The following is a 72,089-nucleotide window of genomic DNA, read 5'->3' on the forward strand; positions in this document are numbered from 1 at the left end:
AACTCTGCCAGTATAGAAAACATCCAAAATCATGTTCTAAACTTGCACGGGGGTCTGCAAAGAGTTTTGCAATACGGAAAGGTAGTTGCCCAAAACTCGTTCTTTTCGAATATAATATCAATGGAAAAGGCAGGAGAGTGGTAAAGTACTGTTTCCTCTAAGTCTGAATGCTGCCCACACTGTGCCTGCGTGGTGCGGCTTGCATCTTCGCCTTTGGGCAGCTGCCGCTGGCCGAGTCTCCCGGAGGCGAAGAAGCGGCTTCTTCGCACACAGAGCATTGGGTCGGTCGCGGTGAGCTCCTAAGAGTGGCTTCTGCCGAAAGAAGACGTGGACCGGCACTTAGCTTCGGAGAGCTGCCTATCTGCGTCTTCTGCGTGTCTTGCCGCTCAGAAGTCAGGAAAAAAGCTTTTCCACATTATCTTGCAAAGAGAAACTCTGCCAGTCTACAAAACATCCAAAATCATGTTCTAAAGCTTGCACGGAGGTCTGCAAAGAGTTTTGCAAGACCGAAAAGATAGTTGTCCAAAACTCGGTCTTTTCGAATATAATATCAATGGAAAAGGCAGAAGAGTGGTAAAGTACTGTTTCCTCTAAGTCTGAATGCTGCCCACACTGTGCCTGCGTGGTGCGGCTTGCATCTTCGCCTTTGGGCAGCTGCCGTTCTTTCTGTCTCCCGAAGGCGAAGAAGCGGCTTCTTTGCGCACAGAGCATTGTGCCGAGGGCAGGGAGCTCCTGAGAGCGGTTTGAGCCGAAAGATGCCCGGGACCGGCACTTAGCTTCGGAGAGCTGCCTATCTCCGTCTTCTTCAGTTCTTGTCGTTCAACACTCAGCAGAAAGCTTTTCCACCATATCTTGCAAAAAGAAACTGTGCCTGTATAGAAAACGTCCAAAATCATGTTCTAAACTTGCACGGAGGTCTGCAAAGAGTTTTGCAAGAAGGAAGAGGTAGTTGTCCAAAACTCGTTCTTTTCGAATATAATATCAATGGAAAAGGCAGGAGAGTGGTAAAGTACTGTTTTCTCTGAGTCTGAATGCTGCCCACACAGTGCCTGAATGGTGCGGCTTGCATCTTCGCCTTTTAGAAGCTGCCGCTCGCCGCGTCTCCCGTAGGCGAAGAAGCGGCTTCTTTGCGCACAGAGCATTGTGCCGAGCGCAGGGAGCTCCTGAGAGCGGTTTGAGCCGAAAGATGCCGGGGACCGGCATTTTCTTGGGAGAGCTCCATATCTACGTCTTCTGCGTGTCTTGCTGCTGAACACTCAGCAAAAAGCTTTTCCACCAAAACTTGCAAAGAGAAACTCTGCCAGTATAGAAAACATCCAAAATCATGTTCTAAACTTGCAAGGGGGTCTGCAAAGAGTTTTGCAAGACGGAAAGGTAGTTGCCCAAAACTCGTTCTTTTCGAATATAATATCAATGGAAAAGGCAGGAGAGTGGTAAAGTACTGTTTCCTCTAAGTCTGAATGCTGCCCACACTGTGCCTGCGTGGTGCGGCTTGCATCTTCGCCTTTGGGCAGCTGCCGCTGGCCGAGTCTCCCGGAGGCGAAGAAGCGGCTTCTTCGCACACAGAGCATTGGGTCGGTCGCGGTGAGCTCCTAAGAGTGGCTTCTGCCGAAAGAAGACGTGGACCGGCACTTAGCTTCGGAGAGCTGCGTATCTGCGTCTTCTGCGTGTCTTGCCGCTCAGCAGCCAGGAAAAAAGCTTTTCCACATTATCTTGCAAAGAGAAACTCTGCCAGTAAAGAAAACATCCAAAATCATGTTCTAAAGCTTGCACGGAGGTCTGCAAAGAGTTTTGCAAGACGGAAAAGATAGTTGTCCAAAACTCGGTCTTTTCGAATATAATATCAATGGAAAAGGCAGGAGAGTGGTAAAGTACTGTTTTCTCTGAGTCTGAATGCTGCCCATACTGTGCCTGAATGGTGCGGCTTGCATCTTCGCCTTTTAGAAGCTGCCGCTGGCCGCGTCTCCCGTAGGCGAAGAAGCGGCTTCTTTGCGCACAGAGCATTGTGCCGAGCGCAGGGAACTCCTGAGAGCGGTTTGAGCCGAAAGATGCCGGGGACCGGCATTTTCTTGGGAGAGCTCCATATCTCCGTCTTCTGCGTGTCTTGCTGCTGAACACTCAGCAAAAAACTTTTCCACATTATCTTGCAAAGAGAAACTCTGCCAGTATAGAAAACATCCAAAATCATGTTCTAAACTTGCACGGGGGTCTGCAAAGAGTTTTGCAATACGGAAAGGTAGTTGCCCAAAACTCGTTCTTTTCGAATATAATATCAATGGAAAAGGCAGGAGAGTGGTAAAGTACTGTTTCCTCTAAGTCTGAATGCTGCCCACACTGTGCCTGCGTGGTGCGGCTTGCATCTTCGCCTTTGGGCAGCTGCCGCTGGCCGAGTCTCCCGGAGGCGAAGAAGCGGATTCTTCGCGCACAGAGCATTGGGTCAGTCGCGGTGAGCTCCTAAGTGTGGCTTCTGCCGAAAGAAGACGTGGACCGGCACTTAGCTTCGGAGAGCTGCCTATCTCCGTCTTCTTCGGTTCTTGTCGTTCAGCACTCAGGAAAAAAGCTTTTCCACATTATCTTGCAAAGAGAAACTCTGCCAGTAAAGAAAACATCCAAAATCATGTTCTAAAGCTTGCACGGAGGTCTGCAAAGAGTTTTGCAAGACGGAAAAGATAGTTGTCCAAAACTCGTTCTTTTCGAATATAATATCAATGGAAAAGGCAGGAGAGTGGTAAAGTACTGTTTTCTCTGAGTCTGAATGCTGCCCACACTGTGCCTGAATGGTGCGGCTTGCATCTTCGCCTTTTAGAAGCTGCCGCTCGCCGCGTCTCCCGTAGGCGAAGAAGCGGCTTCTTTGCGCACAGAGCATTGTGCCGAGCGCAGGGAGCTCCTGAGAGCGGTTTGAGCCGAAAGATGCCGGGGACCGGCATTTTCTTGGGAGAGCTCCATATCTCCGTCTTCTGCGTGTCTTGCTGCTGAACACTCAGCAAAAAGCTTTTCCACCAAAACTTGCAAAGAGAAACTCTGCCAGTATAGAAAACATCCAAAATCATGTTCTAAACTTGCACGGGGGTCTGCAAAGAGTTTTGCAATACGGAAAGGTAGTTGCCCAAAACTCGTTCTTTTCGAATATAATATCAATGGAAAAGGCAGGAGAGTGGTAAAGTACTGTTTCCTCTAAGTCTGAATGCTGCCCACACTGTGCCTGCGTGGTGCGGCTTGCATCTTCGCCTTTGGGCAGCTGCCGCTGGCCGAGTCTCCCGGAGGCGAAGAAGCGGATTCTTCGCACACAGAGCATTGGGTCGGTCGCGGTGAGCTCCTAAGAGTGGCTTCTGCCGAAAGAAGACGTGGACCGGCACTTAGCTTCGGAGAGCTGCCTATCTGCTTCTTCTGCGTGTCTTGCCGCTCAGAAGTCAGGAAAAAAGCTTTTCCACATTATCTTGCAAAGAGAAACTCTGCCAGTAAAGAAAACATCCAAAATCATGTTCTAAAGCTTGCACGGAGGTCTGCAAAGAGTTTTGCAAGACAGAAAAGATAGTTGTCCAAAACTCGGTCTTTTCGAATATAATATCAATGGAAAAGGCAGAAGAGTGGTAAAGTACTGTTTTCTCTGAGTCTGAATGCTGCCCACGCTGTGCCTGCGTGGTTCGGCTTGCATCTTCGCCTTTGGGAATCTGCCGTTCTCTCTGTCTCCCGAAGGCGAAGAAGCGGCTTTGCGCACAGAGCATTGTGCCGAGTGCAGGGAGCTCCTGAGAGCGGTTTGAGCCGAAAGATGCCCGGGACCGGCACTTAGCTTCGGAGAGCTGCCTATCTCCGTCTTCTTCAGTTCTTGTCGTTCAACACTCAGCAGAAAGCTTTTCCACCATATCTTGCAAAGAGAAACTCTGCCAGTATAGAAAACATCCAAAATCATTTTCTAATCTTGCACGGAGGTCTGCAAAGAGTTTTGCAAGAAGGAAGAGGTAGTTGTCCAAAACTCGTTCTTTTCGAATATAATATCAATGGAAAAGGCAGGAGAGTGGTAAAGTACTGTTTTCTCTGAGTCTGAATGCTGCCCACACTGTGCCTGCGTGGTGCGGCTTGCATCTTCGCCTTTGGGCAGCTGCCGCTGGCCGAGTCTCCCGGAGGCGAAGAAGCGGCTTCTTCGCACACAGAGCATTGGGTCGGTCGCGGTGAGCTCCTAAGAGTGGCTTCTGCCGAAAGAAGACGTGGACCGGCACTTAGCTTCGGAGAGCTGCCTATCTGCTTCTTCTGCGTGTCTTGCCGCTCAGAAGTCAGGAAAAAAGCTTTTCCACATTATCTTGCAAAGAGAAACTCTGCCAGTAAAGAAAACATCCAAAATCATGTTCTAAAGCTTGCACGGAGGTCTGCAAAGAGTTTTGCAAGACAGAAAAGATAGTTGTCCAAAACTCGGTCTTTTCGAATATAATATCAATGGAAAAGGCAGAAGAGCGGTAAAGTACTGTTTTCTCTGAGTCTGAATGCTGCCCACGCTGTGCCTGCGTGGTGCGTCTTGCATCTTCGCCTTTGGGCAGCTGCCGCTGGCCGAGTCTCCCGGAGGCGAAGAAGCGGATTCTTCGCACACAGAGCATTGCTTGCGTCGCGGTGAGCTCCTGAGAGTGGCTTCTGCCGAAAGACGCCCGGGACCGGCACTTACCTTCGGAGAGCTGCGTATCTCCGTCTTCTTCGGTTCTTGTCGTTCAGCACTCAGGAAAAAAGCTTTTCCACATTATCTTGCAAAAAGAAACTGTGCCTGTATAGAAAACGTCCGAAATCATGTTCTAAACTTGCACGGAGGTCTGCAAAGAGTTTTGCAAGACCGAAAAGATAGTTGTCCAAAACTCGGTCTTTTCGAATATAATATCAATGGAAAAGGCAGGAGAGTGGTAAAGTACTGTTTTCTCTAAGTCTGAATGCTGCCCACACTGTGCCTGCGTGGTGCGGCTTGCATCTTCGCCTTTGGGAAGCTGCCGTTCTCTCTGTCTCCCGTAGGCGAAGAAGCGGCTTCTTTGCGTACAGAGCATTGTGCCGAGTGCAGGGAGCTCCTGAGAGCGGATTGAGCCGAAAGATGCCGGGGACCGGCACGTAGCTTCGGAGAGCTGCCTATCTCCGTCTTCTTCAGTTCTTGTCGTTCAACACTCAGCAGAAAGCTTTTCCACCATATCTTGCAAAGAGAAACTCTGCCAGTCTACAAAACATCCAAAATCATTTTCTAAACTTGCACGGAGGTCTGCAAAGAGTTTTGCAAGACGGAAAGGTAGTTGCCCAAAACTCGTTCTTTTCGAATATAATATCAATGGAAAAGGCAGGAGAGTGGTAAAGTACTGTTTCCTCTAAGTCTGAATGCTGCCCACACTGTGCCTGCGTGGTGCGGCTTGCATCTTCGCCTTTGGGCAGCTGCCGCTGGCCGAGTCTCCCGGAGGCGAAGAAGCGGCTTCTTCGCACACAGAGCATTGGGTCGGTCGCGGTGAGCTCCTAAGTGTGGCTTCTGCCGAAAGAAGACGTGGACCGGCACTTAGCCTCGGAGAGCTGCCTATCTGCGTCTTCTGCGTGTCTTGCCGCTCAGCACTCAGGAAAAAAGCTTTTCCACATTATCTTGCAAAGAGAAACTCTGCCAGTAAAGAAAACATCCAAAATCATGTTCTAAACTTGCACGGAGGACTGCAAAGAGTTTTGCAAGACGGAAAAGATAGTTGTCCAAAACTCGGTCTTTTCGAATATAATATCAATGGAAAAGGCAGGAGAGTGGTAAAGTACTGTTTTCTCTGAGTCTGAATGCTGCCCACACTGTGCCTGAATGGTGCGGCTTGCATCTTCGCCTTTTAGAAGCTGCCGCTCGCCGCGTCTCCCGTAGGCGAAGAAGCGGCTTCTTTGCGCACAGCGCGTTGTGCCGAGCGCAGGGAGCTCCTGAGAGCGGTTTGAGCCGAAAGATGCCGGGGACCGGCATTTTCTTGGGAGAGCTCCATATCTCCGTCTTCTGCGTGTCTTGCTGCTGAACACTCAGCAAAAAGCTTTTCCACCAAAACTTGCAAAGAGAAACTCTGCCAGTATAGAAAACATCCAAAATCATGTTCTAAACTTGCAAGGGGGTCTGCAAAGAGTTTTGCAAGACGGAAAGGTAGTTGCCCAAAACTCGTTCTTTTCGAATATAATATCAATGGAAAAGGCAGGAGAGTGGTAAAGTACTGTTTCCTCTAAGTCTGAATGCTGCCCACACTGTGCCTGCGTGGTGCGGCTTGCATCTTCGCCTTTGGGAAGCTGCCCCTGGCCGAGTCTCCCGGAGGCGAAGAAGCGGCTTCTTCGCACACAGAGCATTGGGTCGGTCGCGGTGAGCTCCTAAGAGTGGCTTCTGCCGAAAGAAGACGTGGACCGGCACTTAGCTTCGGAGAGCTGCCTATCTGCTTCTTCTGCGTGTCTTGCCGCTCAGAAGTCAGGAAAAAAGCTTTTCCACATTATCTTGCAAAGAGAAACTCTGCCAGTAAAGAAAACATCCAAAATCATGTTCTAAAGCTTGCACGGAGGTCTGCAAAGAGTTTTGCAAGACAGAAAAGATAGTTGTCCAAAACTCGTTCTTTTCGAATATAATATCAATGGAAAAGGCAGAAGAGCGGTAAAGTACTGTTTTCTCTGAGTCTGAATGCTGCCCACGCTGTGCCTGCGTGGTGCGGCTTGCATCTTCGCCTTTGGGCAGCTGCCGCTGGCCGAGTCTCCCGGAGGCGAAGAAGCGGATTCTTCGCACACAGAGCATTGCTTGCGTCGCGGTGAGCTCCTGAGAGTGGCTTCTGCCGAAAGACGCCCGGGACCGGCACTTACCTTCGGAGAGCTGCGTATCTCCGTCTTCTTCGGTTCTTGTCGTTCAGCACTCAGGAAAAAAGCTTTTCCACATTATCTTGCAAAAAGAAACTGTGCCTGTATAGAAAACGTCCGAAATCATGTTCTAAACTTGCACGGAGGTCTGCAAAGAGTTTTGCAAGACCGAAAAGATAGTTGTCCAAAACTCGGTCTTTTCGAATATAATATCAATGGAAAAGGCAGGAGAGTGGTAAAGTACTGTTTTCTCTAAGTCTGAATGCTGCCCACACTGTGCCTGCGTGGTGCGGCTTGCATCTTCGCCTTTGGGAAGCTGCCGTTCTCTCTGTCTCCCGTAGGCGAAGAAGCGGCTTCTTCACACACAGAGCATTGTGCCGAGTGCAGGGAGCTCCTGAGAGCGGTTTGAGCCGAAAGATGCCCGGTACCAGCACTTAGCTTCGGAGAGCTGCCTATCTGCCTCTTCTTCAGTTCTTGTCGTTCAACACTCAGCAGAAAGCTTTTCCACCATATCTTGCAAAGAGAAACTCTGCCAGTCTACAAAATATCCAAAATCATTTTCTAAACTTGCACGGAGGTCTGCAAAGAGTTTTGCAAGAAGGAAGAGGTAGTTGTCCAAAACTCGTTCTTTTCGAATATAATATCAATGGAAAAGGCAGGAGAGTGGTAAAGTACTGTTTTCTCTGAGTCTGAATGCTGCCCACGCTGTGCCTGCGTGGTGCGTCTTGCATCTTCGCCTTTGGGCAGCTGCCGCTGGCCGAGTCTCCCGGAGGCGAAGAAGCGGATTCTTCGCACACAGAGCATTGCTTGCGTCGCGGTGAGCTCCTGAGAGTGGCTTCTGCCGAAAGAAGACGTGGACCGGCACTTAGCTGCGGAGAGCTGCCTATCTCCGTCTTCTGCGTGTCTTGCCGCTCAGCACTCAGGAAAAAAGCTTTTCCACATTATCTTGCAAAGAGAAACTCTGCCAGTCTACAAAACATCCAAAATCATTTTCTAAACTTGCACGGAGGTCTGCAAAGAGTTTTGCAAGACGGAAAAAATAGTTGTCCAAAACTCGTTCTTTTCGAATATAATATCAATGGAAAAGGCAGGAGAGTGGTAAAGTACTGTTTTCTCTGAGTCTGAATGCTGCCCACACTGTGCCTGCGTGGTGCGGCTTGCATCTTCGCCTTTTAGAAGCTGCCGCTCGCCGCGTCTCCCGGAGGCGAAGAAGCGGCTTCTTCGCACACAGAGCATTGGGTCGGTCGCGGTGAGCTCCTAAGAGTGGCTTCTGCCGAAAGAAGACGTGGACCGGCACTTAGCTTCGGAGAGCTGCCTATCTCCGTCTTCTTCGGTTCTTGTCGTTCAGCACTCAGGAAAAAAGCTTTTCCACATTATCTTGCAAAGAGAAACTCTGCCAGTAAAGAAAACATCCAAAATCTTGTTCTAAAGCTTGCACGGAGGTCTGCAAAGAGTTTTGCAAGAAGGAAAAGATAGTTGTCCAAAACTCGGTCTTTTCGAATATAATATCAATGGAAAAGGCAGGAGAGTGGTAAAGTACTGTTTTCTCTGAGTCTGAATTCTGCCCACACAGTGCCTGAATGGTACGGCTTGCATCTTCGCCTTTTAGAAGCTGCCGCTCGCCGCGTCTCCCGTAGGCGAAGAAGCGGCTTCTTTGCGCACAGAGCATTGTGCCGAGCGCAGGGAGCTCCTGAGAGCGGTTTGAGCCGAAAGATGCCGGGGACCGGCATTTTCTTGGGAGAGCTCCATATCTACATCTTCTGCGTGTCTTGCTGCTGAACACTCAGCAAAAAGCTTTTCCACCAAAACTTGCAAAGAGAAACTCTGCCAGTATAGAAAACATCCAAAATCATTTTCTAAACTTGCACGGGGGTCTGCAAAGAGTTTTGCAATACGGAAAGGTAGTTGCCCAAAACTCGTTCTTTTCGAATATAATATCAAAGGAAAAGGAAGGAGAGTGGTAAAGTACTGTTTTCTCTGAGTCTGAATGCTGCCCACGCTGTGCCTGCGTGGTGCGGCTTGCATCTTCGCCTTTGGGCAGCTGCCGCTGGCCGAGTCTCCCGGAGGCGAAGAAGCGGATTCTTCGCACACAGAGCATTGGGTCGGTCGCGGTGAGCTCCTGAGAGTGGCTTCTGCCGAAAGACGCCCGGGACCGGCACTTAGCTTCGGAGAGCTGCGTATCTGCGTCTTCTGCGTGTCTTGCCGCTCAGCAGTCAGGAAAAAAGCTTTTCCACATTATCTTGCAAAGAGAAACTCTGCCAGTAAAGAAAACATCCAAAATCATGTTCTAAACTTGCACGGAGGTCTGCAAAGAGTTTTGCAAGACGGAAGAGGTAGTTGTCCAAAACTCGTTCTTTTCGAATATAATATCAATGGAAAAGGCAGGAGAGTGGTAAAGTACTGTTTTCTCTGAGTCTGAATGCTGCCCACGCTGTGCCTGCGTGGTGCGTCTTGCATCTTCGCCTTTGGGCAGCTGCCGCTGGCCGAGTCTCCCGGAGGCGAAGAAGCGGATTCTTCGCACACAGAGCATTGCTTGCGTCGCGGTGAGCTCCTGAGAGTGGCTTCTGCCGAAAGACGCCCGGGACCGGCACTTACCTTCGGAGAGCTGCGTATCTCCGTCTTCTGCGTGTCTTGCCGCTCAGCACTCAGGAAAAAAGCTTTTCCACATTATCTTGCAAAGAGAAACTCTGCCAGTCTACAAAACATCCAAAATCATTTTCTAAACTTGCACGGAGGTCTGCAAAGAGTTTTGCAAGACGGAAAAAATAGTTGTCCAAAACTCGTTCTTTTCGAATATAATATCAATGGAAAAGGCAGGAGAGTGGTAAAGTACTGTTTTCTCTGAGTCTGAATGCTGCCCACACTGTGCCTGCGTGGTGCGGCTTGCATCTTCGCCTTTTAGAAGCTGCCGCTCGCCGCGTCTCCCGGAGGCGAAGAAGCGGCTTCTTCGCACACAGAGCATTGGGTCGGTCGCGGTGAGCTCCTAAGTGTGGCTTCTGCCGAAAGAAGACGTGGACCGGCACTTAGCTTCGGAGAGCTGCGTATCTCCGTCTTCTTCGGTTCTTGTCGTTCAGCACTCAGGAAAAAAGCTTTTCCACATTATCTTGCAAAGAGAAACTCTGCCAGTAAAGAAAACATCCAAAATCTTGTTCTAAAGCTTGCACGGAGGTCTGCAAAGAGTTTTGCAAGAAGGAAAAGATAGTTGTCCAAAACTCGGTCTTTTCGAATATAATATCAATGGAAAAGGCAGGAGAGTGGTAAAGTACTGTTTTCTCTGAGTCTGAATTCTGCCCACACAGTGCCTGAATGGTACGGCTTGCATCTTCGCCTTTTAGAAGCTGCCGCTCGCCGCGTCTCCCGTAGGCGAAGAAGCGGCTTCTTTGCGCACAGAGCATTGTGCCGAGCGCAGGGAACTCCTGAGAGCGGTTTGAGCCGAAAGATGCCGGGGACCGGCATTTTCTTGGGAGAGCTCCATATCTACATCTTCTGCGTGTCTTGCTGCTGAACACTCAGCAAAAAGCTTTTCCACCAAAACTTGCAAAGAGAAACTCTGCCAGTATAGAAAACATCCAAAATCATTTTCTAAACTTGCACGGGGGTCTGCAAAGAGTTTTGCAATACGGAAAGGTAGTTGCCCAAAACTCGTTCTTTTCGAATATAATATCAATGGAAAAGGAAGGAGAGTGGTAAAGTACTGTTTCCTCTAAGTCTGAATGCTGCCCACACTGTGCCTGCGTGGTGCGGCTTGCATCTTCGCCTTTGGGCAGCTGCCGCTGGCCGAGTCTCCCGGAGGCGAAGAAGCGGATTCTTCGCACACAGAGCATTGGGTCGGTCGCGGTGAGCTCCTAAGAGTGGCTTCTGCCGAAAGAAGACGTGGACCGGCACTTAGCTTCGGAGAGCTGCGTATCTGCGTCTTCTGCGTGTCTTGCCGCTCAGCAGTCAGGAAAAAAGCTTTTCCACATTATCTTGCAAAGAGAAACTCTGCCAGTAAAGAAAACATCCAAAATCATGTTCTAAAGCTTGCACGGAGGTCTGCAAAGAGTTTTGCAAGACCGAAAAGATAGTTGTCCAAAACTCGTTCTTTTCGAATATAATATCAATGGAAAAGGCAGGAGAGTGGTAAAGTACTGTTTTCTCTGAGTCTGAATGCTGCCCACACAGTGTCTGAGTGGTGCGGCTTGCATCTTCGCCTTTTAGAAGCTGCCGCTCGCCGCGTCTCCCGTAGGCGAAGAAGCGGCTTCTTTGCGCACAGAGCATTGTGCCGAGCGCAGGGAGCTCCTGAGAGCGGTTTGAGCCGAAAGATGCCGGGGACCGGCATTTTCTTGGGAGAGCTCCATATCTCCGTCTTCTGCGTGTCTTGCTGCTGAACACTCAGCAAAAAGCTTTTCCACCAAAACTTGCAAAGAGAAACTCTGCCAGTATAGAAAACATCCAAAATCTTGATCTAAACTTGCACGGGGGTCTGCAAAGAGTTTTGCAATACGGAAAGGTAGTTGCCCAAAACTCGTTCTTTTCGAATATAATATCAATGGAAAAGGCAGGAGAGTGGTAAAGTACTGTTTCCTCTAAGTCTGAATGCTGCCCACACTGTGCCTGCGTGGTGCGGCTTGCATCTTCGCCTTTGGGCAGCTGCCGCTGGCCGAGTCTCCCGGAGGCGAAGAAGCGGATTCTTCGCGCACAGAGCATTGGGTCAGTCGCGGTGAGCTCCTAAGTGTGGCTTCTGCCGAAAGAAGACGTGGACCGGCACTTAGCTTCGGAGAGCTGCGTATCTCCGTCTTCTTCGGTTCTTGTCGTTCAGCACTCAGGAAAAAAGCTTTTCCACATTATCTTGCAAAGAGAAACTCTGCCAGTCTACAAAACATCCAAAATCATTTTCTAAACTTGCACGGAGGTCTGCAACGAGTTTTGCAAGATGGAAAAGATAGTGGTCCAAAACTCGGTCTTTTCGAATATAATATCAATGGAAAAGGCAGGAGAGTGGTAAAGTACTGTTTTCTCTAAGTCTGAATGCTGCCCACGCTGTGCCTGCGTGGTGCGGCTTGCATCTTCGCCTTTTAGAAGCTGCCGTTCTCTCCTTCTCCCGTAGGCGAAGAAGCGGCTTCTTTGCGCACAGAGCATTGTGCCGAGGGCAGGGAGCTCCTGAGAGCGGTTTGAGCCGAAAGATGCCCGGGACCGGCACTTAGCTTCGGAGAGCTGCGTATCTGCGTCTTCTTCGGTTCTTGTCGTTCAACACTCCGCAGAAAGTTTTCCACCATATCTTGCAAAGAGAAACTCTGCCAGTATAGAAAACATCCAAAATCATTTTCTAAAGCTTGCACGGAGGTCTGCAAAGAGTTTTGCAAGACGGAAAAAATAGTTGTTCAAAACTCGTCCCTTTGGAATATAATATCAATGGAAAAGGCAGGAGAGTGGTAAAGTACTGTTTTCTCTGAGTCTGAATGCTGCCCACACTGTGCCTGCGTAGTGCGGCTTGCATCTTCGCCTTTGGGCAGCTGCCTTTTTTTCCGTCTCCCGAAGGCGAAGAAGTGTCTGCTTTGCGCACAGAGCATTGTGCCGAGCGCAGGGAGCACCTGAGAGCGGTTTTTGTCGAAATACGCCGTGGACGGGCACGTAGCTTCGGAGAGCTGCCTATCTCCGTCTTCTTCAGTTCTTGTCCTTCAACACTCAGCAGAAAGATTTTCTACCATATCTTGCAAAGAGAAACTCTGCCAGTCTAGAAAACATCCAAAATAATTTTCTAAATATGCACGGAGGTCTGCAAAGAGTTTTGCAAGACGGAAAAGATAGTTGTCCAAAACTCCTTCTTTTCCAATATAATATCAATGGAAAAGGCAGGAGAGTGGTAAAGTAGTCTTTTCTATTTGTTTGAAAGGTGCTCAGGTTATGCTGGTATTAGGCGGCTTGTATCGTCGCCTTTTAGAAGCTGCCGCTCCCTCCGTCTCCCGGAGGCCAAGAAGCGGCTTCTTTGAACCGAGCCTTGTGCCGGTCGCGGTGCGATCCGGAGCACGGCTTCTGCGGAAAGTCGCCCGCGAGAGGCCCTTACCTTCGGAGAGCTCCGTATCTCTGAATCTGCGTCTCTCTTGTCGCCTACATCTTAGCAAAAAGCTTTTCTACTATGTCTCGCAAGGAGAAACTGTCCCAGTACAAAAAGCATCCCCGATCTTTTTCTGGAAGTTGCACTTAGTGTCAGCAGAGTGTTTAGCAAGAAGCAAAAGAAAGTTGTCCAAAACCCCTTTTCTTCCAATGTTAATGTGAATTGAAAAGGCAGGAGAATGAGGAAGTGCTGTTTTCTGTACGTTTGAAAGGTGTCACAAGGAGAAACTCTATCAGCACCTCAAGTTTTCCTCCATTTTACTCCCGATATTTCTTTTGCTGTGCAGTCAAGAAGCACCCTTCTTTCTTAGTTATGCTGCAGGTTGTCTTCAAATGGCTTTGCTTTCTGTCCCCTCCTCCCCATTTCTAACAGGCACAAGCACATTCCCTTCCCGGAACAAAATCCTGGTAATAGAGCCAGGAAGACTACGCTTTGACTTTGAGAACCAAAACCTATCTAAGAGCAAATAGTCCATTCTTTGAGACCCAATATCACACATCTGTGTGCAGGAGGAAGAGGGGTGTCTGCGTGCGTGAATGGGAAGTGTACTCGCCAACAAACTAGAGCCAATATTAATAACCAACATGTAACAAGTGTGGACGTATATAATTCCCTGCTCTTTTTTGGATCTTTTTTCTTAAAGGTTATTTTGCTTTTAAAAATTTTCTAGTCATTTGAGAGATTCTTCTTTGTTTGTGTGAGAATAGAAATCTCCATAAAGCTTACTATGTAAAAGCAAGGTAATTTTGGACTTGATGATGCCTATTTGGGAGATGATATTTTCATCTGCATAAATCAATTTCCTTGTTTTGGAAATATTTTTGTCACGGAAAGTAGTAAGTTTCAAGATGTGTTTTTAGAAGGTGTAAAAATTGAGATCCTCCTTTGTATCAAAGCCATACAAAGAATATCCCTTAAAACCATCCACTCCATCATTTCATTTTTGTATTTTTGTCTTTTCAATAGCTAGTTCTCACTTTCAGATGGCTTTTAAATGCCCTGTTTTGACACAATTTTGTTATTCATTTCTAAGCTTCAAAATGATATTTAAAGAAGAGTAATTTCCTGTAACTACTTGACAGTTTGCAAATTAACATCAAAGTGGAGGGAGGGAGGGAAGGAAGTGGCAGAAGGACTTGGCAGAAAGAAGGACATAGTGGAAGGAAGGCAGTGAAGGAAGGAAGTGGGGGAAAGAAAGAAAAGAAAGAAGGAAAGAGAGAAAGAGAAAAAAAAAGAAAGAAAGAGAAAAAGAAAGAAAGAAAGAAAAAGTAAGAAAGAAAAGGAAGGGAAAAAGAGGTAAAGAAGGAACAAGGGGAAGGAAGGAACGAAGGAAGGAAGGAAGGAAGGAAGGAAGGAAGGGAGGAAGGAAGGAAGGAAGGAAGGAAGGAAGGAAGGAAGGAAGGAAGGAAGAGAGAAGGGAAGAAAATTCCCAAATGTCAGAAACGTTAAAGATGATAAAATACTTGCGTGTATGATAAAGAGCGAGGACTAGATATTAGATATAGTATCGCTAAATGGCACATAAATGTGAAACCCAAACAGTTCAACTCATTAGATAGCAGTTTCTCAGCATGAATATGTTATTTCTAGCTTCAACTTCTTACTGCTACTGTACAGAATGATTACCATAGAATAATGGAATGGTTGGCTTTGGAAGGGACCTTAAATTCACCTACGTCCCCCCCAGCATGTCATTGTCAGGGACACCTTCCACTAGAGCGCCTTAAGCTCAAAGACCCATTCAAGCTGGCCTTGATCACTTCCAGGAATTGGTCACCCACAACATGTTCTAGTGTCTCACAACCCTCTTGACAAGGAATTTCTTCCCAATAGCCAAAGGAAACCTATCCTCTTCAGGTTTTAAAGCCATCCACACTTTTCCTATGGCTCCGTGCCCTTGTGTAGCTCACCTGCCTCCTTCTGGTAGGCTGTCTTCAGCTACTGGAGAGCTGCTCTAACAATTTGCCCGGAGTCTGCTCTTCTCCAGGCTGAGAAAATGCCTGCGGGACTCTGGCTTGATGACAGACTTCTTGTGCTGCACTGGGGGCTCAGACCATTCTTCTTCTTGGAATTGCTGTAGGATGCTCAGCCACTGTTGACTGTGGTACAGGTACACTGGTCATTGTGGTACAGGTAATAAATAGATGATTGTTTTAATAAAGACCCAATTGAAATGATAAGAGCTAAATTTTAACGCAAAATTAATTGGAGAAAGATTCCTAAACCTGTGGCCCGTTACCCCAGCCCATCCATTGATTGTAAATGACATGCCTTGCAGATGTTATGATACATGAACCAAAGCCAAGTGATGGATACTGCTTAAGATAGATGTTCTACCTGCTTACTGCAATATGTTCTTATCAGTCTAAAACAATTCCCGAACATTAAGAACAAGAGATTACATCATGAAGTAATGAAGTGCTTGGGTTGAAAGTAAAAGGCATTTGAAAGAAATGGGTTTGGGGGCTACCACAGCAAGATCTCAGAAATGGAGTGCCAGCTTAGTTCTCTGCTTCAGAGACAAGTGAAGCAATTCAGAAGTGTCTTCCTGGGAAAAAGGTTGACAGATCTTTCTGCACAACAGTTAACAGCCGGCATCAGAAATGGGTGCAAATAACATACTAGCCACTACAAGTTTGTCATCCTGGAGTGGAAGGGCCACTCAGACTCATAGCAGTGGTCTTGCTGCTGTGCCTGTTCAAATAGACAGAAAAGAATGAGGAAAACAAATTTTTCCATCTAGTTTGTTTCAGTATTGGTACAAAGACTATTTTCCCGCCCTCAGGAGACAGCAAAACCAGTCAACAACTGAAATGCTTCAGAAATGGAAATGATCTGAATCACAAATATTTCTTTTCACATCAAAATTAAAGCCCAAGTCATAACTGTCAAACAGATAGAACTATTTAAAGATGAATGTACTATACATACTAAAATATTCCCAGAGATAACTATTGTGTCCTTAGTCTGTTTAAAAGTCTAGACTTCCTGGTAAAAAAACTTGTACAGAGCTGAGGTAGCTCCACGACATTCTCTTTTCAGATTAAGTAAACTCTTCAGTCTCACCACCGTTTCCAATGGATTTCCGTAAGTCCTTGAAAACCAGTAATTTCCCTTTTTTCCTTCTCTGAAAAAAATGACAGTGACAAGAGTTATTTGCACTCCCTATTTTCTGAAAAGCCTGAACATCAAGCCTTAAGAACTTTATCATGAGTTTTACTTCAAACTAAATTGGAAGAGAATGGCAGAAAGAATGGGAGCCTCAAGCAAAAGAATTTAGGCTTCTAATTCTTGCGTTGTCTTCTTACTTACCTAAGACAAGAAGTGGAAAGAGAATAGATTAGAGTTAGCAGCTGTTGAAGATTTGCACGTACTCTTCCACTCTTCCAAGAGGTCAAGGATGCTTTTCTGGCCCTCTCTCCCTCCACAAGCTGCAGCTTCCTTCAAGGCACAGTCACCTGCTGTGGCATGGAGCTCCCCACGAGCTCCATTGTGTTCCTCCACGGTTCTCCAGGGACTGCTGGGAGACAACCTGCTTGATGATGATGTCCTCCAGGGACTGTGGGGGATTCTTTGCTCTGTCAACTGGAGCACCTTCTCCTCCTTCTTGTCTCACTTTAGTATCATGCAGCTGCTTCTCATACTCCTTTTTTCCCTCACTTGTCACTGCCTAGTCATATGTTTTGTACTTTTGACAATATCTTTTCACAAAGACTGATGGGCTCAGTTGCAGAAATGTGTCTTGCTAGAAAATTGGATACTATAGAAAACCATGATTTTACAGAAAAGAATAGTGGAAGTACAAATATACTGCTAAAGAACCGGAAAACTGACAATCATTCATTGTAATACGTCCCCTCATTTTGCCTTCTTTCTCCTTAAGATCTGGAAAGACTACTGGGCAGTGAAAAACACTACAGTGTTGTTTCAAAGAAAAGACTTTTTTAGGATTCTAAGGCGCATGTTCCAATTGCTTGAGAAAATTGAGAAAAGGCACTTTGTCTTTTGTGATAAATATCATTAGCCACTAGGGACAAAGTCTGACCAACAACAAGAGCAGATCAAAATCTGATGAGACCAAGCAATATACCTTGAGTGGCCAGGACAGAACCATTGAGTCGTTGAATCTGTTGAATTGGAAGGACCCCATCAGGATCATCATCAGTCCAACTCCTGGCCCTGCCTGGGGCCATCCTTGAACTCCCAGACTCAGACAGTTGTGATGGTGTGACCACTCCCTGGAGAGACTCTTCCAGTGCCCAGCCATTCTCGGGTTAAAAACTTTTTCCTGATACCCGACCTAAACCTCCCCTGACTCAGCTGCATGCCATTTCTTTGAGTCCTGTCTTTGTAGACCTCATTTGAGGACTTTCTAATACCAAGGTGATTCCGCCCCAGAGCGGAGCAGAGAAGAGAAGAGAAGAGAAGAGAAGAGAAGAGAAGAGAAGAGAAGAGCAGAGCAGAGCAGAGCAAGACAATCCCCTCCCTTGCCCAGCTGGTGATGCTGTGCCTGATGCACCCCAGGACAGGCTTGGCCCTCCTGGCTGCCAGGGCACTGCTGATGCACATTCAGCTTGCCATTGGCCAGGAGCCTGGGTCCCTTTCTGCAGTGCTTCTCCCAGCCTCTTGCTCCCTCCCCAGTCTATACACCCACCAGGATTGCCCTGTTGCAGGTGCTGAATCCAGCACTTGCCCTTGTTCCACTCCATCTGGTTGGTGATTGCCTGTGGGAATCCTCAAAAACAGAGGGGTTTGGGAAAGCTGCAAAAGGAAGGCCTCAGAGACAGCAGAACTGTCATTGGAGCTAAGCAGTAGTCATAAGGTTTGTCAGCAGAAAAATTAGATGAGAAGTAGAAAAGTAAGGACAAATGGAACAATGGTCTGTGTATTAATGCTTGTCTCGAATAACTCCCTAAGCTACAGCAAAGTATATCTAGCGTGATGTTAGGTAGTTCTAAGCTTAATAATGGAGCTCTGTGCATTGTATCTTAAGGCTTACAAGCAGGTCTTTTATTCGAAAGAAGCGAGCATTGTTCTAAGCCCAGGTACGTGTCTTTATAGTGATTGGATAGAAGTACTGTCAATATGCTTTTGCTTTGTGTGATTGGTCAAAAAACTTTTCAAGTCAGTTGTAACATTAAGTTCTTTGTCTGCTGCTGGGGACGTGAGCTGCTGGCAGCTTCCCATTGTCATCACCATGTAATGAGACTGATGCTGGAAAAAAACCAGCTTGAGACGCCATCCCCAGCAGTCCCGCCCCTTTTGTGATTTGTGCATAGACTCCCAGCCAGCAAGAATTGCCCATCTCTCCTATTTGGCAAGATCTCTCGGCAAGGTCTCTGTGCCCTCAAGGGAGTTAGCTCACAGCTCCTCCCAATTTAGTGTCTTTGGCAAACTTTCTTAATATTCCTTCAAGTGCTGTGTCCAGGTTGTTCAAAAGATGTTGAAGAGAACTGGCCCAATGATGATACTGTCTTAGCCACTGAAATAAGTGCTTCATACTTCCTCTTGTGCAGAAATCACAACAAATTTCTTCTCTATCCATGTTTTCTTATGCTCATGCTTTTTATCCCAACAGCAGCTGACACGACATTTACAGGCACAGCAACAGCACACTTTTCTGCTCTTACTAGACTTAACAATTTTGCAACCGGTCAATCAGTGACCTTTGCAAGTAAAGTCAGACCTTCAGCATTTCTCATTAAATGAATGTCTTCAGAAGAAAACTTTGCTGCCTACTCTGTACGACTGAAGAATAGATGATAATGAGTTAGCATCACAATCAGTTAAGTACAGAGCCTATCCTTTAGCAGGGAAAAAATTAAAAGAAGAGCTCTTTTATGCAACAACTATCTGAGAAACAAAACAACTAGGATCTTCCACAGGGTTCCCTGCAGTAGAAATGTACTTGGATGAATGCAGAAGATAAAAGATGTGGTTTTGAAAGGCTATGTCCTTGCTAAGCTAAATTGGATCTCATCCTGTCGATGAAAGATCAAGGAGCTCAAAGCGGAGCTAGAGAGACATGTCCAGATAATGAGATAGAGCAAAGCATTTTCCAAGATAATTAAGCATTCTGGTGGACTGGCCAGGTAGGTTAAATCTGCCACACCCATTCACTTTTGGGGACTGAGCTGTGGAGTGCTAAACCGTATCTGCTGCTGTGCAAAGTAAAAGAGATCCATCCAAATTGTACGGTTAGTGTGAACACTCTCACTCTCAATTGTAAAACACTTCATAAGCTATTAATCAGTCTTAGGAACAAAATGAAATAAAGTTGTTATGCCATCTGGGAATGGGAAAACATCTTCAAAATATTTTTTTCTCTATGTTTTCTTCTTTTTTCTTTTTTTCTTTTTTTTTTTTTTTAATCCCACATTATGTGATTGATAATTTCAACCATTCTGGAATGCTTTTAACAGATGAACCCAGCATAGTAGTTTTATTACCGGCTCTTGTCCCTTACATGCTTCAGTACAGGTTTGGAATATACTCCCCAGTCAATTAGTGGTTTTTTATCTCTTTTCCCAGAGACAACTTTTAAAGGACTACTTAACCCCTAAAAATCATAATTTCTCTGGTTTCTCCAAGCTTTTTGAGAAAGCTGTTTTGGTTTTGTTTTGGTTTGTTGTTTGTTTTGTTTTATTGCATCGTTCCCAATGCCTTCAGACCTACTACAAGAAGAAGTTAAAAATATATCTTATTTGAAGAGACTGTTAAAGCTAATGAACTGCCAGTCTTGGTATTTGTATGTTTCTAAATCCTTTAAATTCCAAGGTTGCCTTTCTGAATCCTCAGTTACTTAGAAAACATTGTGTTTATAAAGCAGACCCAGTTCAATTGCTTCTGCAAACTCACCTTCATTTTATAGGATTGTACTTCAAGAAATCTTGCTTCATTCAAACATTGGAAGTACAGATTTGACATCATCTGTGACCCTTCCATCTGTCTGAACTGTATTTCATTGTGTGAGTTCCTCAGTTGCTTCAAATAAGGACAGAATCTTTTCAATTTGCATAGCATGTTATCTGAAGATCTCCTGTCTGCTTTCTTCACTTGCTTTAATGGGAAGACAAGGGAAATACATTTTGAATGTTATCTTTTAGAGTCTACTTTTACCTACCAGTGTGCTTCTATGGACTAGAACCAAGTGCAGCTTGAAAGAAGGTATTGTCACGATCCGCTCATACCAAGGGGTTGGTTAACTGGTGGGTTGGTTAACTGATCTGGGAGTGCAACAGACAACCTGGAAAGGGGATTGCAGTATCAATCCAAAGAAATGCACCTTTATAGAATGACCACAGCAAATGCCTGAAAGGAATCAGGGAGAGGAAAAGAATAAAAAAGAGGGGGAGAAAGAGAGAGGAGTATAGCTACCAAACATGGAGAGACTAAGTCCTCTTAGTCCGGCCGATAGAGTTTGCCTAGTCACGTTGGGAAGATCTCAAAGTCCTGGTGAACTCAAGGTTCTATTATAGTCCATTGCTGAGGGGGGAAACAGAATCTTGAAATGGCTGAGGGGGAACAGATCCAATCAAGAAGAAGAAGTCTATTGAAATTGCTGAGGGGGAAAAAGGTATTGAAGACGGGTCCAGACAGTCCATGTTCTCAGCAGGATAAGTCAGTATCAGCAGTGAGTGGGACCCACTGTTTCAGGACTGCTTTCTGGGGGAAACCAGTCTAGGTCCTGTAGGCACATCTGTAGGCAACACTCAGCAGGCATCCTGCTTCAGTCAGGCCAGCACCCCTGCATCAGAATTACAGGTGTCTCAGTCTCAGTCCTTGGTAGGGGGGCTTCAACCTCGGTGCCTCACGGTGGTAGTGGAGCAGAGGAAGGATTTTCCATGGGGGGGCCTACCAAGTTGCCCCAGCAAGTTCATCTGGCCAAGAGGTGGGAAAATTCCTGGTCTATTGTCGTGAAGCAGGTGCAAGCATATAGGCTGGGTCGCCCCTTGGCAGGCCCTGCTAGAAGCAGTCACTGAAGACACAGCTGTGAACAATCACTTGGCAGGCCAGAACTCTGCTCAGGGGCCTCAGGATTTTTGGTGTTCATCCATTACTGGCAGGCCAGAGGTCCCATCGGGGTCCTCAGGGTCCTGATATTGGTCCTGTGGACGGTCGTGAGGCAAATGGGGGGAACCTCAGACCGTCTTTCACAGCACCTGGTGACTCACGACAGGCTTCAAAGGGTCTTCATCAGCAGTGTTCTGTACTATTGTTGTGTACTTGTCGCGCATTGGTAGCATATCCTGGAAAGCAGAGACAATACGTCAGACAGAGAGAGAGAAGGGAAGGACAAGAAAAGATAAAAAAAGGCGGGGGTAAGGAAACAAGAAACAAATATATTAACAGTAATTTAGACCATATTATTTTGAAACATTTTTTTCAAATATCTGAAACTAATCACAAATAATCAAAGGCAATAAAGCAATAAACAAATCAACAACAGTTCATTTAAAATATTTTTTTTCAAAACAATTCACCAAAAATCAAAAGTAATTTTCTTATAATCTTCAAAGAAAATTGAAGACGATTTCAAAACACATCCTCTCATTTATAGTCGCCTTGTGTCAATAGTCTTGGAGATGGCCACAGTGAAAAGGACATCAGCCAAGTTGTGTGCATTAATGACAGACATCAATTTTGTTAACTCTTTCATCATTCTCCAATTCATAATGAATAAGATTGCTGATTAAAAAACCCCAATCAAAACGAAACGCAAAAGGGCAATGATGGGATGACACATACTGTTCAGGACTCTTGTGGCAGTAGGTGACCACCCAAAAAGAGTATCCTACCACCTGTGTTCAGCATCTTTTCTTACTCTCTCTATGACATGGTGTATTTCTTTCACATTGTGATGAACAGTTACCAGTGCTTTCTGTCTATTCTTCTTGATCTTCTCCAATATTTCAATGAAGTCCTGATGAAGCAAAGATTGCTTTACCAAAGTAATGTTCATCCCAATGGGAGTAGGTAAATGTCCTGGTTTAGGGCAAATTTGGGAGAAAAAACCTCCAAAAGGTGGACCCTCCAGAAAACAAACCCACACGGCCCCTCCCCCCAACCGGGTCGGGAAGGATTCCTTGGAAACAAGTGGAAAGAACCTGTTTCTGTAACAGGCAAAGCACCCCGCAGCACACAAAAGGAACAATACCAGATGGCACCACTCTTTCACCGCTCTGAAAAAGTAGACAACTTCAGAAAGTCTCTCTTGGGAGTGCTCGCTCTGTTATCAGTCTGTCCTGTGCTGGGGTAGCTGCTGCACCTTGGCCGCAAGGTGCAAACTCTCGGTGTTTCCCAGGTCCCAGTCCGGAGCAGGTCCGAGTAGGTCCAAAGAAGGGAAAGGAGAAACAGTCCAGGGAAAATTTGGACTGCTTAGCTAAACTAACTAATGAGCAGGAGCAAAAAAGCAAGAGCAAAGCAGGAGCAAAGCCGAAGCAAGAGCAAAGCGAAAAGCAAAGCAAAAAGCAAAAGCAGCACCCATGTACTGCCCTGTCTCTGTGTCGTGCCAGCTGTGGGGGAGCGGCTGATAGCAAAACCAAAACAAAACATTCGCTCTTCACAGCCAGTCTTGAAGGCACAGAACATGATATCCAGCATCAACAGAACACACGGATGGGGATACAAGCATCATAACGTCACCCTAGGACAGTAATAGTTTGTGAATCACTCTTTAATTGGATTGAAAAAGGTAATGGGAGGTAACTGGAGCTTCTGAAGAAAAATCACATCCCTCAATTTTGTAAAGTTACAAGCGCAACAATTTGAATGATTTTTACTATCCACTACTGCATTTTCTACAAATACCGTATCACAAGCAGTTCTAAAGCACCCACACCCATTGCCTATATATTTAAGGACTGTTTCGAAAGTCTCGTTAGGATGAATTTCAAAATGACAGATATTTTGTTCTGTGTCCAAACAAACAACCTGAGCTGTAATTGCATTACTTTCACAGATGAAGCCTAGTTCTCGGACAATAGAAGATTCCAAATTAACATGTTGCCATTTTTTACCAGTTTGATGGGCCCATTGTCTATGTTCAGAAAGATTGGGAATAGCTCCATCATGATTTAGCTCTAATGCAAGAATAGGAAATCTCAAATGCACTGAGGCATTGCGTACGGTTAACGCAAGAGCTGTGGCTGTGTTTGTAATGGGGTGATAAGTAAAATTCACCAAGTTCCACCAGGACTGGAATTCTCTTTCAAAATCAGTGGCACTGTCCCAAATTCTTTTCTGAATTGCAGTAGGAAAATTGCCTTCACCTTCTTTTATCATTGAGGCAGCAACTGACTGCATCGACAATTGTGCCTGGATACAGCTAAGAGCCAAAGAAAGGTTGTTTGGTGTAGCACCGAGTGCATCAGTCTACCAATTTGTGATCACTTACATTTACCTTTTCCCAAGCTGGTAATATGTTTGATAGCAAGCACTGCTGTGTTCCCAAAGCCAATAAGGATGATTGCAGTGGTTGTTTTAATTTGGTCAAATCTCTAACCATTTTGTGGCAGCCAATTTATCCATTAGTGTACTTCAGAATCAATACTATTTAGAATTCCAAAACCTGTTCCCAAAACACCGGTTATGTCTCTTAGTGTCTGTTTTTAAAGAAAAAACGGACTTTCTGTTTTTGCAGCCAGGTGGTCCAACTCTCAAAGGAAGTCCGCAAAAAAGGCAAACAGGCCGGCTGAATTTCTGAGACATTGTTTTGCATCATCAGCAAAATTTGACTTGTTTAAGAGACCGTGCCAGATTGAACAATATGTGTTGTTTTCCTGATTATATATGGTCCAATTTCAAAACTTCTCAGGCTAAGCATAAGCGGTGCTTGGGCTGGAGTGGTGGTAGTAGAAGGTTGGTTCATACCATTTATTATCAACTTAAAAGCCTTCACTAGTTTTGGACCAAAGACAAACTACTTCTGCAGTTTGTGTTAATGTAAAATTGTGCCAACAGTCTTGTACGCTTGGGGGCGTACAAACCTGTTCACGCTTATTTGTCTGATCTGTCAAAACACTGATTGAGATTGCTTTGCTATAAGCAGTTCCACAAATCCTTCGGCTAATTCCTTCTCCCACTCCCCCTTGAAGCTGCCAGGCTTTTTGTTTTTCCCATTCCTGCCAAGTGAACAAAAGCTTGGGACCAAGGCCACATTGACTAAGGGGACTCTCAGTCCCTTCTGCCCACTAGGATGTAACTACTGTACTCAATGTCAGCTTTGTGCTCTCAGTCCCTTCTACCCATTGGGGTGTAACTATGGTGCTCAGTGTGGGCTTCATGCTCTCAGTCCCGTCTATTCCACTGGGATGTAACTACGGTACTCAGCGTGGGTTTTGTTATAGCGTCTATCTTAAATTTATGAACTAAGCCTTTTCAACCTAACAGGTTGGTCAAGTTATTTTGCCAGCGGCATGTCACTTAAGTCGGTTTAGTTAACGTCAAATTATGCCAGCAATCAATTGGTTCATTTTTACAATCCTTTGTACTTGCAACATTGTTCGTTTTGCGACCTAGAGTGTAATTACCAACATACTCCTGGCAGCAACACAGAGTAAGGGGAATTTGTTTGGCACACTCCCACTTGTTTGTAGGACACAGTCTCGCTGAAGGGATATCCAGATCATTTTTCCCATCTGGTTCCATAAAATTTCCGGCAACTGTGATGGAGGTGGATTTCTCATAGAGAGATCCTTCCATTTTTCTGCATGCTTCCACAATCGACTCACCAATTGTTCCAGTTAGGGCTCTAGTCCAGTCCTTCTGATCCCATCCCCACTCACTTGGACCATATACCTGGGGGTCATGCAGCACTAGAGGCTCTAGGTTTGGGTGGCCACCCTTGGGATACGCTCCTAGAACATTAGTGGGATAGAGGGTAGCTTCAGACCACAACCACTCAGCAGGATCCTGTCCATGGAATTGTGGTAGGATGCAGAAAAGCATCACCAGTGTTATCATGGTTCAGATGATTTTCATGTTCCTCAGGGTTCTTCTGTAAAAGTAAAAACAACAGAAACCCTTCCACTGAGGGCAGAAAAGAGTTAAAATGATAGGATTATCCAGCATGTATTTATCCAATGCTCTTTCCCTAGAGCATCAGAGGCTACCCATGCATATTTCTTCAGAGGGGTTTTCAGCACTAGTGCTACTTCCCCTACAGTAGGGAGGTCCACCAGAACAGGTTGTCCAGGGTAATGTGCTGGACTTTTTGAATCGTCAGGTCGCCGTAGTAAGGGAACGATGCTTGGAGCTGTTGGGCAAAAGGCAGTGATTTTGGGACATCCATTCACCCCCCATCTACTGTTCACTCTTTTAACAGCTTCCCATAACCGAACGTCCCAATTTCCCTCCCGGGGCTTCAGAAGTCCTTTCAAAAAACCCTTGGTCCTTTCTAAGATCCCCTTAGCTTGAGGGTAGTGGAAAGGGCTGTGGAAAGACTGCTTAATTCCTTCACCTTTTGCCCAATGCTGTACACCTCTAGCAGTGAAGTGGGACCTGTGATCAGATTGAATTTCCTGTGGCTTTGAGAAAGTTCCAAACCACCCCTGCAAAGCTTTAACCGCATTATCACCTGTAGCTCTTTTCAAAGCATCAGCTTGAACCAACCCAGATACACTTTCTACTCCTACTAGCACAAAGTGTTTACCTCCTGACTTCTTAAAGGGGCCAATATAGTCTACCTGCCACGCGTCCCATAAGCCTTTACCCTTTCTTAAATGCAGAGGGTCATCTTCTCAAGGATGTCTCTCCAGTCACCTGTGACATTGCTTGCAGGCCGATACGCATGTTTTACACATTTCCCTGGTAACCAGCCAACCACAAGCATGAGCTTCTTTGTACAAATCTTTCACACCTGGGTGCTGTCTTTTTCCATGCAGCCATTCTAATAGTTGATCCCAGTCCTCAGGAATGAGTTCCTTTTTCAGGGGGCTGAGCCTTGCTAGTTCATCAGCTCTATTCTTCCACTCTCCTGCTGGATTTCCATCTGTTTGCTGAGAAGCTACCCAACCAATAGCAACATTTCCTTGGCTTGCAACATCTAAAATTTCTTGCCCCTTTTCCTTTTGCCACACTGGAATTCTGTGAACTTCCCAATCATTTTGCTGCCAGAAAGGAAGCCACTCGGTACAACCTTTGTACACTGCGTAAGAGTCGGTATAAATGCAGACAAGAGAAATGTTCTGTGCCTCACATCGGAAAACACTCCAAACAGCTATGAGTTCCCCAGCCTGAGCGCTGCCTTCCCCTTCGGTAATGATTCTTTCACCAAATGAATTGTGTAAGACAGCTGTTCTAGATCTCCATACCTTCCCTTCCCGTTTTGCAGAGGCATCTGTGAACCAAGAACTTGCTGCTTGTTCGGGGGAGAAAGGAAGGGCAGCTTTGATTACAGAGGCAGATTTATCTTGGCTGCTAACCAGGCTCTCAGTGCCTTGGATTGTTAGATTTTTAGCAGCATCTTCCGTTAGTGAGACGGTATTACAATAGCCTTCCATCTGAGCATACCATTTCCTAACTGAGGCCCTTTGGGCTACCCCGTCAGGTGGGGGGGAGGGGTGGGGCTCCCATTAGTGACAATTTTGATAACTTTGAAAGGGCTTCTTAATACAATAAGCTCTTGTCATGCAATTTTTTCCTCTTCTAGGAGAGCTAAGCTAACTACAAACAACCCCTTTTCCCAGGTAGTGTATCTTTTCTCAGCATCTTTGAAACCACAGGAATAAAAACCAAGAGGCCCCGTTGGACCCTCGGGACCCCACTGCCAAATGTGTACTGATAGCCCTGAGGAGGCAAATCCCCATTCCACCTGAAAGGGATCTGTGGGATGGATAGGGCCTAGTGCTTGGTGAGCTGTTGCCTCAAAAATCAGTAATTGCAATGCTTCTTCCTGAGAAGGAGTCCAATCCCATTTCATTCTTTTCCTCAGCAAGTCAAAAAGCGGCCTAGCAATTATTGAGAAATCTGGGATGTGTTTTCTCCAGAACACTAATAGTCCTAGAGCTTGCTGGAGATCTTTCCTCAATTCAGGCCTTTGAATCTGATCTAAAGAGGTTAGGGTATCGGGTGGAATACATGTCATGCCTCCTTTCCACCAAATTCTCAAAATCTTCACTTCCTGAGAAGGTTTCTGAATTTTCTCTGCGGGTATCTGCAAATCAAGACTTTTTAAGTGAGAGATTATTTTCTGCTGATGTTTCCCTACGACCTCTATTTCATTTTCATCCTTCCCCCCTCCCCACAACCCCCCCCCCCTGCGCCCCCCCCCCCCCCCCCCCCCCCCAGAGTGTCTTAAATGTATTGATTATCATTGATTATCAGCTACAGGATCAGCAGGATCAGGTTTGGGTATTTTTTCTAATTCCTCAACTAAAGCATGGTGGGCCAAAGTGGAGGAGTGTTTGTAGCCTTGGGGAAGCCTAGTGCAAGTGTATTGCCGTCCTTTCCCATGTGAAGGCAAAATGGTCCCTATATCTTCTGGCTGTATAGGTATCATAAGGAAGACGTCTTTGACATCCATAGTTGCCATTGCCATGATTGAGTGAGCCTTTTCTTGAATTGATGTTATTAATTCAGCTAAGTTTGGGACCAGTGCTTTAAGAGGGTCTGTGTTGGCTTTAAGCCTGCGAAAATCTACTGTTAATCTCCACTTTCCACTGGCTTTTCAGACTGGCCATACCGGTGAATTAAAAGGAGAATGTGTGTGAATTATTACCCCTTGGTTTCTCAAGTCCTGTAGAACCGCTTTGATACCTTCTCTGGCACCAGAAGGTAGAGGGTATTGTTTTACATTAGTTGTTTGATTATAGGGTAGGGAGGGTGCGGTTTGAAGCAGCCTAATGTTAAGTGGCAGTGTGCCAAAAGACCACAGAAATCCCTCAGAGTCTTCCCACTGCCTCCCAGCAAGGACACCCATTCCTAATCAATTATTTGGAATGTTCCCAATTACCATTTTGATGACTAGTTGATGCTCATTTCCAGGGAGCCTCAGTTTGGCTAAGGCAACATTCATAGATTCTGTAGTTCCCAGAGCATTAAGAACACAGCATTGTCTCTTAGTTGGAACAATTCCACACCTCTGGGCATCCTTTTTTGTCAGTGCAGAGATTTGAGCCCCAACGTCAATCAAAAAGGTTACTAGTAGCCTGTGGAGGCCCGTGATAGCTGGGCTTAATATATATCCTGATTTATTTTTAGTGAGCATTCTTAAATAAACCCACGCTCCGCCCCTTTGCCCACCTGTAAGCGGCAGAGAGATTTGTTTCCCGAAAACCCTGTTGGTTTTGGTTCACTGCCTGTGTTCTGTGGGAGAAGCTGGGGGAGGGTTAGTTTTTGTCCCTGAGAAGGGAGGGGTGCACTGGGTTGAGCCAATGGATTCGGTTTTCGCTGGTGCCAATTATTTATTATTTTCTGCAATTTATCAAGGGGCAAACCATCCATCACCTCTTTGGGGACCCACTTTTTAATTCCCAACAACCACCAACGGTGGCAGTTAGAGATCTGTTTTCCTTTCTCTAAATTTTCACTGTGAGGAGCCCCAATAAACCAAACACCTTTGTTATTTTCTGATTTCTATGCCGGGGTTTTTATAGGTCCATATTGTCTACAATAATTAATCAGATCTACTGCAACTTCAGCTCATGTCCAAACTTTATGGCTACTGGCAGGTGAATCAGATTGAGAAGCTGAGGGCTGTGAGGGGGAAGAGTAGGGAGTGAAGCCAGGATCTCTAGGTCCACTTTGGTCAGGGGAATTCCTGAGGAATCTTATCTAGTCTTTCTACAGGATTCAAAGCCATTATGGTTTTCTGTAGAGTCATTGCTGTATGTCTAAGTGTTTCTGGAAGCCCACGAGTTCAATCGGTCATTAGTTCTGGCTTCACAGGTAATTGCATTGGGCATTCAAAACCAGGAACTAATTTCTTTTCATGAATCTTTTGCAGGCAGGCGGCTTTGTGGACACTTTCTAAGAGCTGGTCGGTGGTGTCAACGATTGCCAGGGGGTCACCCCGTTCCAAAGGATTCATTCTCCCGGCCCAGAAAGACGCACCCTGTGTCAGGGACCATGCGTCACGCTTACCTCCTTATCTCCTGTTGTGAAGAAGGCTCCATGTCCCCAGTACCCACTGGCCTGCGGTTAATTTAATTTGATCTCCACCATCGAGGGACACTCGGAGGACATATTTGTCTCTGATTCTTGTGGGAGGCGCCCGAATTCTTTTGACAGCTTAGCTAATTCGGTAGCACTGAACGGTATTTGTTTAGTTGTGATAGGTGGGTCAAGATCCTCTTTCGGCAATGCAGAGAGACAGGGAGACCCACTCGGTAATCAGAATCCAATTTGATTGTGGGATACAAGCACTTACATACCATTGCAGGGAGACTAGTAATGTGTACTACAATGATTAGGTTAAAATCACATCCACAAACTTACGCATATAACAACATCTCTTGCTTGCAGAGTTTAATGGGATTTTCTTTTTCCAGTAAACCCGTTTGATTTAATCTTCTTGCAATCCAGGTCGAATTTTCAAAGTTCCGTTTGTTTATGCCAAGGCATTCTGTTATCAAATCTCTTATGTTAACCAGGTCCAAAGTGCATCATCTGTCTTATGTCCCCCAACATTCCAACAATCCTCATCATTAAGATAGTTCTATTCTGTTTGAACCAAGGGTCTCAAGCGAGGACAGCAGTATTCTCTCCAATTTTTTACTGCCTCAAGTTCCTGACGGGGATAGATTTGTTTAACGTCAGGAGTTTCCTTTTCCTCTGGCTCTGTAGAGGAATCAGTATGATGTGAATTCTTAGCAAGTTCCTCTCTAAGGGCAGCTCGCAACCTATAGATCTCATTTCTATCTTCCTTTAATTCTTTCTGCAAAATTTCAACTAGGTTTTGAAGGGAATCTATTCTTGCTATTTCCTCGTTTCTTTGCTTAAAAAGGGTTTCTATGGCTGCTGTGAGACAAGCTGCCAAAACTGAGCAGAGGATGGTTTTATTTTTGCCCAGTTTAACTTCTGTTTCATGTTGTAAAGAACAAATTCTATCTATGACATTTTCTAAATTAAACCAGCTGTTCTCTGCCCAAACCTCCCCCCTTGGAGAAGGCTTGGCATTCTATTTAGCAAGCAGAGCAGAAAATTCAGCTGTAACTTTTGTGCTAGAGTTTTCAGTCATTTTATGAAGGGACCAAAACCATGACAGGGAGGTGCAAACTTAAGTTAGACAATCTCACAGCCTTTGCTGTGCTCCCCTTTGCTTCCCTGGCTGGGTGAAGAGACCAAATCTCCCTGGGAGGCCCTGCTTAGTTCCTCCAAGTTGTCCCTTCCTTCCCAGACAGTCCAAATTCACACATAAACAAAAACAGTTTCCCCTTTTGCGCTAAGAGATTTTTTGGGAAATTCTAAAGACAGAACCCTCAATAGAGTATGGGGGCGTATTTCACCTGGGCGTGCGCAGTTTGTGGGAAATTCAAAGAGCTTTCCTTGCTTTCCAGCTTCGTTCAACCCTTTCGCGATGAGGGGCTAGGTGTGGCTGAAGCAAACCGTCCTTCCCCTGTTACAGACTACAAACAGCCTTGCAGACCCTTCTGTCTATCAGAATCCTGTCCATGATGCCAATTTAATGTCACGATCCGCTCATACCAATGGGGGTGGTGATGGTTGGTTAACTGATCTGGGAGTGCAACAGACAACACGGAAAGGGGATTGCAGTATCAATCCAAAGAAATGCACCTTTATAGAATGACCACAGCAAATGCATGAAAGGAATTAAGGAGAGGAAAAGAATAGAAAAGAGGGGGAGAAAGAGAGAGGGAGTTGTCCTAAGCTGATTATATGATGCTTTTAACCCCAATCATCTTGTTCTGTTTATGCTGCATCATAAGTTTGGCACCTTTAAGACTTGTTGCAGAGAGTGAAGGGGGGAGAGAAGAAGCAGCAGTTTGTTTTCAGACCCTGCACTCACTCCTCCACATTCCTGCTCCTGGACTGTGTTGTCTGTGGATGAACAGACAGTGGGACAGAGCTCTCCTTTGCTTTTAGTTAGTTTTAGCTTGCTGAGGCAAGGAAGTTCCCTGGACTGTGGTTTCTTTTCTTTTTTCCCTTTTCTTTGGACCTCTTGAAACCTGCTCTGGACTGAACACCCAGAAGAGCACCGGCAGCTAGCACCTGTGGCCCACCAGGCCGGGCCCGGCCCGCAACATTTCCAGCACCGGAGGGACTGATAAGAGCCTGTGTGAGCTGAACTGCAACCCAGGGAGGGGACTTTCTCAGTTTGTCATCTCTTTTGGAGCAACAAGGGGTTTTATTGTTCAATATTGTTTAGGTTTTATTGTTTAATAAACAGGTTTTTTCCACCTCTTTCCAAGGAGCTATTTTCTCCTGGACCGGTTGGGGGGAGTGTTGCAGTGTGACGCCATTTCCTGTTTCAGGAAACAGGAAAATCCCTCAGGTGTTGGGATAGGTGAAACCTGTCCTTTCCCCTCCCCCTTTGCCCTCCTGCTAAGTGCTGTCCATCAATCTTAACATTCCAGCAGGGTCATGGTGTGGTTGGCAGAAGTTCAAAAGATGCCCCTCAGGTCCGGGCTCATTGGCCTGTCCAAGTGTCTTTATCCTTTGAGCCTTCCCCTCCTCCCACCTGGTTGCTGGCTCACCTGTGCCTTCCCCTGCCCCTGTCCCCGGGCTTAAAAGGAGACGGGACCATGCGGTCTGGATTCTGTTGGGAGCTGTTACAAGTTTCAGAGGTCTGTCATCCTGGAATAAACTCTGGATTAAAACTCTACAGCAGAATCCTCTCCTTTTTCTCTTCACCGTCCCCTGAACCTTTTCCACCAGAGGTCAACTGAGTTTCTACTATGCCTGGATTTGTTGCGAGTGCCTAGCTGCAGGATGCAGCCGGCCAAATGTATCTCTGAGGTGAAACATCACAGCTGCCGCCTTTGGCCCAGCAGCAAGGGTCAGACGAGCCCAGGCACGTCCCACCCGGTAATATTGGGATTAATATTTCATAGGGGAGGGGCCAAATGAATCTGCTTTCCTAGAGGAGCCCCTTTGGGGGTTCTCCCCAAAATTTGCCCTGAACCAAGACAGGAGTAGAGCTACCAAATGTGGAGAGACTAAGTCCTCATAGTCCAGCCGACAGAGTTTGCCTAGTCACGTTGGGAAGATAATGGCCCTGCCTGGTTAACTCAAGGTTAAGTCCTGGTGAACTCAAGGTTCTATTATAGTCCATTGCTGAGGGGGGAAACAGAATCTTGAAATGGCTGAAGGGGAACAGATCCAATCAAGAAGAAGAAGTCTATTGAAATTGCTGAGGGGGAAAAAGGTATTGAAGACGGGTCCAGACAGTCCATGTTCTCAGCAGGATAAGTCAGTATCAGCAGTGAGTGGGACCCACTGTTTCAGGACTGCTTTCTGGGGGAAACCAGTCTAGGTCCTGTAGGCACATCTGTAGGCAACACTCAGCAGGCATCCTGCTTCAGTCAGGCCAGCACCCCTGCATCAGAATTACAGGTGTCTCAGTCTCAGTCCTTGGTAGGGGGGCTTCAACCTCGGTGCCTCACGGTGGTAGTGGAGCAGAGGAAGGATTTTCCATGGGGGGCCTACCAAGTTGCCCCAGCAAGTTCATCTGGCCAAGAGGTGGGAAAATTCCTGGTCTATTGTCGTGAAGCAGGTGCAAGCATATAGGCTGGGTCGCCCCTTGGCAGGCCCTGCTAGAAGCAGTCACTGAAGACACAGCTGTGAACAATCACTTGGCAGGCCAGAACTCTGCTCAGGGGCCTCAGGATTTTTGGTGTTCATCCATTACTGGCAGGCCAGAATTCCCATCGGTGTCTTTAGGGTCCCAGTGTCTGTCCTGGGAATGGTCGTGAGGCAAATGAGGGGAACTTTAGACTGTCTTTCACACGTATCAGAAAATCTATTTCCTGAACTGGCCAAAAAGAATGCATAACATTTACAATTGAGGGGGAAAAAGAAAACCAAACTCAAAGCGTTGGAGCAATATCATTCTAGAGAATGCCATGTCTCTATGAAAAATACAAAAAAATTTCTGTTTTCAAACGCACCCACAAATCACCATTTTGCATCTTTTTTGTTGTTGTTGTTGTTTGTTTTAAAGCTCTGGCACTTATCTGATTCCTTTTTGAGTTAGTTCAGCTCATTAATCTAGTAAGAAAGCTGCTAAAATTAAACGGAAAAACCTATGGGGAACAGGATGCCACTTCAGCCATGTTGTAGGGAAGCATCAGGTCAGCCTTCTGTCTTGTAGAAATACATCTGTCATATAGGAAAATCACTGCATAGCACTATCTTATTTTGAACTTTCTCATTGCTACTGGGTTCCTGAATGATCAAGATGGTTTAAACCAAACAACAGCCAGCCCTCTAAGATACTCCCCAAACTATTGCAATGGAATAACTTGATCAGGTGAAGAGCTCACTATGCAAAAGCTGAATATGATGTCAAGAATGCTTTGTTGTGGATTACCATTGTTTGGGATCATTTATCCCTTACCCTCCCATGTAGGTATAGGAAAAAATTAAGAAACCACAAGGCTTTTACAGCTGTTCTTGTATTTTGGGATAGTAAGGACTTGGGTTGGTAAACAAAACTGTGGTGAGTTTTACTATTGACTTTATCGCTGTTTCACTTTGAATTAACTGCTTTGCATTTCAGCTTACCCATCAGTATAATGAGAAGAAGAATATCTTCCTTCCTGCCCAAAAGATGTTGAATTATGCCTGTGATGTCACGGACTTAAAGACGAAAACCATTGTGATTGAAAGGAAGTATTGGCATGCCACAAGGTAACTGGAGTGAGCTGTCTTTCCTCCTCAGCTTCACTGTGATAGTAGAATTTTAATTAGCAGTTCCAAAACTTTGTCTTAGCATAGTCTGGTGACATATCTCAGTAGAGCAGTGTCCTAGGGTGACTTTATGATGCTTGTATCCCCAGCCATCTGTTCTGTTAATGCTGGATATTCTATTCTCTGCCTTCAAGACTGCTTCTGAGAGCAAAGGTGGGGAGAAGAAGAAGTACGGAGTTTGTTATCACAGGCTGCACTCACCTTCTAAAAGCAACACTGCTCCACATTCTGTGCTGCACTGTGTTGTCTGGGCACTGATGGAGCAGAACAGAGTGTTGTTTGCTTTTCAGTTGGTTTAGCTGGCTGAGGCAGAGTTTTCCCTGGACTGTCTTTTTTTCTTTCCCTTTTCTTGGAACTGTTCAAACCTGCTCCACACTGGGACCTGGAGAGCACTGAGAGCTTGCACTTTGTGGCCTATGGGGGCCTACTCTGGGCAGCAGCCTTTCCCAGTGCCGGAGGGATTGATAACAGAGCAAGCATCCACAGGAGAGACTTTCTGAATTTGTTGTCTCTTCAGAGCGGCGATTGAGTTTTGTCACTTGGTATTGTTCATTTTTGTGCTGGGGGGTGCTTTCCCTGTTAAATAAACAGATTTTTTCCACTTCTCTCAGAGGAAATGTTTCCCAGACCAGTTGAGGGGAGGGGCCGTGTAGGTGGGCTTTCTGGGGGGGGGCCCCCTGAGACATGAACTTTAAAGAAATTTAGGGTTTTTAGAGGAGCTGAGGTTTTAGTCAGAGATAAGCCTTATTAGAGTTTATCAAAATAAATAGGTAGGCCTTGATGAAGTTAAGAGTTAGTAGTTAACTAATAATTGATTGCTTGTCAACATCATGTTGGCTTAGCTGGGTTTATCATGAAGAATACAGAAACTCATAAATAGCTTTTAGGAACATAAGACAATTGTAGGCCACCTCTGTTCTGAAACCAATTGAAGATGGGGAATGGGAGTTCTACCAATGGGTTCATTTGTCATATTTGCATTGAAAATGTAGAAAGTTCAGAACCAGGAAGACTTCATTTATTTCCTCATTTTGGAACCCCTCCCCATGAAAGGGACCACCGATTCATTTTGAGGAACAAACTACGCGTGCTTAATAGCTTTTGAACTAATTACCATACGAAGTGAGGAATGATGGGATGTACCTAAATTATGAATATGTATTTGTCTTTTGGGTATTCAATACTTGTATAGATAAAAAGACTCTGTTATCACCTCTAAATCACAGTGTGTATTTGGGAGCTATCCCGCACGCTGCCCAGCGTTGCAATAAACATACACTTTCTAATTTTGAACTGTTAGGGAGCCTTTGTCCGTCACAGTTGGATATCAGTACTAGATCAATATTTTTAATAAATCACCCCTTCTTGAGGATTGCTGCCAAATTTGCCCTCAACCAAGACAAGCAGGATCTGCGATTTAGAGAATGATGGAATCACTTTGGTTGGAAAAGACCTTTAAGAACATTGAGTCTAAATGTAATTAGCAAACACAACCATCAAGAAATGTTTTGCTGTCTGAAGAGAACATGGTTTATCTGGTAAGCTTTGCAAGTATTTGTATCATCACAAGCATGCATGTCCAATGCATTAGATGGGTATATAATAAGAAACCTGTGCAAATCAACAGAATGATTCTCAGGGTAGGATATTGGCATGTTTCATCCTTCTTCCCGACTTCTTCCAATGAATTACTTTTACAAAGTAATGATTGGAATTGTTACTCTTTTGACGGTTCTTGTTGTATTACTGACATTTTTGGCATAGGAATGCCAAATAGGTTAATTCACCTAGTTTTTCAGATAAAGACCAAGATTTAATGTTGCTTAAGCTGGAGGCAGAAATATTTAAATCTTCCAGCCTCCTTCTTAGTACCTAATTTCTCTTACAATATCAGTGCACAATCTTGTCCCTTAAGGTCCAGCTAGCTCAGTTTATACCAACAGGGTGACTTTAGTAGGGCTCACGTGATGCTGCACACAGAAGCCCTCAGGGTGCACCTCTAGCAGACAGTAATTCATGCAGTTGGACCATCCCAGTGCTGACTTTGGATCACCAGAAGAGTAGAACTAGAGAGATTTGATGGAGAGCTCTCTGGAGGAAGTGGCCTGAAGAAGACAGCAGAAATCCCATCTGTGTGTTTGTACAAATAACGTGAATACCATTTACAGGAAAAGATCTTCAAATCGATCTAGCTTTTTCTGCAGATTATTTGTCAACTATATGCATTACATGGACAGTTCCACTGAGCATCTGAAATACAGCTGCGTTTAAGTGGATTGATTCAGGGTTGGAAAGCTTTTCAGGAATAGCTGACATCCAAGTCCCGCAGAAATTTACCTATTTTTAATGTCCAGATGCTTTTTAAAATAATGGGTGACCATTTAGCTACCTAATAGCTTTAATCAGAAATACAAAGAAAATTTTAAACTCCCATCTTTTATAGCTTGAATATTTTTCTTTGTTTCTTTCCTGGTTTCCAATTCAGGTCTACAAATCATATGATTAGGTAATGAGAACTCATGCTGTATAAAAATATTTCCTGCTATACTTCCAAGTCAAGGCCATGTTTTTCCCGGAACTGTTTAAAAAAATAAAATTCTATCTGGATTCTCTCTAGCCCACACTCATCATTATCTAAAATCATTTAAATATTATATTTTGACTTTACATGGTGCAATTATATTCAGAAATCCAAGGCTCTATTGTTAGATTGTTTGTACGGTTTTCTGGCAATTCTAACTTCCCACAACCACTCTTGGCAGCTCTATATTTTTGCAGCAAGGCATCACAGGGGTCTGTGAGAAGTTTTAATGTGAAGCAGAGCTAACATTAAAATACACGTGACATACTCCACATATTTCACTTCAGAAAGTTACAGTTTGCTTAGATGGAATGAAATATGAAATAAATGAACCTCACACAACATTTCTAAATCTTGGAAATCTACTACCTGAACTTTGAGTCAGTTTGCAGGACAGGACTCTGTAGAAATGCAAATGTGAAGTCCAAGGAATAGAGCAGAAGGTGTATTGGGCAGGGGTACAGAAGATTGCTCTGAAGGGTGATGTAAGCAAGATTGCATCCTATCAAGATAGCAGCTGCTTCTGCTGGTGCCAACATAGAGAATTTGCGCCACCAGCCTAGTTTTCTGGGGACATTTGACCTGTACACTCTTGAGGGCTTGTAGATGTGAATGAATCTGTCCTTTGAGCTGTTTTTTTCTTTTCAATGTCTATGACCTGACTTGCTACTGTGTACTGTACTGTATCGTTTTATAAACAGACATGTTTCATCTGTTTGAAAGCGGTAGTTGAAAGTGAGCTTGCAATCATGAGTTGGCTGTCAAAAGAATTAATTTTCTGCTTTAAGCAAAATATCAATAGAAACAGTCCATCCACTCCTATGATACAGATTCCTTCTGAATTTACAGGGTAATTTGCATCAGTGAGTATCATGCATGTGCAATAAATACACCTTGCTTGGTTTCTAATGATGATAATAGTCCTCTTTGGATTACTCTAAGGATTGAACTCACCATCATTATTTTCCTGTTCTCATTGAAGTGTAAAGGAAAAATAGTTTTGCATTAACCAAGGAGTAAAATGCATGGATTTAGCATCATTCTTGCAAGGAGTCCTCGATTCTGAAAATACCTCTCAGAAGCTGCATCAAATGGGAAAGCTAGACAGATGGCAGAATGCAGAACCTGCCATTTAGGATCAGGTACAAAATAACACCCAAGAAATTCTTCATGGATGCTGCATAAGTACAAAGATGCCGTTATTTAAAAGAGAAAAATAGTCAATGTGAAACGTGTTTGATGAATAAAAAGCTATGCTAATCAAGAGACCACAGTGCCAAGTGTGCTACAAGGCTTTTTTGTAATTCACATCATTCCCAGCATGAAAAAATACTATTTTTATTGTAGATTGCTTAAGAGTGCACAACAGTTTGGAAAAAAGTGCTTTGCTTTTTCTATTCATAGGAACTGTGTATCATGGTAAGAGATCCTGTAAACAGGTTTTGGAAAACAATGTTGTTTTGAAGATTCATTCTATTCAGAAATACTTCACATGAAAAAATTTGATCTGCTCTCCATCCTGAAGACTCTTAAAGGAAAATGTCTTTCTTGCATTCTCTTCACACTAGTTCAGGAGCTCAGTCTTACCTGCATTCTAATGCTTTTTGATGTTCCTGATGGCATGGCTTAGACATCCTTGTCTCCATTACCATCATGATTTCCAGATCAAGTGATGAGAATTTTTCTTCAGGATTGGTGAAGTTAAGTGTCATAACATTTTTGTCAAGTCAGTTTGAAGGGTTTTATTTGCCAAAGGAATCTCTTCCTTCCTAATGAAAACCATTGGCAATAGCAAACCTACTCAGTTTTTCAGGAAGTCAAATAATACATCTCCACTGTACAAGGTCCTCCCTTTGTTTTTTTTTCACCAGAAGAAAACTGCTGTTTTCTTCTTCTTCTTCTATCACCTTAGACTTACTTTCTTCCAAAATCTTTTTAAACCTTTAGATTTCTCTTTATAGCTAATTACTTTCACAGTGGGCTATAGCATATGTATTTGAAAAGACCATTTGTACATATCCAAATGGCTTACTTCTATTCTATTAAGAAATGGCTGTACTTCTATTAAGGAAACATAAAGGTGCAGTAATATTTTTTCTTCTACAAAATTTAAAAAACCCCAACTATTAAAAATGATACCAGCAAATGATGTCTGTAAGACTGAGGCAGGAGGCTTTTTCCAGAACAATGTGCAGTTCTTCCCAATTCTATTTTTCCCTCCGATTACTTTGTACAAAAATCGTTTTACACAGCCTTCTAATAGTGGCATGTTACTAGTGGGGTAGAGTATTGCCCTGCCAGCATTGGAATTGACTTGACTGTAGTTGTGTTCAAATCTGCTGATGAGACAAGGTTTTTTTGCTGAACGCACTTCAGCAAGCAAGAGAGCTTCTTCGTCTTAAGATGCTATGAGTCCCAGAAGAAGATGAATGAGGTGATGACATGCCTTGTGTTCTGAAGAGAGATCAAAACTTATTTCTGGGGTCACCCCCCCTCTTGGTACAGAAAGTGCACAGAGGGCTTTGAAGCAGCACTTTCACCCTCTTTGCATTCACTAGTAAATCCGAGACAGAGCTTGCCCCAAGGTTTGGGCAAAAATACTCTTTTGATGCAACTCTTCACCAGACAAAATCTCTGGGAAAATTTGCAGTGGCAGAAAGCAAGCCCTTCCTGGGAAATCTACTGAAACGGTTCAGAAGTTATTCCCATTTCCTGTTGCTAACCTCTGCTGTCTAGCTGTCCGATATGTTGGGGACCATGTTGAAATCATTCTAAACAATGTACTGACGCTGCACTGTTGAGTAAACATAGGTCTTTTCCATAGGTGTCAGGGAAAAATATTTCTGTTGGTAAAAATGATAGAAAACAATACCAGCATGGGAGAAAAACAAGTACATCAATAGAATGAAGATGCCCAGAATTCTCCTTTTGAAGTTACACACAGTCAATATTTTCTAAAGAAGGTTGTGAAACTTAATAAGGAGTACAGTCCACGTGACTGGTGCACAAGTTCATGTTTCCACCTTACAAAATACATATTATTAAAAGAAAAATGTTCTGCCTTGTAGAAAAGTAACCCATTAGGAATTTGATCAAAGATAGGATTAGATCAAGTATTCCTACAAGACAGTAGTAGTACTAGGAAAAGCCTTTTGGCGTCTATTTAACTACAGGAAACTTGAGAAAGCAGAAGAGTGTCCTTCCCTGCTGCAAGCTGTACTTCCTAGTTGCTAGTGCTGCTTCAACATTGTCTAAAGAAAACTTGCCAAAATAAGACTATTGTATACACGCAACTCTAACTATCCATTCCGCTCCAGCTAATTTTAACTAGCAAGTATGAGTCACACACTTTAATGGAATATTCTAATGCATAGATAGAGTATACCTTCACTAATAAATGGGGACTCTGGAAAAAGGACCAAATGCAGATGAATTTCAGGGAAGGAAATTATTGGAGTGCTAACTGCAGTCCCTCGACTTCACAAGAAATGACGCCTGGTAATCCCAACCAGAAACATCTAGAAATCCATTTTCAAATGGGTTGCATCTATGGTCCTCTGTTCTTCCTATATGAAGAAACTGTGGTTTGAATCAATCTTCAAAATAGTATGCCTAAAGACCTTAGAAGCCTCCAATTCTTTTCTTTTTTTTTTTTTTTTCCAGAAGCAACTGTCTCAAAACCTTTTTAAAGCTGACATTTTCCCTTAAGATGCCATATTTTAAAAGAGCACCTTGTCATTTAACAGGGTATTCCAAACATCATTTACAAGTTTAGACTGAAAGTACCACTTTTCCTAGTAATCTTTCCTTTTTTGCAGCTCAGTGCTAACATAGGCAGCAAAGAAGAGAACAGACCACAGCTCTTTCTGGAGCATCTTGAACAAATGCCCTTGCTTATGTTCTAATCATTCACTTCACCAAAAGACCTAATGATGAAGAAAAGGTTGTGAAAGCATTACTAGTAGTGCTACATGGCAATGTACGGGTGTGATTTCTCAAGTCGAATTTGTATCACATAGAAGATACTTGGCAAACAGCAAATGAAGGGGTTTTCTTCAGCTCTCAGACGGATGTTACATGGCAGTAATTTAATAAAAAGATAACAAGAAGAAGGTTATTTTTTAAGATGTGAATTTAATTACACCCCTGCCATGGACATCTGAATCTTATGACTAGACAGTGTCTGATTTAGAAAAAAATAAAGAATTATCACAGTTTAAAGAAACATAGGATCATAAACCCTTTGCTGATGGAACATAGCCTATTCCTTGGTTGAAATGAAGCAGGTAGACAGGACATATGAAATATTGTTTTGTGGATCAAACATTTCTTTTCGAAAGTGATGCTGACAGATAGTGAACTCACCAACTTAGATATTGCACGGTAGATAAGGGTACATAACTTGCTCCATCAAGTAATCCCTTGGAACCATCATCCAAGGGGATTTTCCCCTGCATCTGTGAAAATATGCCTACCTTTTTCACAATACTTCTGCAGCAGCATTCTTAGGCCTGATCAGCTGGTATGGAGAGTGAATTATCGGCAGCAAGGTGACTGGCCAGGGCAATTTGCTTCAATGGATTTTGATCTCCCGGATATTTTGCAGACCTGCTTCAGCCCTGCTTGTCAAAGACAGCCTTTAAAGGGTGCCAAACAATTGTTAGTCTGTACTGGGCCATATGCTCTTTATTCTCTCCCTCAACTTCTCCATCGCCTCTCATCTGTTTCACATGAGCTATGTTCAAGGTCCACAGGCTACTTTTCACAGAATCTTCCGGCCTGATGCAGTAAGAATGATGACTAGAACACAGCTGGGATCAATTTTCCAGTTTGCATAAAATGCATTCTGCACACAAATCCAATGAGAAGGTGTTCCCCCTATGCCCAGAAAAACCTTCACTAGTACTAGTGTTCTACGTAAACTGCAACTTAGTCTGAAAGAAAAGCTTTTTTCTGAGAGTGTCTAAGAGCTTTGTACGAAGCACAGATATTTGATATATGCAATTTTGAATACCAGAGGAAAAAGAAAACGGCACAAAGCTTTTAATGGTACTGGTTTTAATTTTAAATTCCATGCACCTTTTCAAAAAGTGTCAGCTCAAACGCCCATCCACATATTTTAGTCATCTGTAAGTCAGTATAAATATAAAATGTGATTCAAATCAAAAGAATTTCAAACCTTTCCTCAAAGTTTATATGCCTAGATTTAATACTTCTGACACATATTAGATGAAAGGAAGACTTTTTTTACTGTGGGGGTGCTGGAACACTGGAACAGGTTGCCCAGAGAAGTAGTGGGTGTCCCATCCCTGAAAGTATTCAAGGTCAGGTTGGATGGGGCTTTGAGCAGCAACACAGGAGACTCTTGATGGTAGAGAAACAAAGTTGGAATCTAGAAGAAACTCAGATTGAAGTATAGGAGCAAGTTTTCCCTCAGCTCTTGGGGTAAAATCAAAGTGTTACAAAATTACCTTGATCTGTGATTTTCACTACTGTAACAGGTTAATGAAAACTATGCAGAAGATAGCAAATTTTAAAAGAGAGAAGAATTACAGCATAAAATACATGGGATGGGTTTCTACACGGGACAAAATCTCTGTATTTCAACACTTCCTCATGTTAGGATTTCATGAAGTGCCAAAGAAGGCGGCAAAATATTATTCAGGACATTATTTACTGGAGCTCAGCCTGGCCTTTAGTAGGAATTGGGTTTGAACATAATGTAGATATACCACACACTTTCCCTTCACTGAAAAATTACTGTTTACAATGAATAAGCAATGAGGATATGAAATTGACTGAAAGCATCTTAAAAAGGTAAAGTATTTCATTGTAAATGATCTGTGATCCAAATAGTTCTTCCACCTTAGTGAGGGACAAAAGAATTCTTCCATATCATGATGGTTTAAAATTGTATAAACCAATGTTTTCTTCTGAAAGGATATTATCTATTTTTTTCTATTTTTAGAAGAAAATATTCCTAGACATACAACACATGAGAACAAAGTAATTGTAAAGAAACAAATAATATGAAAATATTCCCTACATATAATTAAATGAAAAGCTGTGTTTTAAATAGGAAGTAGATATTAAACAGAATTTTTACACCAGATATTTGAATTGTTGCACCAGCTATTTTGCCCCCAAAGAGAGGTATTTAGCATTTCGGTCTTTTCCAAGGTGTTCGTCATCTGCTATGCTGACCTCTGTGTGGGCCTAGGTGTGTGTGGAAGGGGGGCATGTGAAGGGGAGTGTGTATGTTTGCTTAACACTTGTTGTGGCAGATTCATGCCTCAGCTCCATCATTTCTTTTAGAAACTTCACAGAGAGTGGATATGAAGTTTAATATCAACAAGAGATCAATTCCCAAATCATCCATTTTACCCTACCTTATAAATCATATGCTTTGTTGCATATTTTATCAAATAGACTTTCAAGCCACATGGAGAAATGAGTATGTGGAGAATCCCTCCAATGTCTTGCAACTTTTATGCAAATAGAGTTTCAAGAAAGGATCATTTCTTTTAAAATACATCTGGGACAGGCATGATGGTGGTGTCAAGCTGTTGGGGTTTTTGTTGCTGGGAGAAGTTGTACAAAAGGATTGGTTTTTACATTGACTAGTTACTGAATCAAGTGCATGAATCCATTGGAAATTCAACTGGGGGTTCCTTTTTCTAGCAGATTACTTCTAGAACGAGCTTGCAGACTGAAGCTGACTCTTTTGCTCTCTTTTTGTTTCTTACCTATTTTCTTGGCTTCTTTACCACTATCTACACAATTTTGGAACTTTTTTCCCAACTAAAATTGTTTCATAGTCTGATAATTAGGATACATTTTTTACAAGGAATTTTTAAAAATCTTTGCTTGAGTTAAGAAGGTTAAGGACTAAGGTCTTTTTCTTACCTCATCAATATTGCGATGGAATTGATAAATAAAGACTAACTCTTTCTTTTTATTTTCAACCCAAGTAGATAGTTCCCATACATTAATACATTTTGTGGACCAATATTTGCCATTCTGATGTAAGTTGTCCCTTCTTAACAATATACATTCTGTGACTATGTTGACAACACTCTTGGTGAAGATCCTAATTGGTCTTAAACACACATAGGGAGAAATTTGCTCAGCCAGTGTCAGTCTTAAGCATGCCTATCAGAAGATCTTTCTATAGCTGGGGAATTTTCCCGTGAAAGGGATTCAGTTATGGAAGAGACACTTATCCCAGAGTTTTGCATTCTTCTTGAGCACTACTTAAGGAACTTAGATCCCATGTCCATTTGGATCTCTCTCTGCACAGATCTTTGTCATGCCACTGCTTGAAATGCATCTCTAAGAGAATTCATTAGCACAGAATGAACGAGAGTGGAAGGCGTCAGTGGGGCTCACCAGGTCCAACCCCCCTGCTTAAACCAGGATACCTAGAGCCTCTTGCCCAGGATTATATCTGGGTGTACTTTTAATGTCTTCAAAGATCCAGGCTCCACCATCTTTCTGGGCAGTCTGTGCCGTGGTTCAGTCGCCCTCACAGTAAAAAATCATTTGCTGATGTGCAGAGGCAATCTCCTGTATTTCAGTGTGTGCCTACTGCCTCTTGTCTTTTCACTGAGCATCCTTGAAAAGACACTGGTTCCCTCCTCTTTGCACACTTCTGGGATGTCTGTGTGCTGCCACCTAGATAAATGTCAAAAACCTTCCTGAAGCCCAGGCAGACAATATTCCCTTCATCTACCGGGCAAGTTGATTCATCAGAGGAGTTTAAAAAGTTGTTCAGCATCAAGTTCCCCTGGTAAATCCATGCTGACTAGGTTATTTTGTCCTCCTTCATGTGCCTGGCAATGCTTTCCAGCAATAGCTGCTCCATCAACTTCCTGGGGATAAAAATGACGCTGGCTGGCTGGCTTGTACTTTTCCAAGTCCTCCTAGTTGCCTTTTTCCAAGATGGGTGACATTTGCTTTCATCCAGTCTTTGGGCACTTTCCTCAGTCACTATGATCCATCAAACATCATTAGGAGTGGCCTCAGAATAACATCTGCTAACACCCTTGAGACCTGTGGCTGCATCTCAACAGGGCCCGTGGACTTCATGGAATACGTACCAATTCAGTGACTATGCCCATAAAAGTTTGCAAGGGATAACAGAACATATTAACAGCTACCTGAAGAGTGAGTGAAAAACTATGGAAGCAATCCAAAAGGACAAAGACTTGAGTTCCCTTTTCAGACAAAGCATCCTATCGTGGAGCTGAGCAGCTTTAGATCTAGGGAAGCTTCCCCTCTGAAAGGATGCAGAAGACATTCTTTTACCCGTATCCACTAATAAAATGTATTGACCATTCACTTGCAATACAAAAAAACTAAATTCTTTCCAAAATTGTTGCCGCCTAACTAGACGATCATGTACTGGCTGGCTATTCCCCTAACAGATGACAGCACCTGCTTGATGCCTCTTATGCCTACAGACTATTTGAATTAGGTCATTTGAGTGGGGATTACCGGTCTGGGAACTTTCTTTCTGATGAATTTGGAAGATTTACTGAAGCAAGGACCTGAAGATGAAAACTTCATTTCCCATCAGTGCACTTTAACATCCACGGCTGTAATGCCATTGTTTCTCACCAACTGAGTCAAGAATTTATGACTACAAAGTGAATCAGCTCCAAAAGGAAAGATAAAGGCTGGAAAACATTCTCTCTTGGTAAAGCAAATGAAGTGACTAAATTCTAATCACTCGCTGGCCTAAAGCTTCAAGGAGGGGGAGGTGGACCAGGTTTCCTTCCACTGCCGTTCTCTTTGTCACCTCAGTGTTTTATAGGGGTATGCAGACATTCAGAAAGAGAGCTTTGCTGAATTCATAAAATTCAGTCTTAAAAAATAACTTGAGAGCAGCTGAAATGAAAAGAACAAATAAAATGCAATTAATTCCACGGAAGCTTGAAATGATTATTTCTTCATTTTGCATTTGAGGATGTATATTGTGTGAGTTTGTCTTGTAGTGTTCTACAGGTTTTCTAACTGGCACACCTTTCTTTATGAACGGACTGTCCTTTCCTAAATACTCTCATATGGAGGAACATGCTTCTGATAAGAAGAGCACTAGGGTGTCTTTACTTGACCTTTTATTTTTACTGATGTTTGCTCCTTGGAAATGAATGGGGTTTTTCAATTGAAATGTCTTACTATTGTTCCCACAGGATAAGCCACAGACTCTTCTGCTCAGAGCTGTCACTAGTCAGCTATTCTCCTATCTGCCTTGAAGTAGTTGAATGTTCTGGTCTCAAAGTAGCACCTTCTATGTAGCCATGCTCTTAGCTGCCAGTGTCATCTTGAATCCAAACACCCTCCCGCAAGGGACCGCGGGTTCTGTAGTCAACTAAGGGGAAAAAAACGGTCCATCCATGCTTCCTGATTTAAAATATAAAGGTATATAAAGCTATGGTGTCCCTAAACGATTCTCTGCAGTTGAACACTACTTATCTTTGCCGTGTTTCTTCAACTCACTTGCAAGTCATTCATGCGCTACCTTATTGCGAGAATTGCTTGGTTTGAAGATGATTTAAAAGGGTAGGAGAATACTTTTGTGCCTCTGCTATAAGGATGCTTTTCAAATCCACACAAGCTTCCTGCAAATGCAAAAGCATTCATCCTGTATTGTCCTAGGCTACAATATAAAAATGTTTTCTGCTCCCAACCTCAAGAGCTGCTGAAACCGGGAGGGGCATCGTTTTTTCCTTATCTCCTTATCTCTTAACGGGGCCATCCATGTCTTGCCACATGATTCAGAGATGACTCCCTCCAGGAGCCATTTCTGTTTAGAGGGTAATCAAGGAACCACCGCATGACTCAGAACAATTTGAGCCCATTGCAAGATGCTCTGCCCAGGGGGCAGGAGCTAAGCATCCCCAGCTGGATATAATCTGAGTTTTGGGACACCACAAGCAGTCTTTCCACTGGCTTCCTAGAGGAACAGCCACCCTCACCCACTGGGTCTTCAGAGGACAAGAGCTACCAGATGGTTTCTACAGGATCACCACTTCAACAAGACCATTTCATCCGGACTGCTGCCACCACCCTAACTAGCAGGGTGGCAGGTTGTATTCTGCCCGTGGTTTTTCTTTTGTATCATTGCATGTATTTGGTTTTTCCCCTTTTCCTAATAAATTGTATTTCTGACTTGGAGTCTTGCTGCCATGCTGGATTTCTTCAGACCGACTAGCTCCTGACACCAACAGCCAGAGTGGGCTGCCCCCAGAAAGCTGTCGAATCCAGGGTGCAGCTGTAGGGCACAGCTGCTCTATGGCACAGGTGGACTGCATTGGGGATAGGACTGCGCCGAGGGCAGGGACAAGGAACAGGGAGAGGTCTTCTGTATGTTTTCCAAAGGAGTTTCTTCCCTGGAGGGTCAGGGACACAAAGACACTGACCCAAATGCATACATCAACTTAGAAATGGGGAGAGGTCCCAGAGCAGGATACAATCTTGAACACACTGGGAGCAACTGGGGCTGGACCACAAGGCGGGGAATACAATGTTTAAACCAATAGGGGACTACAGGGGAGGAGAATAACTTAAACAAACCAATGGGGTTTTGAAGACTATAAAATTGATAGGGAAGTTTCTAGAGAAAGGGGCAGGCTTGGGGAGGGATTGACATTCAGTGGGAGGAGGAAAAGGGAACAAAAGGGCAGGTCTTTGGGGAGATGGACAACTAGGGCAAAAACTAACAACACGGGGGGAAAGGAACAATCCCTTAATAATAAAATATGCTCCAACAGCACAAACCAGGAAGTATTATCAAGCTGACTACTCAAACTGCATTACAATCAAAAACACACACTGCAACAGCCACAGCATCTCTTGCTGGTTTTGCTTTCAAACCAGAAGAGGTGCCAACCAAAAAATTAGCAAACTTAAAAGTTAACTGGCCGCAGTTTTGATTTCCTTCTGAAATATATTACTGCTTGTCTAATTGGCTTAGCAGCATGTCTGTTCTTAGTGCCAAGCAGGGATTCACTTTGCCAGGCATGGAGGAAGCTTCTAGGAGCTTTTCACAAAAGATTCACTTCTGTGGCTGGCTTCTTCCCTCCCCACCAAAAACCAAGCCATGCAAAACCAACACCTTAACTAATCCCTAGTACTTAGTACGCATCCAATAATTCCTTTTAAACTATACTTTACATTTTTTACCAAATGCCCTGAAAAGAAATGGATCCATAATATTGATCAAAATAGTTCCAGTTCAATAGAAATACTGGGTCACGCAACTCTGGTTTACATCACTATTTTTTGTACAATCAACAGGAGCTTTTTTCGCCTCTAAAGAAATGTTTCCCGATGGTTTGGATCAGAAGATCCAGTATTGCCATCGTGAGATTTTTGTTTTGAAGGCCATAGGCTGTGCTCAGTGTTTTGGGTATATTCTTTGTTGTGCCTTGCATGTATTTTGGATAGAAAGCCAGTAGAGATGATGTCCTTGCTGCAGTAGCCATGCTAAATAAGGCAGAGCGTCTGGCTGATGTACTGGAGCTGTAGACTATCCACCAGTCGCCCAGGGCGGTGAGGATCTCTAAAGGAATATAATATTGGCTATGCTCTGGAAGTTTTACAGAGGGAAAGAGCCTCATCGCTCTAATGATTTGTCTCCTGGAGTTCTGAAGAATATGTTGTAAAGAAGAAGGCTGCTGTCTTTCGCAACAATCTTCCGTGCATTCAAGAGGATAATTTAACTTCTTGTCTGAGAATGAAAGAAATATTAGTAGTAATGAGTTCTTTTTTCTCTGTCGGTGCATCACTGATTGAGTTTGGGTAGGTTACATTTTATTTCTTTTTTTTCTTTAAATATTACATCGTAAGGTGTTCCAAATTCCCAAATTCTGCTTCACTTTATTTTGTAGGCCAGACTGGTTCCTCTTCTCTCGGCTCTATTATTGCAGACCATATCTGAATGAATTTTTTTTTTTTTCATTTTGAACATTATTAGATTTAAACTGTATGAACAGAACACTTTATTTATCATTATTTTACCAGTTTGGAAGGAAATACAGAATTATTAAGAAAATGACCCAACTCCACTTGTGGTTTTCAATGGAAGAGAAGAATAACAATGTCCTACATTCACAGCATTGTTTGCAGTCATATTGCAGCTAGTTTCCAGCAACTTAGGTCAGGTTCTGGAAGCAGGCACCCATGATAGTATAGAAGTCTAAGCAGTTTCATTTTGGCGGCTTTTCTTGAACAATAGCTAATATGTCTCAACGTTGTGCTGAATCTTGTTGTACAGACGCTTCTTTTGAGGTCTGACCTCCTTGCTGGACTACTGTATCTCAGAATCAGCTACAGTAAACCTGTGTTTCCTTATAGCTTTAAGAATTTGGTTCTAATCTATAAAAGCAAGAGAAGGTTGCCATATTAATACAAGAGAAAGAAAATGTTAGGAAAGCAGTTAATGGCGTGGGGTTTTTCCTACAAATTGGAGCAGAGATTTAGTTGTTTGATGGGGTTTTTTTTTGCTTCTCAATGGAATTTTAGAAGTGGTTGGGAAAGAAAGTGTGGATTTTTCAGGTTTGCCTTTAAAGAAGAATAACAGGGGAAACTGTTGAAAAGAATTAATCCAGAACTCTATGCCTTTCATACAGAGTTTCAGAAGTGAAAAGCAGGAAGAGACAGTCCAGACAAGATGATTGAATAGAATGAATTCAAAATAGCTTTCTTTTCCCTCTGAATTCCAGCTCTAAACCTTACTAATATTAAGGTATTAATAGGAAATACATCTGTCCTAGGGTGACGTTATGATGCTTGTATCCCCATTCATGTGTTCTGTGAATGTTGGATATTATGTTCTGTACCTTTAAGACTGGCTCTGAAGAGGGAATGTTTTGTTTTGGTTTTCTTATCAGCCTGGCGGGACACAGAGACTGCAGCTTTTGCTTTTGCTGCTTTTGCTTTTCGCTTTGCTCTCTCTCACTCTTGCTTGCTTTGCTTCTGCTTGCTTTTGCTCATTAGCTAGTTTAGCTAAACTGTCCAAATTTCTTCCTGGACCATTTCTCCTTTCCTTTTACTGACCATTTTGAACCTGCTCCGGACTGGGACCTGGGAAACACCGAGAGTTTGCACCTTGTGGCCTGCAGCAGCTGGCCCAGCGCCGGAGGGACTGAGAAGAGAGTGAGCACCCCCCCAAGAGAGACTTTCTGAATTTGTCATCTTTTTCAGAGCGGTGTCATCCGGAATTGTTCCTTTTGCGTGCTGGGGGGTGCTGTGCCTATTAAATAAACAGGTTCGTTCCACTTCTCTCTGAGGAATCCTTCCCGAACCAGTTGCGGGGAGGGGCCCTCATTTGGAAATTCTCCTCCAAATTTGCCCTAAACCAGGACAACATCGCAATCTCTAAGATTTAAAAATGGATGATGAAGTTTTATATCCAGTAAAGTGTAAGGCTTCACATTTTAATCTGATTTGCATTTTGGTGAAAGCCGGGCATCCTTTGCAATTTACCGGATAACAAGGGATTTAGAACAGTAAGTATGCAAGTAATCTTTTGGACCCTTCATCTCCCTTCTTATGACAATGAATACATTTATTAAGCTTGTTGTCCTGGCATGTTTTTATTCCATCAGGGGATTTGATCATACAAATGTCTAGTCATTCTTTCCTTGTTTTCAACCACTCTAAGAGCATTAATCAGAACTATTCAGTAGTTCTTGATCTGCAACAGTGACGAGCACCAGACTGGTAAGAGTCAGTGGGCATCAGCAGATCCCCTATGACAGCACGTGGCAGGCTGTTCTGGCAGGACTGAAGTTTGAGGGGCTCGAATTCTGTGAAATAGAACATTTGAGGGATGGGAAACATGGAAACAGATTCTGAGCTTTCAACCCACCACATGAGCAAGTAATAAGGCAGGTAATTTTCTGTGGAAATTTCTTTAGCCCCAGTGTTGTGGATGATGATTACTCTTCCTACCTCCTTTGGCCAGCTACCAGCTTTCCCCTCCATTACTCTGCTTCTGGACAGAAAACCAGAAGAAGGGATTTTTGACCAAAACACCTCTCAGGACCTTAGAGTGTTTTTTGCTCCAAAATGTTTCAAGGCAGATAGGGAAACAATTCCATTTTCGAGAGTGTGTTGAGAAGACAAGGTTGAAAGTTAAAAACCATGGGTTCTGTTTCTATATATGTTACTGATTGTGCTTATTATCTTAGTCATGTAATATATATATATATATATATATATATATATATTTGGTAGGGTTTGTTCTTTTTATATTTTTCTTGGGGTTTTTTTCCTTTTTTTTTTTTTTTGATGCATCCTTGAGATAAAAGGCCAAAAGTACAGAAAAGTTCTGTACGGTTAAAATACTTTTGAGATGCCTCATGCTGAAAAACTTGTAGCTACTGCTAAGGCCCATTGGCCAATTCCTGCTTCATTTCTGAGAAGCTATAAAATTCCCATCTGTATTTCAGTTCTAACAATTTGTTGTTATGGTGGAGATGCAAATTAAGAACAACCATTTTTGAATCTGTAGGCATGTATTTACCATTTTGTAGCTGCCTTTTCAGTTTCTGAGCCACTATTGAAAAAAAGGAGAAGTATCTACACTGTTTTCAACCTGTAGACCATCCACTACTGTCCACATGCTCAGATTCAAAGGCAAACAAGCCTGTCTGGCCTCATTGGGAGGAATTATTTGCATTCAAAAGACTAGACTAGTATTTGATTTCCACCAGCAGAGTCCATTGGGCAGCTCCTGTCATCTGCATTTCAATATTTAATCCTCCTCTATGTTTACTGTGCAAAGCTCTTTCAGAATGATGGTGTGCCCACTGTCTCACCAGCTGTGACGTTTGCAGCGAGTCTCCCACGGAAAGGAGCTGTAAAAAAGGCAAGCCAGGGCAGTGATTTCTGGTTCTCAATACCCACAAATCAAAGCTATTTAGTCTAATTTAAGGCTGAAAAAGAATTCAAAATGCCTTCAAAGGATGCAAAAAATCATCAGACAATACTGCAGTTCAGTATTCAGGACAAGAGCATATCCCACAGTGTGGTGGTTTGACAGGAAATGTGTTTTCTGGGATGCTGTGGTGAGGCCAATGGATGTTCAGATTTTAATATTGGCACCTAAGGTGGCCATTGGGACATTGGATGCGCCTCTGAGAACATGGGGTTGAAAGCAGGGCTCTCCCCTGGGAGGCTCTCTTGGGTTCCGGTCAGGGAAAGGTTCAGATCTCCCCTGCCTGGCTGCGGGCTGGGCGGGGCAGGGGAAGCCACCCGGCCCGGTGAGGTAGGCTGGGTCCCTGGCCAGAAGGGAGGTGAAGGCCCCTGCAGGATGGAAGGGTGGAGGAGCACTGAGAGGCATCGGGCAGCCCCCCCCCCCCTGCCCCCCCAGGAGAGATAGAGAGAGAGCTGGTGCCTGTTCTTGGCCGGCCGAGAAGGAGAAGAGGGGAGTGCAAGAAGGTGCCTGGCAGGGCAGCCATGGGAGTTCTGGACAGACAGAGCCTCAGATTTTTAACCCTTTTCTTGGATGATGGAAAAATGCTAATCCTCCTGGAGTTGAATGAGAAGAGAGATATAGAGGAGATAAGAGGAAATGGGCCACGAGAGAAATAGAGAAGAAGGCAGGTGGAAGAGATGATGGAGTAGCTTATGCTGGACTCTTTGTGTGTAGCCATGGACAGAGCCATGTTTCCTTGTGATACAGGGACTGCATTCTAGGGGGAGGCAATGCCTCAGGACCAAGAGGGTTCGGTGTGGGTACCCCTCAGCCCCAGGGGGTGAAAAATATGGGGGGGACAGATGTCCCAAAGTTGAGACTGTGCCTTTTTGCAGTGGGACGAAGCATCCTTAAAAGTCGACCCTAGAAGCAGCTCTGGTCTGTGTTCAGTGGTGAGAGCAGTGGACATGAAAGGAAGAGGTCACCATTGGCACAAGAAGGACTCCTTCTCCTCTTGATGAACTGAGGATTGAGTATTCTGAAGGGTGGTGCTGGACCAAGAGTCGATGATTTGGGGGATGTATTGTATTGGGAATTTGGGGAGGAGGAGGAGGAGATGTATTTGTGAAGTTTTCATTTTCCTTGTGTGTTTCTTTTTTTTTTTTCCTTTTCCTTTCCCTTGTAGTTTAGTTAATAATTATTTTTTTTTTCCTAAGTGGGAGCCTGCTTTGCTTATTGCTGGTCACATCTCACAGCAGAAACCAGGGAGAGAGTATACTCATGGGGGCACTGGCATTGTCCCAGTGTCAAGCCATGACACACAGGCTGAGAGAATGAGGGCTGTTTAGCCTGGTGAAGAGAAGGTTGCATGGAGACCTCACAACACCTTCCAATATCTGAAGGGAAGCAGGAGAGGGACTCTTCATTAGCAACTCTGGAGACAGGACAATGGGCAATGGCTTCAAAATGAAAGAGGGCAGGTTGAAATTAGATACTCGGAAGAAATTCTTCCCTGTGAGGGTGGTGAAGCACTGGCACAGAGAGCCTGGAGAAGTTATGGACACCCCAACCTGGTGTTCAAGGCCAGGCTGGATGGGGCTCTGAGCAACCTGAGCAAGTAAAAGGTGTCCCCGCCCATGTCAGAGAACTAGATGGCCTTTAAGGTCTTTGTCTACCCCGGCCATTCTATGATCCTGTGATTCTGCTGTGGTAGCGTTCAGGATGGAGCGTGTTCTGCATGTTGGCCATTTCCAATACACCATTGGTTCCAGGTGCCTTGCACTAGCTTGCTCCCTGAAAATTCTGTCAGAATGAAGAACATCTCTCTATATATTAGACACATAATAAATGAAGAAATGGGTTTGCACATTTGTCCACTAAGTTGTGGATGAGATTGCTGTGAAGTTTCATTTGGTTTTCTTGTTTGCTCATGAGGCCGACGGTCCTTGTGTCAGCTGCCTCAAAGGCAGCATTTGCCTCCTCCGCCTCCCTTCTCCCTCCTGCCTCTTTCAATTTCTTTCCCTTGACAATTTAATGTCGTTTTCCCTTTCATACCTGAAAATCCCTGCATGCTTCTGGGCTTTCTCCCTTTTCATACAGATCTTCTTCCACCCTTGACAATCCATACTTTTCATACCATAAGGGCCTGCCCTTCAGGCATAAAAGACTTTGATTCCTTATTATATCTATGGGAATTTAATTAATAGCTTCATGCCTTTTCATAGAAAGAGTAGGGAATTGATAGCTTGTTGCCTGAAGTACAGAAGGAAGAGAATGAAACATGAATCATGTGGAGTGGAAAAGTTGCTATCTATTTTCTTCCAAGAACTACCCCAAAAGATGCAGGGGGTGATGAAGCCTGGCTAGATGAGTTTCCCTTCTAATGGAAGGAAACAACCACGCCACTTCATACAAGTCAGTCCTCTAGAAGAGAGAAATTCACTTCTGGGAACATTGCAGGATTTGACTGCAGAGTCACGCTCATCTTTTGTTGCTTTGTTGTCTGCTTGGCATGGAACACGCTGCTTTGAAGAGGGAAGTGACTAACAGACAGTCCACTTTACAAACACATCTGCTTCCCTCTTCTTCTGAGACCTCAGCACAGAGCCCTCTTTGGCATGGTACTTCAAGGTAAGAAGGAGCGGGCAGAGGGCACTGGGAACAGACAGCAGTTTGCAGGTTGTATAGGAAAGAGGACTGCCCCTTGAATGTGGTGCAAATACAAACTTCCACCAGTTTCAGGGGTACACTTCAGCCAAGCTTGTTGTCCTGGCACATTTTTTCTCTGTGAAACGCTTTGCGGTATGATCTGGACGACAAGAGACGCAGAATACGGGGCTACGTAGTGCTGAGAAGGTAAGTGCCTGGCCCCAGTGTCTTTTGGCAGAAGCAGTGCACTAGAGCCGTTGGCTGCTGCCACAATGATCTGTGTGAGAAACAGATGCCTAATCCCCTCCGGGAGAGTAAAAGCAGGATTGGTTACAAGAGTCGAAGAGCACTGGGCTGGTGGCTGCCGCATACCAGCTGTAAAAGGAGCATGACTCCTACTGGCCTACCAACCAAACTCATGGTGGCAGTGGTAAGGATTAAAGTTCAGCGAGAGCTATTTGTGCCGCTACCTATGGCCCTTCTGTGGAAACAAATGTGCCTACCTTTAGGTTCCGAGATCCAGAGAACACAATGGTAGTTGTAGCGGAAAAGGGAAGGACAGAGCGCACTGGTGAGCTTGATGTGGCTTACACAGGGCAGGCAGAAGGTGCAGCCCAAGTCTCGCTTTTATTTCTAGAGCCTTTTTCTACGCAAACAGCTGCTGGATGTTTGCAACAAAGATGTGAGTGTGAAAAAGTGAGGGCAGGTCTATGTGGGAAAGAAGATACAAAGCATTGTGCGCAGTTTAAAAGCTGTTTAGAAAAAAAAGGAGTTACTTTGAGAACATCTTCTGTCTTGACACTTCCACCTGTGTGATCTTTAGCTGCTTTGGACATGGCCACAATGAAAGAATGTGAAAATATTTGCGCTGCCAATGTCAGGTTGCACAGGAAAGAGGGTAGGTTGGCAAATGCCTTCTGTCCTGGCACATCTGTCAGTCAGAAGTGCAGCTGAAAACGCTTGGCTGTAGCGATAGTCTCTGTCACTTTGAGAGAATGTGCTGATGCACGTATATGTATCATTGAGAAAGTACGTGAGAATCGCTAGTATGTTTCGTTTGGTTGACAGACTGCAAAGGGACCGTTATGGCCAGCACTGCCTTTTTGTTGTAGGACTTTTTCTTTGAGAGCAGCCGCTGGACATTTTGAAGCGGTTTGGGATCTTCAAGCGTTCGAGTGCAAGATGGTACCTAGATCTTGAGGGAAAGTGCATATCTCCAGGAAGCTGAATGCAGTTCAGTGGGCGCAAGTTACATGTTGAGCAGCTGATGGCCCAGAAAACTTTCTAAAATGAAGAGGCCATGCTGCAATTGCCTTTTATTTTGAAGCTTCTAAACTGTGCAGCCAACAATGCAATGATTCTTTGTAGAGAGCTTTTTGGATAATTGGTTAGCTGAGAAAGGACATTTCGATGTGATACCGATGGATAAGGATAGGGGATACAAGCTGGGAACTAAGCAACCAGTGTCCAATCACTGACAAAGGTCACAGTGACCTTCTCTGAAACGGGAAGACGGGGGAGAAAATCGCGTGCCAGAAAATGTAGATATCTTAGGTAGAGAAGCTGGAAGAATGCAAACATAGAAGCAAAATAATTATTAGAAGATAGAAGTAGGTGTGGTTGATCCAAGTGTGCTTTAACCAATAATGAACTCAGCTTTTGCAATATGTATAAGCTTCATTAACACCAATATAAATATGTGTGAGTTTTCAATAAACTTTGGGATTTGCCATTCACGCATATGGTGTGTCGCATTTCTCCCGCCGTTCACGACAATTCTTCTTCCTTCTGGGCTACATGCAGGATCCCATTCTGTCAGTACCCGAGAGCCAGGATCCACAGCGGAGCTCTTGTCCCTACACTGCTCCCACACGAACGGGGCTGGGCTAGAAAAGTGCTTGTCTTTTTCCTGGGCACTGTCAGCGCTCTTCTAAATAACCACACCACAGCATTGTCAACTCACAAAACCAGGACACGCACCGAGCCCAGCTCACAACCACCCCCAGGACCCAGCCAAGTCAGAAACGTCCCTGCTCTCCAATCAACTGTGTCAGGACAGAAAGATGTCACCGATCTTCCCCTTCCAAGTGGATACTCTTCTTTGCCCCACACTCAAAGGCCGACACCAGATCTTCTGCCCTAACAAACTTTTTCTCTCTCACAGAGCCTGGTAACAAACTTGAAAATGTTGGCCGAGCTCGCAAAACTGTTGGTGGAGAAAGCTCTTTGCTGCCTACAATTTCAATTGCACCCATCAAACTATAAACGTGCACCCTGCTATCGCCACTTTCCTTCTCAGCTCTAGGTACCACCGTAAGCCTTCAATCTCTCAGAGTCAGGATCCAAATGGGATGGCACCTGGGACTGCTCACACAGTCCCTAAAGCTACAAGGGACAAAAACCTGTCCTGCAGAGGCCTGGCCTGGCCTCTGCATTGCCACTGACAGTTCAACAACTCGAACCCAGAGAACTGCCTATTGGGAAAAGCCTTTCAATTCACTGAGACCACCCAAAGTGGCCACCCAAACTTTGCCAAAGGGAGGAGGAACTAGAAGCCCATCTCAAAAGAAATGGCATCCCCTCCTCCAAAATCCAAAGCATCCAGGGCCTGATCCTCTACAAAGGTGTCAGACCACTGTTATTTGGGCCTTACCTGTGCGGGGCACTAGCTAGGCTGCACACCAAGACCCAGCGCAGCTCTTTACCTTGTCCAAAAGAAGTGTGCTGGCAGAATTTCAAGAAGGCTGACTTGAGAAAGTGGAAAACACATGCCAAATGGATTCTTGCAGGAAGGAGACTGCCTTCCAAAGATGGATACCGACTCCATGATTGTACAAATGTGCTTCCAAACCAAATATGCCAGGATAGAAAGTTGCTGCCGCCCTTAAGCTGCACGACACAGCTTCTTATCTGCACCTCCAACACTGGGGCTAAGTTCTTTCCTTCCCATGAGAAAGCATTGCTGTTCTCCTTCAGGAACTTACCGAGCAAAAGTTGCATACCACGTCCGGTACTGACTCTGTCCAACAATGGCTCCTACACAGAAAGGACCAGGACAGAAATGTCTTGCTGTACTATACCTTCCCACGATACCTTATCATCAGCCCTACCAACATTGCCACCGTATCTTTTACTTCCCAAGCAAGGAAAGGCACTCCAAGTCACTTGGCTTTGCCTTGCCTCCAGTACCATGCCTAGTTTTCCTAGCCTACCCTACCCTAGCTTTGCTTGCTTGCCTATGTCTGCCTTGCCTAGCCCTTCCAATAACTTCCTGGCTTTGCTTTGCCTTGTCTACCACTCTTTGCCTTGCCTTCCATGCAGGTAAGGCAATGCAAAGCAAGTGTAGGCAATTGTAGGCAAGTCAAGGGACAGGCTGGCAAGACTGAAGCCGTGAGGGGAAAGCAAATGGAGTGGTAGGTGAGACAAGTGCCAGAAGTTAGAGGCAAGGCTGGGCATAGGAGGTAATGGTAACCGGAAGGGCTAGGCAAGGCCAAGCCCTGTAGGAAAACTGCAGGCAGGTCAAATGTGAGGCATGGGTATGCAAGGGAATGCAAAGCAATGGAGAATGAGCAGGGCATGGCAAGGAAACTGGTTGGTTGCCCAATGCAAGGCAAGTGGCAGGTCCATTCAAAGATTGCTGGTACACAAAAGCGGCCCGGACGGACCGCTCTGTCCAGCCTTGATCTTGCATGGGTCATGTCTAATCTGCACCTAAGACACTTGGGTTGCCTGCTTTCCTTTGTATGCCAAAGAACTGTCATTCTGCCCCTGAAGCCCAAGGGTGAAAGATGAACTTTGTGTCCAAAATTCAAGGCATGTAAGCATAGATGTCAGAAGAAAGCTGTCAGGACAGATAGGTGTGCTTGCACGTGGCCTCCTCCAGGCTTCTTCTCACAAGCTCCTGAAACGCTGGGCCTTGAGAAAAAATAGCCAGTGGAAGCCTGGAGAATCCTAGGAGAAGCAGGCAGGGCAATGCATGTTGAAGAGATTCCACAAAAAGAGAGGTGGTGAATTCCAGGTGGGGGACTGGTGAGCAAGGTAATGCAAGGCAAGGAAGGGGTTCAAGGACAAGGCCAGACAAGTGGTGGCTTTGCCAGGCAACACAAAAGAGAGGGAGACAAGGCAATAAGAGTCCTAGAAGGAGAAGGAAATGAAAGATTGGAGCTGGACAAATGGGAAGGAAAAGAAGGATAGGTGAGCAAGTCAATACAAGGCACTGGGTTGGTATGAAGGGCAAGGGAAGGACATGCATGGGTCAGGAAGGCAAGGGAAAAGAAAGGAATTGTCAGCAATGACAAGGAAATGCAAGATTGGGTAGGAAAGGCAAGGCAATGTGGGGGAGGGATAGGCAACACAATGGGTATCTTAACAGGAAATGTCCATGCACAGCAAGGCCGAAGGAGAAGTGGTAGAGAGGTCAAGCTGGGAAATAGGTGAGTGTGTGCAGCTAAGAAAGAAAGAAAGAAAGTGCGTAGCTCTCGTGTCTGTGTGTGTGTGTGTGTGTGTGTGTGTGTGTGTGTGTGTGTGAAGTTTGCAGGATGTAAAGCAAAGAAAGGTGTCTCTTGATTGTGGAGTGAATGGATGTTTTCGAACGTAAGTGGCAAGGTCCAAGCAACCTTTTCATCCTGGTCCATCTGTGTCTGTGAGACATAGTCAGAAACGTCTCCTTTTAGATTCAGACTGCAAGCAGGACATAGAATGTGACTGTGTTAATAGCTGAGCAGGAAAGCACATCACATCAGCATGTTTCAACAGAAGCAGTTAGTGCGAGAAGGAGATGGACGTGTGGGACTCCAGCAATGTGGCAATGCACTCAGCTGAGAAGCAAAGTGCAATGCCTCGGTGTATGCTCTGAAAATAAAAAGCTGCAAGGAAAAAGCAAGGGGACAGGCCAGTGAAATCTTTCTGTCCTGGCACGCTGAGCTGTTTGAAGGTGAACCTCTGTTTGGTTTCACTAAGGACTCGGAGACATGGAGAGGATGTGCTTGTCCATGTAGCTGAGAAGGAAAGTGAGAAGCACCGGTACGTTTGGCAGAGTTTGTAGGCTGCGAGGAGAAGGTGACGGCCAGGCCTGGCTTTTGGCTGGGGCACTTGTTGCAAGGAAGAAGCTGCTGGATGGTTAAGCTTTTGGGGATCTGCAAGAGTGAAAGACTGCGCTGGTACCTCATAAAACTAATGCTTGTTGATCATCTGGCTGAATCTATGACATAAACCAGAAGTGAAATTTCCCCCCATTTCCCTCAGTTTTTTCACCTTTTCATCCAACAGCCTGGGCCTTTTTGAAGCTGCTGTCAAACGCCTTGCCTTGGAAGCTAGAAGTATCTCAGTTCACCTGCTAAGAAACACGGGAAAGAGCTCAAGTCAATTTCAGAATTGCCCTGAGCAGAGCTGGTGTTTCGGTACCGTAAATTTCCATTGCGAATATGTGCAAAAATCACCATTTTATTAGGCAAACAGTTGAAATACACTAGCAGCTTCATCTTCTTGTCGCTGCAGTCCTTGGAAGTTTTGCTATTTACTGAAACAGGAAACAGGTCAAACACGAGAAGCTTAAGAATCCAAGCTCACTGCCATTGTACAAATAGCACAAACTTGATGAATTCAAGTTACCATTGTAACATACAGAATGGCTCTATTCAAGAAAATGGATGTGTCGTCCTTCACGGGGGCAGAAAACCTTTCTACCACGTCAACTCTGGGAGTAATCCATCATGCCTCAGTGTGCTGTGGCTGGTCAGAGAGCTACACGATGGGTCTCTTTGCCTATGGCACTCTCAGGGCTCAAAGCTGCACATAAACTCCCCCTCCTTACAGACACGCTAGTAAAGCCCACCGAAAATGCCGTTCTCCAGACAGCGTCCTGAAACCAGCTAGGAGTTCCCAGCATCACGCTGGGCACTTCTGTCCACAGATGGCTCTGCTTTTAATGAACCAGAACAGAGCTGCGTTTTTCTAGTCTTTAGCTCTACTAAGGTATTTGATGTAACATGGCGAGAAAAAATCTCTTTCGACAATGATAAATAACAGAGGGGATAATGTACCTTTTGCTGCTATCTTCTTTTGCTGCTCCATTTTGCTTGCTTTGTTATTGCTTTCTGTCAAAGAAACGCCAGCAAAATCCCTCATCAAGTCCTGCTGTGAAGACAGACTGCCAGAAAGGTAGAGAAACTTTGAACCTTTCCAAGACCCTTGTAGCACGTGTCTTGGTCAATTGGTATGCAGCTCCTTTCTTCCAGCAGGACTTTTTTGCACCGTTAGCGCACATTGAACTGAATCCAGTACAAAAGCAGTGAATAGAGGAACTTTTCATTGGAATGGTGATAAAAATGCATATCAAATAAAAGCCTTTTAGAGCAGCAGGAAGATTTTCTATGTAGCTAGCAAATCATAAAAAGATGCATATTTACCGGTGGGGTTCCTCTCGGAATTTCAAAGAATTCCAGACAGAAAACACAGCTTAGTAAACTGCAAATCTAAATCACAGTATCTAGAAAGGTGACATGAAAAAGAGCAAGAGGAAGAAAACCAAAAAGAAAACCAAAGGAAGCCAGAAATAAGGCACAACCTCTCCTCCTTCTCCGCTTACTACAGTACCTTAGAAGTACCTGTGAGTGTCCTAACAGTCACATAAGTAGAAAACTGTGCCAAGAACAATTGTGGAAACTGGAAAACCCTGCGATCCCAACAGAAACATAGGGTTTGCTTTCACGACGATTAAATCTGCATGCAATGCGTACGGTAAGGGTATGTTTTGTATATTCAAAAACAATTCAAAAATATTTCCAAATCGAAGGGGCTGCTTTTTATTTCTTTTGAATTACTTGGTTAAATATGGTGCACGTTAAAATACTGCAGAGATGTGGTTCATTTTACAGATGCCAACTGCAAAGGAGGGAAGCATTTTGTGTGCTTAAGAAAGCAAAGTATTGGAGAGTGGTTTTGTTACTTCTTTAGAAGGTTAGAATATGCGTAAAAGATGCTAGCTGGGGACTTACAATTAATGAATTATTTACTGTCAGTAGGTCAAATGACATTAGCTTTCAAAAAGGAAAAGGAGTCTTATTCCACGTGCCAATTTTAAAGTAGATTAATAAGCCTTCAGCAGAATATGGATATGAAGAGGGATATGACATGAAAGGGTAAGCAACACTGGTGACAGCAAAAGGCTTACCTGCTTCACACAAATACAGGAGATAAAATACTGTTTTTTCACAAACATTGCTATCCAGAGCTTTCCTTGAAAAGTTTCAATGCCAATCATGACAGTAAAATTCTGAGTGACAGTAAAATTCACTCTATCATGAATAAAATTTACTCAATCATGACAGCAAAATTTGCTCAATGATGAGTAAAATTCTTAGTGTAAGCGAAGTACCTTAAGCAAAGGGTAGCTCAAGCATAACTGGCATTTGATGTCAACAAAGGCAACTTGGCCTGCATGTGTCACATCTACTGCATTCAAAAGCTTACTCTGTCTCAGATTTCCTTTTGAGGGATACCAAGGCAAGCCGTTAAACTGCATGAAAATGATGACTTAAAGGAGGATATATTAGAAGCATGGAATAATGGTTAATGTTCTTTTCCTTCCAACTGCTTTGTTTGCCCGTTTAAATTTTTTAAGTCCTTCCTGGTATCACCGTGGTAGCAGTGCAGCAAGTGTTTGGTTGTAAGCTGTCCATATTGCCAGCTTCTGGACTGCCTTCAGAAAACTTCCCACTGGTTTTGTATAGAAATCACAAGCAGTAGAGATGACAAAGACTGCAGAAACCTTCTCATCTCCTTCTAGAGCAGGAGCGTGTCTTTGACCCGCTCTTAACTAGACAACTTTCATCAGTCATGAGAGAGTCTCATGTTCAAGAGCTAAGCAATGACAGCTGTAAATGACAAAAAGCACACTGATATTTTCTTGGGACTCCAGCAGAGAGCAATGAAGGAGCTTGAATTCACCTTCTTGGAAAGTTTTAAAATGCACATGAAGTTTAGGAGAGGAGCTAAGCCATGGTAACTTTTGTTGAGTATGTCTGCGTAGACAGAGTTTCCATCACCGCAGAAGGAATGTCATTTAACCCACATAATCATCTCTAGCTGCTAAGCTGCGCTTACTGCAGATTATCCGCAACATATTTTACAGGGTGAGCTTTTATGTGTAATCCCTGAGCAACATTCCAGAGAGAAGTATTTTGGAGGGGGGGAAAGCCCAACTCTTAACTGTTTCAAATAATGGTTACATTTGAAAGTCAAAAAAGATGTAAAACCTTTCTTTCCTAGACCTATTACCAGCACAAACTGTACCAGAATTTACGACGCTTTTATTATGGCAGCATAACTCTACCGTGGACGCTCTCGCTCTGGACTATTCCTTAAGAAACAAAGTCCCCGAGAGAACTAAAACAAAATTAGCCAAAAATATTGGGCTGGATGATTTCAAAGGCTATGTACTAAAGGCCAAACACTTGTAATAATAGTAATGAGTGGACTAAAAGTTAAAGCATTACTCCGTTCAAAGATATCTTGTTCTCACAGAAGACTGTAAAAAACCTCTATTTTTCTGGGTCTGTTTTGTGCATTTAGATGTACCTTCTACTCCTTTCCACTGTCTGCGAATGTTTATGACAAGGTTGGAGGACCTCATGTAACCTTCTAGAAGTAAAGAAAGACAAGCCAGTCAAGAAAGGCAAAATTGTTAATGGCAGGTGGAAAGAGGGAGGCCAAGAATAGAAAACAAAAGAACAATAATAATTGAACGCCCTCCCTGTCTTCTGTGAAAAGTAAAGGCACAGACAAGAAAGAACAACTGCAAAATTCTCACGAGAAAAACGCACTTTATCTGGCTCAAGTATTTTGGGCTACATTTCTTGCTGTTTTCTCATGCCAAACATCTTAACCATTGAAGGTGTCCCTTTTCTCTTTCTGGAATACAGCTAGGAAGATGGCTGTGTCATCTTGCTGTCAAGCTGTTATTCTCGGAGGTGTCCAGTTCAAAATCCTAGATGAACTGCTTTGCTCTGTCTCTTTCATATGGCATGACTTAACCACTTACAGTTTCAGCAGCTGAACTTGCCCAGCCCTACAATTCTTTAATCTTTGAATGGTTATATTAGCTCCTTGGCACCTGGCATTTGTAAGTCCATGCAACTGTGCAGAATTTGCACGATGAGATGATGCCAAATGAGTCATGGCAGTAGATTAACTAGGACATGCAAAGCAGAGAGGAGGGAATGAGAGCACAAGAAGAGGGTACAATCTCCTTTTTTTCTGCAACAGGGCTAACACCGGAGAAATCAAAATGAACACAAATCCTCCTAGGGGTAGTTCTTGCAAAAAACAAAGACTTCTTTTTGTGTTCACAGATCACAGCAAAATGCGGATGACAAAACCAGGCCATTAAGTCACATACAGTATGAAGCAGTATGAAAGAGGAAAGCAGCTGAGAGCGTCAACCCTGCTGAGTAGTCTCAGTATTCTTCTCGACATTAGCAGAAATTTGAAATGACTCTCTGAAAATTACAAAGGAGGCAGAAGAAAAGGGAGCAATGACTCCTCTGGCATAGTGTTTCCTAACAGGGATCTTCAAAATGTAAAGATTGTATCATCCTTTCAACTGAAGGAAGGTATTAAAACAACAGGAAGGAAATGGCATCACATGCTAGGAAGACTCTGGGCAGTGTACTTCTAGACAGAAAGGCCACTGATGGAAAACCGACTAAACTGGCACCAATGCAGCAGCATTGTATTAAAGCCCAAAAATACCCACCGCTTCACTCTTTGCCATTCCGTTCATATGGACACAGCAGCTCTGCAACATTCCTACTGATCATCTCCTTGGCAAACTGGGAGTGAGGGTCCCTAGTGACGCAGAGTCCCCAGGCAGGTGCAGAGGAGAGCTGCTTTTTTGCAAAAACCAGGCTTTTGAAGCACTCAGGCCTTTATCAGTTCCACAGCTTTAAGCCATAACAAAATTCATTCAACCAACCATCATACACCACGCCGTGAACACGTGACCATTCTAGAACTTGTTGATCTACCTCTGATTCAGCAGCCTCACCTTCCCATAGTCCTTTTCTACTTAGCCAAAGTATCGGGCCTCAGCCCAAGGCCTTCCTTTTGTAAGCTTCTACCTATATGCAGCAGCAAACCACTATTTTCTTCCGTGCCAAGAGTTTAAGTAGATGATTTGCATCTGCCCTTCCAGGGAAACATAATGGGGAGAGAAAATTCTGTCGGAAATGTTCAGTCATTCAGTTTTCTAGACAGGCCAAATCAAAAGAAAAGCAAGCTATAGGATTGTGTACTTGCTCTTACAAAGCACCTGCTGCCCTCTGACAATGAACTAGCAGAAAACCAGCAAAAATAAGACTTGAGGCAAACAAGCCTTTGAAGGGAATTATGACATGATAAAGAAAGACAACACATTTCCAGCTTGTCGAAATGTCAGCAAAGGCTTGAGGGCAAAGGCTGAACGAATGGGGAAAGGTTACAAGAATCCCAAGAAAAACATGACCATGGATTAAAAGAATCCCAACAGGTCAACTGACCTGTTGAAGTTTTCTGTTTTGAAGGAAATCAGTGGCTGCTGATTTAGATAGGCCATTCAAGTTAATTTCCCCGTGCACCTTCCACTCCTTTTTCACCTGTCACCATCACAGGGTGAATTGGGACCATGGAATCACAATTCTTTGGATTCTGTTCTTAGCTTTAGGAGACAACTACAGCAGCTGAAGTAGCTGTTACTGATGCGATACCCAGGAACACAGAGTTGACACATTTCATTCATGTCCAATCACAACTAGCCATATCTAAGAGGATAGGATTGGCCTCTTTTCATGATGCTTTTCTTATTTTACAGCCTGCTATGATTCTGCTGAAACTTTTTCATTAGTTTCTCTCTAAAAAGGAGAAAGTCCAATGTCCCTCCCTACTGGTGCAGGTTTACCATTCGGTTTGTCGAGTCTAAAAATGGAATTGGAACTAGCAGGAATTACTGTGTTTAAAGCGTCCGGTCCGTTCAGACAGTCTCAGGTCGATAAAAGCCTAGATGTTATTGGCTAAATACTGTTTCCCCCAAGAGCGGACGCACGCAATTTAATCCAACTTTTTATAACAAACTCCAATAATACAGAATCCAGTCATACAAAAGAGTCACCAAGAAGCAGGAAGAATTCTCGGACCATTTAGGGTAGCAAACTTCTCACCTTCTTTTGGAGTGAGCATAATCTGCTAGCTGAAGTAACAAACTTGAGGACAGAAATCGCCCTACTATTGAGAAGTTGTTGACAAGAGAACCACCTAAGCTGTGTGACTTTCCCTTTTCTATTCATTGGTCAAGCCTAGTAGCCTAAAATTTACGGGCTCAATCAAAGACAAATGCAATCTAGTCAGAGGTCTATGAAAAGTCCAAAACTAACCAGAATTCTTCTTAGACAATGGAAATGGAAGCAGAGCTACCAATTTCCTTGCCACATATCCCTAAAACGCATTCCTTTCTAGTCATAACTAATGTATAGCCACCAGTACAATCAGGAAAAGATGAAACTTACAGATGTCAGCGAGGGAAGGATTTGAAAGAACTATTCCCATTATTCATCGTCTAGACAGCAACTATCATTAAAATCAGAGCCCTTTTAGAAGGGCTTTCCTTGTGGGAAATTCAGGACTCCAGGACAACGGAGCGAGAGGATTAAGCAGAAGCCGTTGATTGTTGACATGATGCACTTACACATTCTAAATCTCTGCACACGCTAGGCCCGCATTTTTATCTTGGTGCCTTTGTTATGTCCACACATTCTGTGTGTACCTCTCAGAAGATACGATTGGTTACAGTCCAGGCGCTTTGCTGCCCCCCGTTATCGAGTTCTTGTAGTCTTGGAAGTTGGTTTCTCAACTTCTCTTTCTTCTTTTAGCACGGCTTATGTCTTAGTAACCTTGATGAATTCCAGAGGGCTCTGAGAAAATTCTGAGAAGAACATATTCCAGCTGGATGGCTGGTGCACCCTTTAGTCTAAGAGGTTCAGCTACATTGCTACAATTTCCCCCTTCTTTGTCTTGCACCAGCTAAACCCTTTTCACTGTATTTACTTCCAAGAGGCTCACCAGTTTCATGATGCATGGAATAACAAGAAGCAATCTAATAATGACTACTAGTAACAACAAAGTTCCCTTGACAAGATCTTCCAACCATCGAGTTGTTTCCCATCTCTCAAACCATTCATGCGTAACCCTCTCATTCCCAATCAATTTCTTCATGTTATCTTGTCCTTGTTTGAGTTTCCAGTGAATGACTGCAGAAGGGTTAGAGAGGTTCAAAAAACACATTCCTTCAAAATCCTCACACTCTTGCCCATGTGCTAACAAGAAAGCTAGAGCAGCTTTATTTTGCAGTGTGCAATGACTAATGGTATCTACACCAGTGAGAACCTGATTTAAAATCGCTGATCTTACCTTGAGTTGACCACCCAGCATCGCAACTTCTTAAGCATACTCAAAGCTTGACCAACAGCGACACCTGCTGTCAGAAATGGCACAATTAATCGAGAGGAGCGCCCAAACCTGTACACAATTGAGGCAAGGGCGTCTAAAGCTTATGCTTCTTCTTTCAGATCCCGGGAGGCGAAGAATCGAGTTCTTCGCGCACAGAGCATTGTGCCAGGGGCGGTACGCTCCGGTGCGGCGCTTGTGCCGAAAGACGCCCGGGACACAATGCAGGTGGTGTTAATATTTGTTTTTCGCGTTTCGGAAGCTGCTGCTAGCCGAGTCTCCCGGAGGCGAAGAAGCGGCTTCTTCGCACACAGAGCATTGCTTGCGTCGCGGTGAGCATCTAAGAGCGGCTTGTGCCGAAAGAAGCCGGGGACCGGCACTTAGCTTCGGAGAGCTGCGTATCTGCGTCTGCTGCGTGTCTTGCCGCTCAACGCTCAGCAAAAAGCTTTTTCAACCATATCTTGCAAAGAGAAACTCTGCCAGTATAGAAAACATCCAAAATCATGTTCTAAAGCTTGCACAGAGGTCTGAAAAGAGTTTTGCAATACGGAAAAGATAGTTGTGCAGAACTCGTTCCTTTGGAATATAATATCAGTGGAAAAGGCAGGAGAGTGGTAAAATACTGTTTTCTCGAAGTCTGAATGCTGCCCACACTGTGCCTGCGTGGTGCGGCTTGTATCTTCCCCTTTGGGAAGCTGCCGTTCTCTCCGTCTCCCGGAGGCGAAGAAGCGGCTTCTTTGCGCACAGAGCATTGTGCCGAGCGCAGGGAGCTCCTGAGAGCAGTTTGTGCCGAAAGAAGCCGGGGACCGGCACTTAGAAACGGAGAGCTGCGTATCTGCGTCTTCTGCGTGTCATGCCGCTCAACACTCAGCAAAAAGCTTTTTCCACCATATCTTGCAAAGAGCAACTCTGCCAGTATAGAAAACATCCAAAATCATGTTCTAAACTTGCACGAAGGTCTGAAAAGAGTTTTGCAAGAAGGAACGCTAGTTGTCCAAAACTCGTCCCTTTGGAATATAATATCAGTGGAAAAGGCAGGAGCGTGGTAAAATACTGTTTTCTCGAAGTCTGAATGCTGCCCACACTGTTGCTGTGTGGTGCGACTTGCACCTTCGTTTTCGGGAAGATGCCGCACTCTCCGTCTCCCAGAGGCGAAGAAGCGGCTTCTTCGCACACAGAGCATTGGGTCGGTCGCAGTGAGCACCTAAGAGCGGCTTGTGCCGAAAGAAGCCGGGGACCGGCACTTAGCTTCGGAGAGCTGCGTATCTGCGTCTTCTGCGTGTCTTGCCGCTCAACACTCAGCAAAAAACTTTTTCAGCATATCTTGCAAAGAGAAACTCTGCCAGTATAGAAAACATCCAAAATCATGTTCTAAACTTGCACGGAGGTCTGCAAAGAGTTTTGCAAGAAGGAAAAGATAGCTGTCCAAAACTCGTTCTTTTCGAATATAAGAACAATGGAAAAGGCAGGAGAGTAGTAAAGTACTGTTTTCTCGAAGTCTGAATGCTGCCCACAATGTGCTTGTGTGGTGCGGCTTGCATCTTCGCCTTTGGGAAGATGCCGCTCTCTCCGTCTCCCGGAGGCGAAGAAGCGGCTTCTTCGCACACAGAGCATTGCTTGCGTCGCGGTGAGCACCTAAGAGCGGCTTGTGCCGAAAGAAGCCTGGGACCGGCACTTAGCTTCGGAGAGCTGCGTATCTGCGTCTTCTGGGTGTCTTGCCGCTCAACACTCAGCAAAAAGCTTTTTCCACCATATCTTGCAAAGAGCAACTCTGCCAGTATAGAAAACATCCAAAATCATGTTCTAAAGCTTGCACAGAGGTCTGAAAAGAGTTTTGCAATACGGAAAAGATAGTTGTGCAGAACTCGTTCCTTTCGAATATAAGAACAATGGAAAAGGCAGGAGAGTAGTAAAGTACTGTTTTCTCGAAGTCTGAATGCTGCCCACACTGTTCCTGTGTGGTGCGACTTGCAAATTCGTTTTCGGGAAGCTGCCGCACTCTCCGTCTCCCAGAGGCGAAGAAGCGGCTTCTTCGCACACAGAGCATTGCTTGCGTCGCGGTGAGCACCTAAGAGCGGCTTGTGCCGAAAGAAGCCGGGGACCGGCACTTAGCTTCGGAGAGCTGCGTATCTGCGTCTTCTGCGTGTCTTGCTGCTCAACACTCAGCAAAAAGCTTTTTCCACCATATCTTGCAAAGAGCAACTCTGCCAGTATAGAAAACATCCAAAATCATGTTCTAAAGCTTGCACAGAGGTCTGAAAAGAGTTTTGCAATACGGAAAAGATAGCTGTCCAAAACTCGTTCTTTTCGAATATAAAAACAATGGAAAAGGCAGGAGAGTAGTAAAGTACTGTTTTCTCGAAGTCTGAATGCTGCCCACAATGTGCTTGTGTGGTGCGGCTTGCACCTTCGTTTTCGGGAAGATGCCGCACTCTCCGTCTCCCAGAGGCGAAGAAGCGGCTTCTTCGCACACAGAGCATTGGGTCGGTCGCAGTGAGCACCTAAGAGCGGCTTGTGCCGAAAGAAGCCTGGGACCGGCACTTAGCTTCGGAGAGCTGCGTATCTGCGTCTTCTGCGTGTCTTGCTGCTCAACACTCAGCAAAAAGCTTTTTCCACCATATCTTGCAAAGAGCAACTCTGCCAGTATAGAAAACATCCAAAATCATGTTCTAAACTTGCACGAAGGTCTGAAAAGAGTTTTGCAAGAAGGAACGCTAGTTGTCCAAAACTCGTCCCTTTGGAATATAATATCAGTGGAAAAGGCAGGAGCGTGGTAAAATACTGTTTTCTCGAAGTCTGAATGCTGCCCACAATGTGCTTGTGTGGTGCGGCTTGCATCTTCGCCTTTGGGAAGATGCCGCTCTCTCCGTCTCCCGGAGGCGAAGAAGCGGCTTCTTCGCACACAGAGCATTGCTTGCGTCGCGGTGAGCACCTAAGAGCGGCTTGTGCCGAAAGAAGCCGGGGACCGGCACTTAGCTTCGGAGAGCTGCGTATCTGCGTCTTCTGGGTGTCTTGCCGCTCAACACTCAGCAAAAAGCTTTTTCAGCATATCTTGCAAAGAGAAACTCTGCCAGTATAGAAAACATCCAAAATCATGTTCTAAACTTGCACGGAGGTCTGAAAAGAGTTTTGCAATACGGAAAAGATAGTTGTGCAGAATTCGTTCCTTTCGAATATAAGAACAATGGAAAAGGCAGGAGAGTAGTAAAGTACTGTTTTCTCGAAGTCTGAATGCTGCCCACACTGTTCCTGTGTGGTGCGACTTGCAAATTCGTTTTCGGGAAGCTGCCGCACTCTCCGTCTCCCAGAGGCGAAGAAGCGGCTTCTTCGCACACAGAGCATTGCTTGCGTCGCGGTGAGCACCTAAGAGCGGCTTGTGCCGAAAGAAGCCTGGGACCGGCACTTAGCTTCGGAGAGCTGCGTATCTGCGTCTTCTGCGTGTCTTGCCGCTCAACACTCAGCAAAAAGCTTTTCCACCATATCTTGCAAAGAGAAACTGTGCCAGTAAATAAAACATCCAAAATCATGTTCTAAGCTTGCACAGAGGTCTGAAAAGAGTTTTGCAATACGGAAAAGATAGTTGTCCAAAACTCCTTCCTTTCGAATATTACAATGAAAAAGGCAGGAGAGTGATAAAATACTGTTTTCTCGAAGTCTGAATGCTGCCCACACTGTGCCTTCGTGGTGCCGCTTGCATCTTTGCCTTTTTGAAGCTGCCGCTCTCTCCGTCTCCCGGAGGCGAAGAAGCGGCTTCTTTGCGCACAGCATTGTGCCGAGCGCAGGGAGCTCCTGAGAGCTGTTTGTGCCGAAAGAAGCCGGGGACCGGCACTTAGCTTCGGACAGCTCCCTATCTGCCTCTTCTGCGTGTCTTCCAGCTCAACATTCAGCAAAAAGCTTTTCCACCATATCTTGCAAACAGAAACTGTGCCAGTATAGAAAATATCACAGATATTGTTCCAGAAGTTGCACAGAGGTCTGCAAAGAGTTTTGCAGGAAGGAAAAGATAGCTGTCCAAAACTCGTTCTTTTCGAATATACTAACAATGGAAAAGGCAGGAGAGTGGTAAAGTACTGTTTTCTCTAGGTCTGAATGTTGCCCACAATGTGCTTGTGTGGTGCAGCTTGCATCTTCGCCTTTGGGAAGCTGCCCCTGGCCGAGTCTCCCGGAGGCGAAGAAGCGGCTTCTTCGCACACAGAGCATTGTTTGGGTCGCCGTGCATTTCGGAGAGCGGCTTGTGCCGAAAGAAGCCGGGGACTGGCACTTTGCTTCCGAGAGCTGCGTATCTGCGTCTTCTGCGTGTCTTGCTGCTCAACACTTAGCAAAAAGCTTTTCCACCATATCTTCCAAGGAGAAATTGTGCCAGTACACAAAACAACCCAGATCTTTTTCTAAAAAATGCACATAGGTATTCGAACTGTTTAATTAGAAGGAAAAGATAGTTGTCGAAAACTCTTTTTATTTGATTATATTGTGAATGGAAAAGTCAGGAGAGTGGTAAAGTAGTCTTTTCTATTTGTTTGAAAGGTGCTCAAGTTTTGCTGGTATTAGGCGGCTTTGTTCTTAGACTTTCGGAGAGTGCCGCTCCCTCCGTCTCCCGGAGGCGAAGAAGCGGCTTCTTTGCGCACAGAGCATTGTGCAGGGCGCCGGGAGCACCTGAGAGCGGTTTTTGCCGAAAGACGCCGGGGACCGGCACTTAGCTTCGGAGAGCTCCGTATCTCCGTCTTCTTAGGTTCTTGTCGTTCAACACTCAGCAAAAAGCTTTTCCTCCATATCTTGCAAGGAGAAACTGTGCCAGTACACAAAACATCCCCGATCTTCTTCTAAAAGTTGCACAGAGGACTGCAGAGTGTTTAACAAGAAGAAAAACATCGTGTCCCAAAACTCCTTTTATTCGAATATAATGTGAATGGAAGGGCAGGAGAATGCTAAAGCACTCGTTTCTATCAATTTGAAAGCTGCACACGCTATATCGGTGTGCTGCGGCTTGCATCTTCGCCTTTGGGAAGCTGCCGTTCTCTCCATCTCCCGGAGGCGAAGAAGCGGCTTCTTCGCGCACAGAGCATTGTGCCGGTGGCGGTGTTCTCCGGAGAGCGGCTTCTGACGAAAGACGCCCTGGCAGGGGGCTTCGTTTCGGAGAGCTCTTTACTCTGCCTTCTGCCTCTCTCGTCGCATAAAACTGAGCAAAAAGCTTTTTTACTATGTCTTGCCAGGACAAACTGTGCCCGTACGGAAAGCATCTCCGCTCTTGTTCTAGAAGTTGCACGGAGGTCTGCAGAGTGTTTAGCAAGAAGCAAAAGAAAGTTGTCCAAAACTCCTTCTTTTTGAATGGTAATGTGAATGGAAAAGGCAGGAGAGAGGTAAGGTACTGTTTTCTTTAAGTTTGAGAGCTGCACACACACTCCCCATGTTGTGCGACTTTTTTCTTGGCTTTTAAAGACGCGGCCGCGGTCTCCGTCTCCCGGAGGCGAAGAAGCCGCTTCTTTGCACACAGAGCATTGTGCCGGTCGCGGTGCGATCCCGAGCACTGCTTCTGCGGAAAGACGCCCGCGAGAGGCCTTTACCTTCGGAGAGCTCCGTATCTCTGAATCTGCGTCTCTTGTCGCCTACATCTTAGCAAAAAGCTTTTCTACTATGTCTCGCAAGGAGCAACTGTCCCAGTACAAAAAGCATCCCCGATCTTTTTCTGGAAG

This window comes from Agelaius tricolor, unplaced genomic scaffold (assembly GCF_023055355.1).
Source record: "Agelaius tricolor isolate 1412-34295 unplaced genomic scaffold, bAgeTri1.0.p SCAF_31, whole genome shotgun sequence".
NCBI lineage: Eukaryota > Metazoa > Chordata > Aves > Passeriformes > Icteridae > Agelaius > Agelaius tricolor.